This window comes from Phyllobates terribilis, unplaced genomic scaffold, assembly GCF_046119375.1.
Source record: "Phyllobates terribilis strain yellow unplaced genomic scaffold, ASM4611937v1 Scaffold_5__5_contigs__length_657084704, whole genome shotgun sequence".
Lineage (NCBI taxonomy): Eukaryota > Metazoa > Chordata > Amphibia > Anura > Dendrobatidae > Phyllobates > Phyllobates terribilis.
Genome location: NW_027362765.1, coordinates 2,234,392 through 2,306,480, shown reverse-complemented (window position 1 = coordinate 2,306,480; position 72,089 = coordinate 2,234,392). Strand labels below are relative to the sequence as shown.

At 45.0% G+C, this 72,089-nt stretch overlaps 1 protein-coding gene across 1 annotated transcript; it reads left to right on the top strand.

Annotated features, from left to right (window-relative positions):
* Positions 1-19,763: 19,763 nt before the first annotated feature.
* On the top strand, positions 19,764-36,047 carry LOC141270856 (uncharacterized). Its single transcript, XM_073680953.1, has 7 exons — positions 19,764-19,824; positions 30,477-30,626; positions 30,756-30,935; positions 31,017-31,140; positions 31,224-31,321; positions 31,513-31,603; positions 33,681-36,047. The coding sequence occupies exons 2-7, from the start codon at positions 30,549-30,551 to the stop codon at positions 35,369-35,371; spliced, it is 2,262 nt and encodes a 753-aa protein (XP_073537054.1). The 5' UTR covers positions 19,764-19,824; positions 30,477-30,548; the 3' UTR covers positions 35,372-36,047.
* Positions 36,048-72,089: the final 36,042 nt, after the last annotated feature.

Here is a 72,089-nt window from a genome sequence, read left to right as displayed (position 1 = left end):
CCTGAGCGGGCACTAGATCTCTCGGCTCTGGACGACCTGTGGGTAAGCCAGTCAGCACCTGGAATGTGAACTTCTTCATGTGTAATGCTCCAATCTGGAGCTTAATTTGTATAGACATATTTTGGCTGTTTCTGAGTAGGGCTCGTCCTTCTGCTGACAATGCCCAAATCGGCTTCTGGAGTTGTCGGACAGGAATCAGACACCGACTCTTCAAGGCTTTAAGCCCGAAACTTCCGGTTAATCCGAGGCCTTTACTTGCCACGGAGACAGTCATGGTCATCTGTGGAGAGGAAACACGAACGCCAAGGGCAGCCTCTCCTACAGGCCTAATGTCTTGGGATTCTCCAACCTTCGCTGGACAAAGACCGTCAGGGGGTCCCAAACCACCGCAGCGGGACCGCAATCCAATTTTGTGACTGAGTTCTGGCTTCTGCTTTACCTGAAGAACATAGTCATCCTTCATGGATTCTGTGTGGAAAGTTGCCTCTACAGGCTGGGGAACAGGAGGTCTTTGGGAGGACAGAACCTGGCGTGACGGTTTACCTCTACGCCTTGCACGTCTGGACTGCCTCTTGAGGTTGGGAAGAGAAGTATTCTGTGGAGCTTTGTCATCCTGTGTGGATTCTGGGTGGGCAGCAGTCTCTTCGGGCTGGAGGACTGGTAGGCTACCTACACACATTACCCATCAGGGCTGCTCCGGGATATTGGGAAGGGAAGCTTTAGCAGAGGCTTCAGGATTAGGGTAATCGAAGTCCATTAGAAAGGCCACCAGGAAGGCCTGCAGGTCAAAGACGATAGGATCCCATGCTTCCCATAGGGGGGCGATCCATTTCAAGGCGTCACCTGCTAGGTAGGACATCATAAATGCCACTTTAACCCGATCGGTAGGAAAATGGTGAGCATAGAACTTGAAATGCAGCATGCATTGCTCCACAAATGCACGGCTTTGTTTTGGATCCCCATAGTACCGTGGTGGATCCGCAGGAGCGAGTGCTGATAGATCCATTTGGGCTGGTGCATAAATCACCTGGGCCATAGCTTGAGAAAAAAAAATTTCTTGGTGCACGTATTCGCCAGACAAGGATTCAAAATGTCTCTGAGAGCGAAAGGCCGTGGGGCTCAACGGGAACCAAGGCCTTGAGCAAACTGTTACGCTCGCGCCCGGACTGACTGGAGTGAGCGTGATTAGTGATTCCACTGTACCATGAACCGAGGAGTGCCTGGAGGGGCGTAACTAAGTATCAACCCGATCCGACTAAGGTCGCACCGCGGCTCAGTCGACTCCGTGAACCAAGGAGGAACCGAGCAGAGGGACCAGGTGCTACTCCAGGTCAGACCCCGGTCACAGCTGTTGACCCACACCTGGAAATGCAGGAACAGACAGGTTAGACTGGCATACAAACAGGTGGGTATTGGCAGGCACGGCTGGTATGCAGACAGGTGGATAGTGGTAAGCACGGCTGGTATGCAGACAGGTGGGTACTGGCAAGCACGGCTGGTATGTACACAGGTGGGCACTGGCAAGCACGGCTGGAGTGCAGACAGGGAGATACTGGCAAGCACTGCTGGGGAGCAGACAGGGAGGTACTAGCAGGTTGGAGCGTAGGCTGGATAGGGTCTAGTACAGACTGGGAGACAGGAACAGAGCCACAGATGCGGTAGACAAGCAGAGCAAAGCGAAACCGCAGGAGCGGAGGACAAGGCAAAGCAGAGCAGAACCGCCGGAGCGGTGGACAAGACAGAGCAGAGAGGAACCGCCGGTGCAGTGAGCAAGCAGAGCAGAGCGAAACCGCAGGTGCGGTGGACAAGGCAGAGCAGAGCGAAACCGCTGGAGCAGTGAACAAGGCAGAGCCGAAAGGAACCGCTGGTGCGGTGAGCAAGACAGAGCAGAGGGAAACCGCTGACGCGGTGAGCAAGCAGAGCGGAGCGAAACCGCAGGTGCGGTGGACAAGGCAGAGCAGAGAGGAACCGCTGGAGCGGTGGGCAAGACAGAGCAGAGGGAAACCACTGACGCGGTGAGCAAGCAGAGCGGAGCGAAACCGCAGGTGCGGTGGACAAGACAGAGCAGAGCAGGGCTGAAGGTGCAGGCAGAGAGGACAGGGCTCTGTTCACATGGAACAGACTGGAAAATGCAGGAAGATGGCTAGAACACAGGAGGTAGATACGGAGGATGGGAAGAGGGACAAGCAGAACCAGATACACACAAGGTACTTACTATGAAGTAGCGAGTGGACACAAAACTCAAAAACAGAAGTACAGAGACAACGAGTTGGAGTTAGGGTCAGGTTCAGATACTGCAGGAAAAGGGAAGGTACGGACATAGAGACAAACAGGTAACAGGCTAGGATACAGTTCAGACAGGAACTGCTACTGCAACGAGATACAAGAACAAGCCTGGGTATACAGCCCCCAGAGTCACGGAAACAGACTAGAAGTCAAAGATAACAGTCCTGGGTATACAGCCCCCAGAGTGGCGGAAACAGACAAGATAACAGGCCTGGGTATGCAGCCCCCAGGGTGGCAGAAACAGACAAGATACAAGGCAAGACCTGGCAACTCAGAGGCAAGGAGGACACTGAAAGTTAGTGTTGCTCAGGCACCTCCTTCTGGGTGGAGGGGGTTTAAATATCCAGTGACTCACAGCAATAGGCTGGGGACGCATTAGGAGTGCGCCCACAGCAGCTATAAGAATCAGGAAGTAAGCGGGACGCCGCCCTAAGCAATCAGACAAGAGACATGCACACAGCATGAACTGGAGCAAGGTTTGCAGGCTGGACTGACAGGTAAGATTGCGGTCTTGCATAGTGGGAGGTGGTGCACTATGCAAGCACGCCACCAGGGATGTTACAGCAGTATTGTTTGTGGCTGGGAGTGCCTCTACCCATTTAGAAAAGACGTCGACTAACACAACGGCATATTTAAAACCTCCTTTTGCTGAAGGGAAGGGACCAATAAAATCAATCTGAATGGACTGCCATGGACCCTCCGCTACTTGTTTTCTCTGGAGATGGGGCTTGCCTTTTCCTTTGGGATTATTCTGTAAACAAATAAGGCATCCATCATGTATCGCATGACACAAAGCTATCAAGTGGGAATGTAAGGCACAAGCTTGTTATTAACCCTTTTGTACTACAGAGACTCCCCTTTTTCCATAGACAGAGACTCGAGGGAATTAACCGGTTCAGGACCGCCCACTGTACATAAACGTCGGCGCTGCCTGGGCTCTGTGCAGCGCCGATGTTTAAAAACGGTGGGTGGTCCCGCAGCACTCAGGACCCCCAGGGTCCTGCTAGCGCTGCGGTACCGGTTCAGAGCGATAGCTCTGACATGTGGCATCATGGGGACCTGATTGGATCAGGTCCCCATGATGTTAACCTGTTCCTATCTTCTAGATGCCGCGATCCATAGCGATCGCGGCATTTAAAAGATAGTGACAGCCGGTGGTCGGCGATCGGGACCCCCCACATACCTGCCAGCGGCTGGGATCCCGGTGCTGTGACCTCTGACATCATCGAGACCTGATTGGCTCAGGTCTCGATGATGTCAGCGTCACACCAGCCAATCAGAGAGATCACCAGGGAAGTTTGTTTTAGCAACAAACTTTCCCGGGCGATCTGCCTGATAAATACACTGTTTCTCCTCCGATCTCAGTGAGAGAGCAGAGGAGAAACACTGTGACAAGAGCTGTCAGCCTTGCCACAGTAAAAGTGAAAAAAATGAAATAAAAAAGAAAGTAAGAGTTAGGGTTAGTCAGTCCTGTCAGATCAGTCAGTCAGTCCTGTCAGATCTGTCAGTCAGTCAGTCCTGTCACATCTGTCAGTCCTGTCAGATCTGTCAGTCAGTCAGTTCTGTCAGTCAGTCAGTCCTGTCAGATCAGTCAGTCCTGTCAGTCAGTCCTGTCAGTCAGTCAGTCCTGTCAGATCAGTCCAGTCCAGTCACTCCAGTCAAAAAATATAAAAATAAAATGGCCCGTCAGACTTATACCGCAGAAGAGGTGTATGCCCTGCTATGTTCTGACACAGATGACAGTGCAATCTCAGATGGAGATATGGATTTTGAGGGCTTTAGTAGCGGCGACACTGAGAGCTCAGAAATGAGCAGTGATTCTGGTCCATCCTCAAGCCCAAGGACCAGTACAGCAATAGGGGCAAATAGCGCTACTGGAGAAATGTCTCCAAATCAGGGAACACTGCCCAGTACAAGCGCTGTCCCTGCTACTAGTGAATTGGCGCACGCCAGTGTACAAGGGGCTTTGCCACATGATCTAGCATTTCCCAGATGGGAGGCTTCGGATTCGGCTGCTCCATTCAGCCCTGATTTCAACGCCACTCCTGGTATAAATGTGGAGGTGGAAGATTTTGGACCAATTTATTTTTTTTATTTGTTTTTTACAGACAGCTTGCTAGAGCATATTGTCGTGCAAACAAATTTATACGCATCCCAATTCATAAGCCAGAATCCCCGATGTTACTATGCTAGGGCAAATTTATGGACACCAACTAATGTCCCAGAAATAAAAAAATTTTTAGGACTTACATTTGCCATGGGGCTTGTTAAAAAACCGAGCATTCGATCCTACTGGTCCAACCACCCTGTTCAAGCCACCCCTATGTTTTCAGTCGTTCTGCCTAGGACCCGTTATGAAATGCTCATGCGGTTTTGGCATTTTAACAACAATAGTCAATGCCTGCCCAGAAATGCCCCAGAACATGACAGGTTATATAAAATTAGACCCATCATTGAAAATTTGTCAGAAAAATTCTTAAGCCTCTACACCCCAACACAAAATATTTCTATAGATGAGTCCCTTGTAAAATTCAAAGGAAGACTGCACCTCAAGCAATTTATCCCATCTAAAAGGGCAAGGTTTGGAATAAAGATCTATAAAATGTGCGAAAGTTCAACCGGATACACATCCGCTTTTACCATATATGAGGGGAAAGATAGCCAACCCACCAGGATGCCCTACTTATCTGGGGACATCTGGAAAAATTGTTTGGGAGCTGATAAGTCCATTTTTTCAAAAAGGCTACAATCTGTACGTGGACAATTATTACACCAGTATACCCCTATTTAAAAGTCTGGTTGAACACAACATCGGGGCTTGTGGGACCATCCGTAAAAACCGTCAGGGGTTTCCACAACCATTGGTCAACCAAAAGTTTCAAAAGGGGCAGTCAGGGGCTGTACGCAACGGAGAGCTGCTTGCCCTGTAATATAGGGATAAGAGGGATATTTTTGTCCTCAGCCCGATCCACACAGATGCCACAAGGGCCACTGTAGATCTAGGATCCACCACTCCGAAGCAAAAACCTGTGTCAGTCATTGACTACAACAAACACATGGGGGGTGTGGACCTTGCAGACCAGGTTCTACAGCCATACCAGGTATCAAGAAAGTCCTATACCTGGTATAAAAAGTTGGTTATTTATTTGTTTCAGGTGGCCACATACCATTCTTTTGTGTTGTACAAAAAAGCAGGAAATTCAGATCCTTTTCTTGATTATCAAGAAAAGGTAATTGAAAATCTTGTCTTTCAAAGTGTTAGCCCCGCTCATCCATTAGAATCTGAGGATGTGAAAAGACTCACTGAGCGACATTTTATTGCACTTATTCCAGCAACGGAAACAAGAAGGAACCCCCAGAAAAGATGTCGTGTATGTACTAAGAGAGGAATGAGGCGTGATACCCACTACTATTGCCCACAATGCCCATCATTGCCAGCCTTATGCGTCACTGACTGCTTTAAAATCTTCCACACAGAACCACGTTTTTAAACTGTAAAAATGTATCCCAATTTGTCATTCAAACATTTGGTTCATTTAGTGAATGACACATTCGAGTAGAGCTCACTTAATTTCCAGGGGGGGTTCTCCAGAATCTAAACCTTCCATTGCGTGCTTGTTTCTGGAAATCATCCATTGAGATAAAATGGTCACTAAACCCATAGATGAATTCCCAGAGGGGTGTCATTTCCAAAATGGGGTCACTTCAGGGGGGATTCTTTAGCTCTGGTACTCTGAAAAGTACCAGAACAGCATAATCCCCCCTGAAGTGACCCCATTATGGAAATGACACCTCTGTGGGAATTCATCTATTGGTTTAGTGACCATTTACCTATCTACTTATTTTCCCACCACTAGATTAATTTATACAGAGGAGTAGATTGTACAGTCATGGCCAAAAGTTTTGAGAATGACACCAAAATTATATTTTCACATGATCTGCTGGCCTCTGGTTTTTATTAGTGTTTGTCTGATGTTTATATCACATACAGAAATATAATTGCAATCATATTATGAGCACCAATAGGTTATATTGACAGTTAGAATGAGTTAATGCAGCAAGTCAATATTTGCAGTGTTGCCCCTTCTTCTTCAAGACCTCTGTAATTCTCCCTGGCATGCTCTCAATCAACTTTTGGACCAAATCCTGACTGATAGCAGTCCATTCTTGCATAATCAATCCTTGCATTTTGCCAGAATTTGTTGGTTTTTGTTTGTCCACCCGTCTCTTGATGATTGACCACAAGTTCTCAATGGGATTAAGGTCTGGGGAGTTTCCAGGCCATGGACCCAAAATCTCTATGTTTTGTTCCATGAACCATTTAGTTATCACCTTTGCTTTATGGCAAGGTGCTCCATCATGCTGGAAAAGCCATTGTTGGGTGCCAAACTGCTCTTGGACGGTTGGGAGAAGTTGCTCTTGGAGGACATTCTGGTACCATTCTTTATTCATGGCTGTGTTTTTAGGCAAGACTGTGAGTGAGCCGATTCCCTGGGCTGAGAAGCAACCCCACACATGAATGGTTTCAGGATGCTTTACAGTTGGCATGAGACAAGACTGGTGGTAGCGCTCACCTCTTCTTCTCCGAATAAGCTGTTTTCCAGATGTCCCAAACAATCGAAAAGGGGATTCATCAGAGAAAATGACTTTGCCCCAGTCCTCAGCAGTCCACTCCCTGTACCTTTTGCAGAATATCAGTCGGTCCCTGATGTTTTTTCTGGAGAGAAGTGGCTTCTTTGCTGCCCTCCTTGAAACCAGCCCTTGCTCAAAGAGTCTCCGCCTCACAGTGCGTGCAGAAGCACTCACACCAGCCTGCTGCCATTCCTGAGCAAGCTCGGCACTGCTGGTAGTCCGATCCCGCAGCTGAAACAGTTTTAAGATACGGTCCTGGCGCTTGCTGGTCTTTCTTGGGCGCCCTGGAGCCTTTTTGACAACAATGGAAGCTCTCTCCTTGAAGTTCTTGATGATGCGATAGATTGTTGACTGAGGTGCAATCTTTGTAGCTGCGATACTCTTCCCTGTTAGGCCATTTTTGTGCAGTGCAATGATGGCTGCTTGTGTTTCTTTAGAGATAACCATGGTTAACTGAAGAGAAACAATGATACCAAGAACCAGCCTCCTTTTAAAGTGTCCAGTGATGTCATTCTTACTTAATCATGACTGATTGATCGCCAGCCCTGTCCTCATCAACACCCACACCTGTGTTAATGGATCAATCACTAAAACGATGTTAGCTGCTCCTTTTAAGGCAGGACTACAATGATGTTGAAATGTGTTTTGGGGGTTAAAGTTCATTTTCTGGGCAAATATGGACTTTGCAAGTACAGTAATTGCTGTTAAGCTGATCACTCTCTGACATTCAGGAGTATATGCAAATTGCCATTACAAAAAATGAAGCAGTAAACTTTGGAAAAATTACTATTTGTCTTATTCTCAATACTTTTGGCCATGACTGTAAAATTCGGTCACTTGTTGTGGGTTTCCTCTGTTTAGGCACCTCAGGGGCTCTCCAAATGCAACATGGCGTCCGCTATCCATTCCAGTCAAATTTCTATTCCAAAAGTCAAATGGCGCTCCTTACCTTCCGAGCCATGCCGTGCGCCCAAACAGTGGTTTTGCACCACATATGGGGTATCAGCGTGCTCAGGAGGAATTGCACAATACATTTTGGGGTCCATTTTTTCTGGCTGCCCTTGTGAAAATTAAAAATTTGAGGTTAAAGTAGCAGTTTTGTGAAAAAAAGTTAAATGTTCATTGTTTTCTTCCACATTCCAAAAATTCCTGTGAAGCACCTGAAGGGTTAATAAACTTCTTGAATGTGGTTTTGAGCACCTTGAGGGGTGCAGTTTTTAGAATGGTGTCACTTTTGGGTATTTTCTGTCATAAAGGCTCCTCAAAGTCACTTCAAATAAGATGTGGTCCCTAAAAAAATGTTTTTGTAAATTTTGTTGTAAAAATGAGAAATCGCTGGTCAACTTTTAACCCTTATAGCTTCCTAACAAAAAAAAATTTTGGTTCCAAAATTGTGCTGATGTGAAGTAGACATGTGGGAAATGTTATTTATTAACTATTTTTTGTGACATATCTCTCTGATTAAAGGGCATGAAAATTCAAAGTTTGAAAATTGCGAAATTTTCAAAATTTTCACCAAATTTCAGATTTTTTCACAAATAAACGCAAGTGATATCGAAGAAATTTTACCACTATCATGAAGTACAATATGTCACGAAAAAACAGTCTCAGAATCAGGGGGATCTTTTGAAGCGTTCCAGAGTAATTACCTCATAAAGTGACAGTGGTCAGAATTGAAAAAATTGGCCCGGTCACGAAGGCAAAAACAGGCTCTGGCGCGAAGTGGTTAAACAAGGATGAGTCTCCATCCTTCTCCTGTGCTTTTATAAGGTCCTGACAAGGAGAAAAAACAAGCGGGGGCTCTTGAGGCTTCTTAGTAACAGCAGAGATCACTTAATGAGGGTATTTTTCCTCCCCTGTAAGGGTGGCTTCCTTGGCTGCGTGATCTACATATGCATTGCCAAGGATGTGGGGGTCATGAGTTAGTTTTTGGTGACCTTTGATTTTACAAAAGGACCATAAATTTGGGAATTCTTTCCCTGCTACACAATTTGTCTGAGAATCTTCATGTTGTAAGGGCTTGCTCTGTGAATCAACCATCCTCTTCAGGGCTGTAACATTTAAATACAAGGTGAGGGAGAAAACAACATAGGCACTATCACTGAAAATGTTCATAGGTTCGGTGAACGCTATAATAACTTGTAGGGCTGCTTCTAATTCAGCTCTCTGGGCAGAAAAGTGACCTGGGAGTCTGCACTACAACAACAACTGTTTATCGGGAAACCATACAGCATAACTTGTGGCATAGCATCCACAGCATTATACCAGTATCGAGCTTCGTCAATATAGCCACAAGGGATGCCCTCCTGATAGTCTGCTCGGAAGGGGGAGGGAGTGACATTAGCCTGTTCAACTTGACAATCGTGACATTTTCCTGCGTACTGCATCATCTGGGCTAAATGATATTTTTCACCCACTTCAACTTGTAAGTCTCTGGTCTCAAAGTCAATGATCCATTGAGCCATTCTCTGTGAATTTACCCCCCAGGATTTTCCTTTCAACAGAGTTTTTAGAGTAACATGTGGGTTTGTAGAATTTACGGAGCAAATCCCACTATGTGTTTTACTTGATTCATCGTCCAGTGCACGCCCAGTAAGTGCTTCATGCACGGATTAAAACCTTTCTCCACAGGGGTCAGCAACCTTGAGTAACCCAGGGCATACAACTGACTGGACACTTCCGGACTATCTTTGGGCCATTTTTGTAAAAGCACTGAGGAAATAGATATATCACCGGTGTGGGCTTGAATGTAAAAGGGCTGGAAAGGCTCAGGGCTGACTAACGCAGTGGCTGCCATAAGGGCTTACTTCATACCTTCAAAAGCCTGTAAGGCTTCTCCCTCTACAATGACAGGGGCGTGATCGTTATCAACTTCTTTTAAGAAATCATACAATGGTTTAGCCAGATGAGGAAAGTCAAATTCTCTGGAAAAATTAATAAGACTCCCAAATTTTGTAAGTGTTACGGGTCTGGGGGGTGGAACCTCTGTGTTACGGTGCAAGGAGGGACCCAGAGGGACGTAACTAAGCATCAACCCGGACCGACCCTGGTCGTACGGGGGCTAACGACTCCGTGACAGGGAGGGACTGAGCCGAGGGACCAGGTGCTACTCTTGGGTTGACCTTGTAAGGGAGCAGGTGACTCCCACAGTACAGATGGCAGGGACTGACCGGAATAGCAGGTAGGCACAGCAGGCAGGCTGGCGAGCAGAAGCCTCCAGGTAGGCTATCAAGTAGACACGGCAAGTAACGACAGGAGTCTCTAGGTAGTCACGGCAAGTAACGGCAGGAGTCTCTAGGTGGGCTGGCAGGTGGTCACGGCAAGTGACGGCAGGAGTCTCTAGGTGGTCAAGGCAAGTGATGGCAGGAGCCTCGGGGAAGGCACGGCAGGTAACAAGCAGGTAACAGGCAGGTCACAGGCAAGTGCTCCCAGGTGAGCGAGCTGGCAGGCACGGCAGGTAACAGGCAGGCAACAGGCAAGTGCTCCCAGGTGAGCGGACTTGCAGGCACGGCAGGTAACAGGCAGGCAACAGGCAAGTGCTCCCAGGTGAGCGGGCTGGCTGGAAAGACTGGTAGTCAGGCTAGCAGCGGGACCTGAGGGCTGAAGCAGAGGTCAGAAACACTGTGCAACAACTTTTGCTCAGGCACCTCCATTTTGGAGGAGGTGCCTTATATATGGGAGGACCCTAGGCTATTGGCCGGGGACTCCTTAGGACGGCGCGCGCGGACCCTTTAAGAGGGAGGGAGCGCGTGCGCGCCCTAAGCACAGTGCCCGGGGAGCTGCGTGCGCTGGCAGCAGGAAGAGTAGCGCTGGTGAACGCAGAGCGGGGAGCGAGGAGGTGAGTGGGACGACGTCTCTGCCTGGCAGGGCTACAGTAAGCTCAATAATATTAGTTGGTATGGGAACAGGTTCAATAGCATTAACCCTGTCAGGCATTGTTTTGTTTTATCTTCTGCTGAAATTGACACACCAAAAAATTTAACCTCTGACTTCATCAATTGTACGTTGTCAGGCTCATTTTGAGTCCCGCGTCAAGTTTCAAGGGTCTCTTTGTGTTCATATTCATCAACAGTTTGAATTAACAAATTATGAACATATTATAAGACTTTGTCTCCGTAACCAAGGGGTTGTAAGACCTGAGCCAATGCCTGATGGAAATACACAGGGGAACTGTGGAATCCTATGGGCAACCGCATGAACAAGTACTGCATATTCTTAAAGCTGAATGCAAAGCGGAGGGCAGATTCAGGTGTTAGGGGTACTGAGAAAAAGCCATTTGCAATGTCTAAACAAGAAAACACTTTACTATCACTCCTCAGCTGTGACATAACTTCAGGGACAGATGCAACTAGTTGAGCAGCTAAGGGAATGTACTTATTTACAAATCTCAAGTCTACAACCATTAGAAAGCTACCATCTTCCTTTTTTACATAGTAAAATTGGACTGTTACATGGAGAATTACCTTTTACAACAAAACCTTGTTTTTCTAATTAACTGACCGCAACCCTTATGTAAGGCATTGCATCCTCAGGAATTTGGTGCTGATGCTGGACAGGTGGTAGCTCTTCATTATCAATTTTAACTTGAGTTTGCATTAACACATAACCAGTTTTCTTTGAGATCCATAATTCTGGGAACCTTTGTTTCAATTCATTTTTAAGAACATCATTATCAACATTTTCATCATTTTCATCAGTAAGTTCATAAACCTAGACTGGCAATGGGTAATTTGTGACTCTCCAACTCCTCCTCCACAGGTACAATTATAGAACAAATATTTGCTTATTTGTTCCGCCACAGAACTTTGTTACATAAATCAACAACAATTCCCATAACTCCCAAAACCTTGGTACCCAGAATAGTGGACCATAATTGTGGATTTACCCAAAAAGTGCATCGAAGACCCCTTTTCTTCGAACCCCCTGCATCCTGAAATTTCAGGTACCCTGAATGACTTTTTATTGCTTGAATACAGGATCTCTCAAATCCTACCAAAGTGGTAGTCTCAAGCAGTCCAGGGGGTGACTGCAATTTGTGTCCTGTTGCTGAAACTGAGGCTCCTGTATCGATGAGGATGTCTTCCCATGGCAGTCCCTCTATTCTCCCTTTGACATAAGGTCTTCCATCTTTGCCCAGGGAAAAGGGGACAAGAAAGGCAATACCCATCTTTCCCTACTATCTCTGATTCCTTTAGAGTTTCATCCAGCTTTTCTACTCTCTCTCAGAACACTGCCCCTCCCTGGGTGATCACATTAACATGCTGTCTTGCAGGAAATCTATCAATGGACTGAAGAAAGCAATAACTCTCTTACACAAAGCCACTGTTTGGCTACTATCTTTCCCTAACGCCCTTTTCTCATCTAGTTCCCTGCTTTTTTTTGTTAACCACTGCATACAATTTAGCCAAGTGGATTTAACATTAACCCCCTTCAGCTAGGGTGTGCCAGTATGCTTATCAGCCTGCTTTCTGTAACCACTCCATACTGGAGGACTATAAGGATGCGTTTTCTCTGTTCTGGTATTAACAAGTGCAATTTAAGCAAAAGTTAGATACTCACACCTCTCTGTCTGGAAGACCCTTTGCCGGTCTGAGTCGACCAAAAGAGGTGTGGCCAGCCTCTCTCGCTACGCTTGCCAGGCGTCTCCCTCCGCCTTTTAAAGCCTCTTTGCTACCGGGCTCACAACGTCTTCTTCACGGCTTTGTAGATACCTCACGTAGAGGTTTCTTCTTGGTTGCACATATATTTTTATAGTCCTTCGCTTTTTGTAGTTTTCTTATAAATTCTGGCAGGCTTGAAGCGCTCCACGAGAGGTCTTCTATCCGGCTGGCTGACTTTGAGCGATTTACACGCGGCGCCACGCCTTTTCTACCCTTCCAGTCTCTAGCTCCTCATCTACAATCCTCTCCTTTGGTTCTTCTGGAGGCAGCTCTCCTGAGCCGCTCCTCCTGGCTGGCTCGCCAATTGTAAGAAAGTTCTTACTAAGAGCTGAAAGAGCCTGGAAAACAGAGTAGATAATTCTTCAAAGCAGAGAATGAAGTTTATTCAGAAGTACGCGGCAGAACAGTTCAGAACACAGGCAGGGAAAATACACTTGACACGCACAGGTGTCTAGATAAGCAAAACAGCATTGGGATATCTGGCAATGGTCTGGCTTCGGTCTGGCATTGGTGTGGCCTTGGCGATGTACTGCCTATAGACTGGCGATAGAATGGCCCCAAACAACAGTATCAGAGCCATTTTATGCATAGCTTAAAAGGAACTACATATTGCGGCAAAAGGCGTATACATGATAACATCATACTGCAGGGAAAAACATGCATTTTAGAATAGAATCATAGAATGGTAGAGTTGGAATGGACCTCCTGGGTCATCTGGTCCAACCCCCTGCTCAAAGCAGGATTCACTAAATCATCCCAGACAGATATCTGTCCAGCCTCTGTTTGAAGATGTCCCTTGAAGGGGAACTCACCACCTCAGTCTATGATCTATTAGTATACCTAAGTCTTTTTCACATGTACTGTTGCTTAGCTCTATTCCTCCCATTCTGTATATGCTTTTTTCATTTTTATTGACCAGCTGTAGTACTTTGCATTTTTCCCTGTTAAAAAACATTCTGTTAGTTGCTGCCCACTGCTCCAGTTTATTTAGGTCTTTTTGAATCCGCTCTCTCTTTTCTCTAGTATTAGCTATCCCTCCTAGCTTTGTGTCATCAGAAAATTGAATCAGTTTACCCTCAATTCCTTCATCTAAATCATTGATAAAGATGTTGAGCAATACAGGACCCAGGACAGAGCCCTGTGGTACCCCACTTGAGACATTCATCCAACTGGATGTGAAGCCATTTACGACCACTCTTTGAGTCCGATCACTAAGCCAGTTATGAATCCACCTAACAGTTGCCTTGTCCATTCCATACTTGGTCATTTTTTCAATAAGGATGGTGTGAGATACTTTGTCAAATGCTTTGGTGAAGTCAAGATATACAATATCTACAGCATTTCCCTGATCCACCCAGTCAGTGATTCTGTCATAGAAGGAAATTAAGTTAGTCTGACATGACTTGTTAGTTACAAACCCATGCTGACTTTGGTTAATCACTTCATTCTTATCCAGGTACTTACATACATGTTGTTTAATAATTTGTTCAAAGATCTTTCCTGGTATAGAAGTCAGACTCACTGGCCTATAGTTCACTGGGTCCACCTTCTTCCCCTTTTTGAAGATAGGAACATTTGTTCTTCTCCTGTCTTCTGGGACTTCTCCTGTTCTCCAAGAATTTTCAAAGATTATGGAGAGTGGTTCTAAAATTTCTACTATGATCTCCTTCAGTACTCTGAGGTGTAATTCATCTGGACCTGGAGACTTGAACTCATTTATGTTAGCTAAATATTCCCTCACAATCTTTCTGTTTACAGATAACCTGGATTATTCTATTACTTTAATAGGACAGTGAAGATCAGTTGATGTTACATTTTCTTTCTGAGAGAAAACAGATGCAAAATAGGAATTAAAAAGTTCAGCCTTCTCAACATCCTTTCTTACCATTTCACCATTTTCATCCTGTAAAAATCCTATAGCATCTTTGACTTTTCTTTTACTTTTGACATACCCCCAAAATCCTTTTTTATTGCTTTTGACATCTCTTGCAAGCCTTAATTCATTGTCAGCTTTAGCTAACCTGATACATGCCCTGCAGGTTCTGCAGACTGCATTATAATCTTCTATGCCTCCCTCTTTCCATTTGATAAACATTTCTTTCTTTCTTTTTAGCATGTGTTTAAGTTCTGTGTTCATCCATCCTGGTTTCCTTAAATGCTTCCCATTCTTCCTACTTTTCGGGATTGTTAACGATTGTGCTTTGAGAATCTCATTTTTTTAAATTTCCCATCCTTCCTGGACATTTTTGTCCTTAAGGACATACAGCCATTGGATCCCTCCTATTCTCTTTCTGAGTTGCTTAAAATCTGCCTTTCTGAAATCTAACCTTGAAGTTTGAGTCTTCACATGTCTTCCTCCTCTAGTTATCCAAAATTCTATAATAGCATGATCGCTGCCTCCTAGCGTCCCAGACACTTTTACCTCCTCACCATTTCCTCCCTGTTTATAAGGATTAGATCCAAAGTAGCAGATCCCCTTGTTTTCTCCCCTACCTTTTGGAAGATAAAGTTGTCAGCAGTAGAGGATAAGAATTTGCTTGACCTGTTAGTTTTACTTGAGAGAGATTCCCAACAAATGTCTGGATAGTTGAAATCTCCCATGACCACAACGTCATATTTTTTGGAGAACAATGTGATAATGCAACATGACAATGCTCATAAGTATTTTTTTACCAAACTCCATTAAATCCATAAATCTCCATGTCCTTACTTAAGAAATGACATATTGACAACTATAATGTCCTAATTTCTATACAATTACAATAACAATATTTACTACCATTTAACACCACTTATTTACTCTCACATTGACCTGCAGCTGCTGCTATTAACCTTTGTGTATACTAACCATACTTGCTAATGGCACGACATCATTTTATGGCTCCATTGTGACTAGGACATGTGTAGGACATGCATCTTATTAGCTGCAAAACTCAGTTCTCAAACTTCTGAACAAGATGGCTGCTAGTTCAGAATATTAGGACTTCACATTCTCTTACAATGTCACTGCGAAGAGGAACAGAACGGTGCTGGACACCGGAGAGAGTGGCGGTAGGTCATTATAGTAATACACTCACACTACATTACAAGCACATACACACATTTACTGAATATAACACTTAATGGCCGTGCTTCTCTAATACAGGAGAAATGTGGCCCCTCAAATCCACTTATAAAATGACTTGGTCTCCAAAGAAGAAAGATCGATGTTGGATATTTGTTACTGAACCAATAAACCTTCTAATGTCCTAAAAAATAAAAGGACATTGAAAAATATAAAGCCGCCATATAGTCCGGTAACTAGTAATAATCACCTCATGTGTCATCTATTTGTCTCCAAGCAGAGAAAATCCCAAGTTACATTCCACACATAAAACTGTAGAAAAGGGGTAATTGTGCCAGTAGTGAGGAGCAAATAATGCTGGAAATGTCACTGACTAAGGAGAAGTTTCTCCACTGGCTCTGCAGGAGGAGTTATGTGGAGATTCCCCATTATTCGGCGCAGGCCACATTAACCCCTTCAGCACTGAGACTGTTTTGGTAATTTTGTGTTACCACCTTCTAAGAATTCTAATTTTATTTGTATTGTTTCCTCTGATAGATATATACGACCCAACTATGAAAGGCAACATCATGGAAACACGTATTTCTGTCATAGTACGGTGCTCCATTCTTGGTCCCTCACAGTGTGATACCCCCACTGTGCCTCCCATGTAATATGTATGATGCCCCCACTGTGCCTCCCATGTAATATGTATGATGTTCATACTGTGCCTCCATTGTAATATGCATGCCCCCACTGTGCCTCCCATGCAATATGTATGATGCCTCCACTGTGCCTCCCGTGTAATACGCATGAAGCCCCCACTGTGCCTCCCATGTAATACGTATGATGTCCCCACTGTGCTTCCCATGTAATACGTATGATGCCCCCACTGTGCCTCCCGTGCAATACGTTTGATGTCCCCACTGTGCCTCCCGTGTAATACGTATGATGCCCCCACTGTGCCTCCCATGCAATACTTTTGATGCCCCCACTGTGCCTCCCATGCAATACGTTTGATGCCCCCACTGTGCCTCCCATGCAATATGTATGATGCTCCCACTGTGCCTCCCGTGTAATATGTATGATGTCCCCACTGTGCCTTCCATGCAATATGTATGATGCCCCCACTGTGCCTCACATATAATATGTATGATGCCCCCACTGTGCCTCCCATGCAATATGTATGATGCCCCCACTGTGCCTCCCATGCAATATGTATGATGCCCCCACTGTGCCTCCCATATAATATGTATGATGCCCCCACACACTGTAAAATGTTCCTACATTATGGAGTGCAGATAAAATGGAGGCAGCTCTATTCTCTCTCTGAGAACCTCGAATAAAATGGAGGAGGAGGGAGAAGAGTGCTAGCTCCTGAACCAAACCTTAGTGATGCCAGATTTGGGTAATTATCATGAGTGTGAGATATACATTGGAGGGTTGTAATCTTTTTATACAGAATAGGTGGTCTTGTAGTGGATACTCCCCAGTCTCACCAATTAAAGCGAGTGAGGTTCTGACACAACTTATCATAGCAGGGATGCACAACTCCAGTCCTTAAGGGCCACCATCAGGGCATGTTCTCAGGATTTCCTTAGCATTGCACAAGGTGTTGGAATCATCATTTGTGCAGTGGATTAAATCATCACCTGTGTAATACTAAGGAAATCCTGAATCATGCACTGTTGGTGGTGGTTGGTAGTAGTGGGAACTACTGTGGGCCATCCACACGGTGCGAGGGAACCACTGAGGGCCATCCACATGGTGTGAGGGAACTACTGGGGGCCAATCACACGGTGCGAGGGAACTACTGGGGGCCATCCACACGGTGCGAGGGAACTACTGGGGGCCATCCACACGGTGAGAGGGAACGACTGAGGGCCATCCACACGGTGCGAGGGAACTACTGGAGGCCATCCACACGGTGCGAGGAAACAACTGGGGGCCATCCACATGGTGCCCAGGAACTACTGGGGGCCATCCACACGGTGCCCGGGAACTACTGGGGGCCATCCACACGGTGCCCGGGAACTACTGGGGGCCATCCACACGGTGCGATGGAACTACTGGGGGCCATCCACACGGTGCGATGGAACTACTGAGGGCCATCCACACGGTGCAATGGAACTACTGGGGGCCATCCACACGGTGTGCGGAGGAAGACTAGGGATGATCCATACAGTGTAGGGGGCTACTGGACTACTGAGGGCCTTCCATAAAGTGTGGGAACTACTTGGAGCCATCAACAAAGTGTAGGGGGAACATTGGGGGCCATCCACACAGTGTGAGGGGAATACTGAAGGCCATCCATACAGTGTGGGGGGACTATTGAGGACCATTATACAGTGGGGAGCCTACTGGAGGGAATCATACAGTGCAGGGGCTACTGTGGGGCCCATCATGCTGTGTATAGGAAGCTATGGGCCCAACATGCTGTGTATGTGGGAGCTGTGGGGGTTATCATGCTGTGTAGAGGGGATCTATATATGGGGGGACTCGGGACCTTATTAAATTTTACGTCGGCACCTAAGATGCATAATTGTTATAGGGGCACTCAGGGTATTGTGACTGTCAAAAGGGTCCACTGGAGGCATTATTACTTTCTAGGGGCAAAATATGTGCACTGTTTTCTACGGCATTTGCACAGGGCATTAGTGTTTTCTAGGGCACAATTTTACCATTTAAGGGCACAAAGGAGGCATTTTACTTTGTAAGAGGCACAGTGGTGGCATTATTATGTGAGGCATTAAGAGGATCAGTAATAGGGACACAGCAGGGGCTCCGCATTGGAGTGAAAGCAGGATGAGGAGTTAGTGCCGGTTTGGAATAGATGGGGACGGGGCTGGAAACGTGAGAAGTCAGATGTGTTTGTGCTGGAGAAGTCGTGATATCGACCTGGACCAGATGTCCACTCCGCTCCGTACACCTCGTACACACACGGCTCCGCTCCGTACACATGCGGTTACGCTCCGTACACCTCGTACACGCGCGGCTCCGCTCCGTACGCTCCGTACACGCGCGGCTCCGCTCCGTACGCCTCGTACACACGCGGCTCCGCTCCGTACACCTCGTACACACGCGGCTCCGCTCCGTACACCTCGTACACACGCGGCTCCGCTCCGTACACCTGGTACACACGCGGCTCCGCTCCGTACACCTCGTAGACACCCTGCTCCGCTCCGTACACCTCGTACACACGCGGCTCCGCTCCGTACACCTCGTACACACGCGGCTCCGCACACCTCTTACACACACGGCTCCGCTCCGTACACCTCGTACACACGCGGCTCCGCTCCGTACACCTCGTACACACGCGGCTCCGTTCCGTACACCTCGTACACACGCGGCTCTGCTCCGTACACCTCGTACACACGCGGCTCCGCTCCGTACACCTCGTACACACGCGGCTCCGCTCCGTACGCCTCGTACACGCGCGGCTCCGCTCCTTACGCCTCGTACACGCGCGGCTCTGCTCCGTACATCTCGTACACACGCGGCTCTGCTCCGTACACCTCGTACACACTCGGCTCTGCTTCGTACACCTCGTACACACGCGGCTCTGCTCCGTACACCTCGTACACACGCGGCTCTGCTCCGTACACCTCGTACACGCGCGGCTCCGCTCCGTACACCTCGTACACACGCGGCTCTGCTCCGTACACGTCGTACACACGCGGCTCTGCTCCGTACACCTCGTACACATGCGGCTCCGCTCTGTACACACGGCTCCGCTCCGTACACCTCGTACACACGCGGCTCCGCTCCGTACACCTCGTACACACGCGGCTCTGCTCCGTACGCCTCGTACACACGCGGCTCTGTCCGTACACCTCGTACACACGCGGCTCTGCTCCGTACACCTCGTACACACGTGGCTCTGCTCCGTACACCTCGTACACACGCGGCTCTGCTCCGTACACCTCGTACACACGCGGCTCTGCTCCGTACACCTCGTACACACGCGGCTCTGCTCCGTACACCTCGTACACACGCGGCTCTGCTACATCCACACTGTAAACCCCTCCTGACCCCACACATAAACTTCAGCTCATCCAGCACCATGACAACCAGCACAGCAGAGTCCTGCATCCACTGAGGCCCCTGATCATGTGACCCCTGACTCCTCCCCTCCTGTGACCTCATCACAGCTCCTGTGCGCACAGAGCAGCCATATATGTGGTGGCGGCTCTGCAGGTGGAGGTATGTGGAGACCCCATTACTGGGCGCAGGGGGCATTAACCCCTTCAGCACGGAGACTCTTTTGAGGTCTTGTGTTGCCCCTTTATAAGAATCATAAGGTTTTTGTTCTGTTTCCTGTAATAGATACATACGACCCAACTATGGAGACAGGAACGGAGGAAACGTATTGTTCTCATAGTACAGGACCCCTTTACTGCCCTACAGTGTAATGCCCCCATTATGCCCCTTATGCAGGATGTATGATGCCCCCACACAGTGTAATGCCCCCATTATGCCCCTTATGCAGGATGTATGATGCCCCCCCACAGTGTAATGCCCCCATTATGCCCCTTATGCAGTATGTATGAAGCCCCCACACAGTGTAATGCCCCCATTATGTCCCTTATGCCGTATGTATGAAGCCCCCACACAGTGTAATGCCCCCATTATGCCCCTTATGCAGGATGTATGATGCCCCCCCACAGTGTAATGCCCCCATTATGCCCCTTATGCGGTATGTATGATGCCCCCCACACAGTGTAATGCCCCCATTATGCCCCTTATGCAGTATGTATGATGCCCCCATTATGCCCCTTATGCAGTATGTATGATGCCCACACACAGTGTAATGCCTCCATTATGCCCCTTATGCAGGATGTATGATGCCCCCTCACAGTGTAATGCTCCCATTATGCCCCTTATGCAGTATGTATGATGCCCCCACACAGTGTAATGCCTCCATTATGCCCCTTATGCAGTATGTATGATGCCCACACACAGTGTAATGCCCCTTATGCAGGATGTATGATGCCCCCACACAGTGTAATGCTCCCAGTAGGCCCCTTATGCAGTATGTATGATGCCCCCACACAGTGTAATGCCCCCATTATGCCCCTTATGCAGTATGTATGATCCCCACACACAGTGTAATGCCCTCATTATGCCCCTTATGCAGGATGTATGATGCCCCCATTATGCCCCTTATGTAGTATGTATGATGCCCCCACACAGTGTAATGCCCCCATTATGCCCCTTATGCAGTATGTATGATGCCCACACACAGTGTAATGCCCCCATTATGCCCCTTATGCAGGATGTATGATGCCCACACACAGTGTAATGCCCCCATTATGCCCCTTATGCAGGATGTATGATGCCCCCACACAGTGTAATGCTCCCATTATGCCCCTTATGCAGTATGTATGATGCCCCCACACAGTGTAATGCCTCCATTATGCCCCTTATGCAGTATGTATGATGCCCACACACAGTGTAATGCCCCCATTATGCCCCTTATGCAGGATTTATGATGCCCCCACACAGTGTAATGCTCCCATTATGCCCCTTATGCAGGATGTATGATGCCCCCACACAGTGTAATGCCCCCATTATGCCCCTTATACAGTATGTATGATGCCCCACACACAGTGTAATGCTCCCATTTTGCCCCTTATGCAGTATGTATGATGCCCCTCACACAGTGTAATGCTCCCATTTTGCCCCTTATGCAGTATGTATGATGCCCCCCACACAGTGTAATGCCCCCATTATGCCCCTTATGCAGTATGTATGATGCCCACACACAGTGTAATGCCCCCATTATGCCCCTTATGCAGGATGTATGATGCCCCCACACAGTGTAATGCCCCCATTATGCCCCTTATGCAGGATGTATGATGCCCCACACAGTGTAATGCCCCCATTATGCACCTTATGCAGTATGTATGATGCCCCCACAGTGTAATGCCCCCATTATGCACCTTATGCAGTATGTATGATGCCCCCATACAGTGTAATGCCCCCATTATGCCCCTTATGCAGGATGTATGATGCCCCCACAGTGTAATGCCCCCATTATGCACCTTATGCAGTATGTATGATGCCCCCACAGTGTAATGCCCCCATTATGCCCCTTATGCACTATGTATGATGCTCCCACACAGTGTAATGCCTCCATTATGCTCATTATGCAGTATGTATGATGCCCCCACGCGGTGTAATGCCCCCATTATGCCCCTTATGCCGGATGTATGATGCCCCCCACACAGTGTAATGCCCCCATTATGCCCCTGTAATCAGTTGACCGGATGTATCGCACAGACAAGCACAAACCCTCTAACCGTATGTTATTTTATCCACTGACAAGGGTGATGGTCCGGACACATATAGGCCATTATGCTCTCCGGCGTGGAACATGTAACTACTGGCATGCGCAGTCACGGGTACGATTGGCGCAGTGGTAATCAGTTTATCTTGCGTTTCAGTGTAAAGCGCGTCACTTCCGGACATGCACACTAGGGGATGGACATTATCTGACCTCTAGCTCATGAGAAGTAGCTCAAGCGCAGTACATTATTGTAGACAGACTCCATTCTATATATTCTGTGACCATTCACCTCCAGGAATGGGAATGGGCCTCCTAGTGTGGGGAGGGGTTTTGGATGAAGTGGGATATTTATACATGGACACCTGGCTATTAGGCACACTATACTGAACATCATGAATTATCATCCCTGTATCAAGCCTCCTGATGAAGCTGGTGGGGAAACACATTGAGGCGGCTTATTGAAACATTCTCTGATGAGTCCATACCCTTTCTTTTATACCTTGAGATATATCTGGTTCTATTTAATGTATCAGTGTATTTTTTGATATATATCACAGTTAACTATGGCTTCTGAGGTATAGCCAGCAGTGAGCGGGTGCGCATTATCATCCCTTAAGGTGCCAACCTCTGTATGTATGTATATAATAATCTTGTTAGTCCAGTTTTCAAAGCATATATGTAAAAAAGGTTTAAGATTTCATTTTAGAGGGGTTTTCCCACAGTATTGCCCCCTACACACACAACATGGTACCATCCACCCCACCGACTACCCCACGGCTAATGAATAAATACTCACCGAGCCCCATTCTTGGTGCAGATACTAATGAACCCATTACCTATGAGATATTTACCATACAATAGTTAGCAGGGTCGTATCATCCATAGTGGCATGCTATGGTGCCCATGAATTGAGACGTCTCAGCACCGAGCAAGCTCTCCTTGCCCATCATCACAATTTCAGTGATATCCACATTCCAATGATGGGGATACTATTGAATAGAATAGTAAATCAGGGAGTTGAAATCTCCCCGATCCACCATTCATCCTTCGCCTGTGAGTCTGAGACTCCGTGCACTGCCGGCACAATGGCGTCACTACATCACACATGTAGTAGGGAGCCTCAGTACTCACACTTCACAGACCAGAGCTGCACAACTCAGGAAAGGGGTTGGTTGAGTAATGTGTGTTGTTGCTTCTGTTTTTTTTTTATATATATATATCAGTAATTGTGGGGGCATCATACTGTGTGGGAGCCCTCATTCTGAGCTGTATGAGCACACAGGAGAACAATATCCTGGTGATGAGTCAGATAGGGATAAGTAAGTGAGAAATACAGACATTCAGTCCATCTGGTTGCAGACTTGAATTGATATGGTGTTGTGTGCCAGGAGGGAGACCTCAAATAGTATGTTCTAAAGGAAAGCAAAGATATAATGGCAGTGTGTATCTGGATTTCAGGCAGGGAGCATAGTGGAGACAAAGAGCCGGATAAGGTCCTTAACTCAGGTCAGGAGGCCAACTTAGATGGTATAGAACTTTGCCCTGAGTGGACAGTAGGCCTAATTAAAGGAGATTAAGTTAAGGAAGGATTCCTTATCATAAGCAAACAATTGTCTATACTAGAGCGGAAGCCACAGTGTTGCCAAACTGGGACACAAGTTCTCCTATGGACAACTGAAGATTCAGTGACTTAGAAAGGAGTATGTGGCCCTCATCGAATGGACTTTCACATTACTAGTGAGGAGTTTTACCGATACACCTCAGCCAGTGGGGTCCTCACAAATCAACTGGGAGCTGAGAGTAGGTCTGAGGGACCTTAGCGACTCATCTCAACCCGTATGATCCCCACAAGTGATGATGGGCCTTCCCATAATACGCTGCTCAAAAAAATAAAGGGAACACTTTAACAGCACAATGTAACTTCAAGTCAATAACACTTCTGTGAAATCTACCTGTCCAGTTATGAAGCAACACTGATTGTGAATCAATTTCTCCTGCTGTTGTGCAAATGGAACAGACAACTGGTAGAAATGATAGGCAATTAGCAACATACCCCCTATAAAGGAGCGGTTCTGCAGGTGGTGACCACAGACCATTTCTCTGTTCTCATCCTTTTTGGCTGTTGTTTTGGTCACTTTTTCATTTTGCCATTGCTCTCACCCCTAGAGATACAGTAGCATGAGGCGGTGTCTACAGTACAACCCACAGAAGTTGCTCAGGTAGTGTAGTTCATCCAGGATGGCACATCAGTGCGAGCTGTGGCAAGAAGGGTAGCTGTGTCTGTCAGCACAGTGTCCAGAGCATGGAGCAGATACCAGGAGATGTGGAGGGAGCCATAGGAGGGCAACAACCCAGCAGCAGGACTGTTACCTCCTTTGTGCAAGGAGGAACAGGAGGAGCACTGCCAGAGCCCTGCAAAATGACCTCCAGCTGGCCACAAATGTGCATGTGTCTGCACAAACGGTTAGAAACCAACTCCATGAGGGTGGTATGAGGGCCCGACGTCCACAGATGGATGTTGTGCTCACAGCCAGCCCAACACCGTGCAGGATGCTTTGCATGTGCCACAGAACACCAGGATTGGCAAAGTCGCCACTGGTGCCCTGTGCTCCTCACAAATGAAAGCAGGTTCCCACTGAGCACATGTGACAGACGTGACAGAGTCTGGAGACGTCGTGGAGAGTGATCTGCTACCTGCAACATCCTTCAGCATAACCGGTTTGGCAGTGGATCAGTAATGGTGTGGGGTGGCATTTCGTTGGAAGGCTTCACAGCCCTCCATGTGCTCGCCAGAGGTAGCCTAACTGCCATTATGTACCGAGATGAGATCCTCAGACCCCTTGTGAGACCATATGCTGGTGCGGTTGGCCCTGGGTTCCTCCTGATGCAGGACAATGCCAAACCTCATGTGGCTGGAGTGTGTCAGCAGTTCCTGCAAAATGAAGGCATTAACGCTATGGACTGGCCCGCCCGTTCCTCAGACCTGAATCCGATTGAGCACATCTGAGACATCATGTCTCGCTCCATCCACAACTGTCCAGGAGTTGGCGGGTGCTTTAGTCCAGGTCTGGGAGGAGATCCCACAGGAGACCATCCGCAACCTCATCAGGAGTTTGTTGAGTCCATCTCATGCTACCACGAGTGTGAAAGCACAACCAACATTCAAAAGTGACCAAAACATCAGCCAGAAAGCATTGGTACTGAGATGTGGTCTGTGGTCCCCACCTGCAGAACCACTCCTTTATTGAGTGGGTCTTGATAATTGCCAATAATTTCCATCTATTGTCTATTCCATTTCCACAACAGCATGTGAAATTGATTGTCAATCAGTGTTGCTTCCTAAGGGGACAGTTTGATTTTGCAGAAGTTTGATTTACTTGGCGTTATATTCTGTTGTTTAAGTGTTCCATTTTATTATCATTATTATTATTATAATAAAAATTTTCCCCTTTTGAGGTTGGGAGCTGAAGAACCTGGGAGCTATTGCTGTGGAACCTGTGATTTCTATGTACGTCGATGTGTATAGGATAATATAATAGTATAATAAAGTTGTTGTTATGGATGTGACTTAACTAACATTGTGCAGTCAGTCTGTTTTCCCTATAATGATGGATATTTCTTGTTGCTAAAACTGATATTTTTTTCACGTTTAAACTTTTTTTTTATCCCCTTAACGACCGTCGTTATTCATTAAAACGGCTGTCGTTAAGGGGCCGTTTTAAAACTGCAATAGGGAATAAGTGAATATTGCCGCCTGGAGGTGGCAATTCCCGCTGATATCAGCTGTATGTGCTTCTGACACCCTGTAGTATCAGCCTAAGACAGTTTTAATCCTTAAATATTCAGTCGTGACAGCAGTATTTAAGTTGTTACAAGGGGGTCACAAGACCCCTTTTGTAACCATCGGACCCCCGTGATGAGAATTGCGGGTCCCGATGGTTACCATGGTACATTGAGATCATGTGATGACCCCAGGGCCTGTGAGATCTAGCTATAAGATGACTACTTAACAGAATTGGGGGACGTTACCCCAATACCAGTATCAGCAGCAGACCCCCCCTCCCCCATAACAGTGCATCATGACCACATTTTTTGCTTAATTTTTTATTTTTATTTCCCTCCTCTAAAACCTAGGTGCGTCTTATGGTCCGGTGCGTCTTATAGTCTGAAAAATATGGTATTCTAGCAAAATTTGTGCTCCAAAAGCCAAATAGCGCTCCTTCCTTCTCAGCCTTGACGTGTGGCCTAAAAGTAATTTCTGATGACATATGGGGCATCACCGCGTTCAGAAGTAATTGTGCAATAAATTATGGGGTCCAGTTTCACCTATTAATCCTTGAGTACCTGAAAATTTGTAGCAAATACAATAATTACATTTTTACCACTAAAATTTCATATTTCCATGTTTCAGTGTTATAAAATTCTGTGAGGCACCTATGAGTTCAAAATACTCACTACACCCCTAGATGAATTCCTTAGGCAGTGAAGTTTCAAATATGGGGTCACGTCAGGGGGTTTCTGCTATTTTTGCATGTCAGGGGTTCTCCAAATGCTACATGGCATTCACAATTTATTCCAGACAAATAGCACTCTTTCCTTTCCTAGCCCTGACATGTGCACAAACTGAAGTTTTTGACCACATATGCAGTATCATCGCATTCGGAATAAATTACATAACAAATTATGGGATCCATTTTCACCTATTATCCATCGTGAAAATTACAGATTTGGGGCTAAAACAATATTTTCGTGAGAAAAATTAAAATTTTCTATATGACGACCTAATGTTATCAATTTCTGTGTAATACCTGTGGGTTCAAAATGCTCACTATACCCCTGGATAAAATCTTTGAGGGTTGTAGTTTCCAAAATGGGGTTACTTGTTGGGCGTTTCCACTGTTTAGGCACATCAGGGGATCTCCAAACGCGAAATGACACCCGCAGACTATTCCATTAAAGTCTGCGTTCCAAAACGTCACTCCTTCCTTTCAGAGCCCTGCCATGCTCCCAAACAATAGTTTTCCTCTATATATAGGGGGTATCAGCGTACTCAGGGGAGATTGAACAACAAATTTTGGGCTTCAATTTCTCCTGTTATCTTTGTGAAAACAAAAAATTTGGGGCTACAATTACATTTTTGTAGAAAAAATATATTTTTTTATTTTACCTGCTCTACTTTCTAAACTTCTATGAAGCACCTGGGGGTTCAGTGTGTTCACCACATACAGTACAGACCAACAGTTTGGACACACCTTCTCATTTAAAGATTTTTCTGTATTTTCATGACTTTGAAAATTGTACATTCACACTGAAGGCATCAAAACTATGAATTAACACATGTGGAATTATATACTTAACAAAAAAGTGTGAAACAACTGAAAATATGTCTTATATTCTAGGTTCTTCAAAGTAGCCACCTTTTGCTTTGATGACTGCTTTGCACACTCTTGGCATTCTCTTGATGAGCTTCAAGAGGTAGTCACCGGAAATGGTTTTCACTTCACAGGTGTGCCCTGTCTGGTTTAATAAGTGGGATTTCTTGCCTTATAAATGGGGTTGGGATCATCAGTTGTGTTGTGCAGAAGTCAGGTGGACACACCGCTGATAGTCCTACTGAATAGACTGTTAGCTGCTTTTTTCTTGCCATAATACAAATTCTAAGTAAAGAAAAACGAGTGGCCATCATTACTTTAAGAAATGAAGGTCAGTCAGTCCGAAAAATTGGGCAAGCTTTGAAAGTGTCCCCAAGTGCAGTTGCAAAAACCATCAAGCGCTACAAAGAAACTGGCTCACATGAGGACCGCCCCAGGAAAGGAAGACCGAGAGTCACCTCTGCTTCTGAGGATAAGTTTATCCGAGTCACCAGCCTCAGAAATCGCAGGTTAACAGCAGCTCAGATTACAGACAAGGTCAATGCCACACAGAGTTCTAGCAGCAGACACATCTCTACAACAACTGTTAAGAGGAGACTTTGTGAAGCAGGCCTTCATGGTAAAATAGCTGCTAGGAAACAGTGTAATGGCTATTTGACCAAGAAGGAGAGTCATGGGGTGCTACGCCAGATGACCTGGCCTCCACAGTCACCAGACCTGAACCCAATCGAGGTGGGCTGGACCGCAGAGTGAAGGCAAAAGGGCCAACAAGTGCTAAGCATCTCTGGGAACTCCTTCAAGATTGTTGGAAGACCATTTCCGGTGACTACCTCTTGAAGCTCATCAAGAGAATGCCAAGAGTGTGCAAAGCAGTCATCAAAGCAAAAGGTGGCTACTTTGAAGAACCTAGAATGTAAGACATATTTTCAGTTGTTTCACACTTTTTTGTTAAGTATATAATTCCACATGTGTTAATTCATAGTTTTGATGCCTTCAGTGTGAATTTACAATTTTCATAGTCATGAAAATACAGAAAAATCTTTAAATGAGAAGGTGTGTCCAAACTTTTGGTCTGTACTGTTATCTAGATACATTCCTAGAGGGGTGTAGTTTCCAAAATGGGGGCACTTATGGGGCTGGAGGTTTCCACTATTTAGGCACATCAAAGGCTCTCCAAACGCAACATGGTGTCCGCTCTTATTTCCAGCCATTTTTGCTTTCAAAAATTCAAACAATGCTCCTTCCCTTCCAAGCCCTGCAGTGCACCTAAACAGTGGTTTTCCCCCACATATGGGATGTCGGCATGCTGAGGAGAAATTGCACAACACATTTTGTGGTCCATTTTCTATTGTTACCCTTGTAAAAATAAAAAAAAAATTGGGTCTGAAGTAAAATTTTTGTGAAAAAAGTTAAATGGTTATTTTTTCCTTCCACGTTGCTTCAGTTCCTGTGAAGCACATGATATAACTCTCTCTGATTTAAGGGCATAAGAATTCAAAGTTTGAAAATTGCAAAATTTTCAAAATTTTCGCCAAATTTCCATTTTTTTTCCACAAATAAATGTAAGTCATATCAAATAAATTTGACCACTATCGTGAAGTACAATATGTCGCTAAAAACAATCTTCGAAACAGTAAGATCCGTTGAAGCGTTCCAGAGATATTGCCTCATAAAGTGACACTGGTCAGAATTGTAAAATTTGGCTTGGTCATTAAGGTCAAAATTTGCTCCATTACTAAGGGGTTAAACAACTCTCTTTAGTGCGATCATAAAACATACACGCCTCTGATTGCTCAGATGATGCACTGTACTACTGTAGTGCCGTGTATTATCACTGCTTGTCATGTAATACTAACGGCCCCATACACATGAGATAAGTGTTGGCTGAACAGTCATTTGGCAGATGGCTGTCTCTCCCAACTCCCCCATACACAAATATTCCAGCTTTCCTGTGATGTGTATGAGCGAGTCACCACCAGACTCCTCTAGCGGAGGATTATCTACAGGAAAAATAAATGGATTAGCCTCTGAAATTCAGGATGCCAGACCCTTCTCTGCCCTGACATCATCTGTCGGGAGGCCCCCAAATACATTATATAGTCGGCCAAACCCCCTGAAATCAGTGCTTTCATGCAACTTTAGTCTAATGTGTATGGGGAGCATTAAAAACTAACTTATTGGATGTTGCCTCTGGCCCAGCCTAATAGACTTTTGTACATTGCAGGCCCAAACACCATTATTGGCCATTTAAGTATCGTAGTAACGAGGCAGCCCCATACTATCGAGTACTTGGGGGGAGGAGGGGCATTGAGCCGAACTCTTGTCAAACCTTCTTAGATGCCATGTTTGCTTTTGACAGCAGCAAGTGGTTAGACTGCCAGGGTTGGTGTAGCAGTCGTACCTGTGCCATCCCTGTGGTGTACATTTATGTTCTGGTGCCCAAAAGAGTTACTTTTTAACATGGTAAACATTTGTTTTAAAAGAAATTAACAAAATGTGTCTTGTGCTTTTTGCATGTTTTTTTTCTTATTACAAGAATTGTTGGTGCCAATTTTCTTTTGAAACATTTTAATATCTGCTTTTTTATGGAGTTTTTCTTGTAATATAGGAAAGCCTAAGGCCAGAAATAAGCCCCACAAAACACTGTTCATGGAGACTTTGGTATCAAATAGCTCCTGTCTTTGTGTTCTTACAAACAAGCTTTTATAAAAGCCTCAAAGTCTATGTGTGAATCAGACCTGAGATCTAACGTGATAGAAGATGACAGTCCGGTGAAGACGGTAAACCTAGACGGCCGGTGGTGATGTAGTCAGTGACGGACTCTGGCCAAATACGTTTATAGAGCCGTAGTAGAAGATGAAGATTTCGTCCTCATCATGAAGTAGCTATTCCTCATGTCACGTGTAATGAATATCTCCTGCAGTATTGATAATACCGATTCCAGTGTCGGTAAATGAGATGAGAATTAGCAATAAGGAAGATGAGTCTATGAGAAAGGTATTCACCTGCAGATTCCGAGGAAGAAACTGCTTGTTGTCTGTGGCCTTAAATATATAGGTTTTATTAGTAGATGTAAAGAAGAAAATTAGATACTGTAAACATAAATTTCCTCAAATGTTTCCCATATTATCTCCAGTAATTTTATTATTACACAGGATTTTTATGACGTTACATCCGCTCATTTTCTCATTCAGGTCTCTACAATTTCGGATCCTCTCAGTGAAGATCTTCTATATAAGAGAATTTTCCTGATTTACCCATCAAGGATGGATATGGACAGAGACAAGATGGTGGAGAGGATATTACACCTCACCCTAGAGATCCTCTTCCGGCTTACTGGAGAGGTGAGAGATTCTGGTGACGTCACATTACATCATTCTTATCTATGGGAATAACAGATGGACAGAACTGGAGAGGTGAGGACGCTGGAAATGTCTGGAGTGAGATTTATGAATGTGTCTCTCCATAACCAGGATTACACAGTAGTGAAGAAGACCTCTAGTGAGCGCTGTCAGGACCCTGTGTCCGAGGGATGGGGAAGACCCCTGAGCCCAATCACGGGGCCTCCACCTCACCCCCTGATACATGAGGACATCAATGACCAGAAGATCCTAGATCTCACCTACAAGATGATTGAGTTGCTGACTGGAGAGGTGACACTGTTAGGAACTGGGACATTTTATAGTAAAGCTATGAAGGGATCTGGGGGATAACTCTATCATTGTATGTGTCAGTTTCCTCTAAGGTGTCAGGATGTTTGCGTCTATTTCTCCATGGAGGAGTGGGAATATTTAGAAGGACACAGAGATCTGTACAAGGACATCATGATGGAGGTTCCCCAGCCCCTCACATCACCAGGTAATAGACAGGACTGAATACACACGGCCTATAATTATCTTTATGTGAAGAATGAATTCAGTCCCTGTATGTGTTTTTTCCAGATCTATCCAGTAAGAGGACAACACCAGAGAGATGTCCCCGTCCTCTTCTTCCACAGGACTGTAAACAAGAAGATCCCAATGTTCCTCAGGATCATCAGGTAGATGGAAAGAAGGTGTCATGAGATCTCCCCTATGATGTGTAGACGGCTGTGAAGTTCTTGTGCTCAGTCTTGCTTCATCCACCAGTATTATATGGTTCATACTTGTGTAATGAGAATGGTCGAGATGGCAGGATTAGAGCTGATCATATATGTGACTTCTCCATCTGTCTGTACAATATTTGTTTCAGGGTGAAGATCTGACCCATATTAATACTACAGAGACATATGTGAAGGGTGATGAGCGATGTAAAGAGGAGATTCCTACATATGACTACCCAGGTGAGTAGTAACCACTAAATGCAGAGAAGTCACAGATTCTTCTCAGTCACCGGCTGTGGCTGGTTTACCGGTCATGTAGTCCAGCTGTATCACAATCGTGTGATCACCATTTTACATCTATACCAAAACATTCTCCTTCACCAAAAACTGTTCAAATCACTTAGGACATTGAAACCCCTTTTCTATAGAACTTAAAACCTGGAAGATCCACCTACCAACTGAAATTAGAAGATCCTGACTCTTACCTGCCCAGATCTGTAAACTACCAATCCAAATAACAGCGTTTGTAGAAAGTGCTGACAAGTTATAAAATCACTTGTAGACAAATATCATGATGAGCCTATGAGAGAAAGCGGAGGGTAATGATGCTGTTGGCTTCCTATAACCCTGATATCTTATTAGATGAATCTACCGTCTCTCCCTTCTGTGCCGCTGAATGTCCTCATATGCTCCCTACAAGACCAGGTCTAGTCTTTGACTAAACCTCACTTTTATGATTGACAACATTAAATGTGCAGTGAGGGCCAAGTGTGAATTTCTGTACAGTAACAGCAGTTTCCCTTTATCCTGACTTTTCAATTTCTTTTTAAACCAAATAACTTCAAATGGAATTGCGATAAAGTATACAAAAAACATTACACCTGTGCCTTGATATATCTCTAAGCTGTGCGTGGCTGATGGCTGTAATATACATTTCTTCATGTCTGCCGGCGATATGTTGGCATGATGTGAGCCTTGATTTCATGGATTCACTCCATGTCATAAACTATATCTATCCTAAAGAATTCAGATACAATCTATCCTGAAATGGGGAGCACTAATACTTTATCTACTCTTCTGGTCAGGACTCATAGTAGCTCCAATGGTCCACCATAAATAAGTGCAACTCGGATTTAGTGTTGGAGTTCTCCTACCAAACATATCTTCTTGTTGGGGATGTAACGTGTTTTTTTTATTCTGTCTTGTTTTTTACAGGTTCATTCTATGATAGTTTGATTGTGGTGGGTTCGGCCTGCCTCATTTATGTGAGTTTGTAACTCCCCTGTAGTCTTTAAAAAAAAAAAGGTCTCCATTGTCTCTTCCAAATGCCCGAGATCTAAATTTAAGACACCTCAGCTCTGCACTATTATAAAAAGTTCTCATTAAATCTATAATTTTTTTTGAAACTCATCTGACAGAAAATATTGACCCTTATTATAGTTTAAATTGCCAGAAGCTACCAAGAAACATACTCTAATTACCCCAGAGAGATTTCACCACTAGTTACTCTCTTTTTTTTTTTTTGATCTTTTCATTAGGTGTGTTATTATCTATAGTCAAAGTTTTGCCCATCACCCTTTAACCCCTCTACATGGATCTGTTCTTGCACAAATAGACCCCTAGGTTTGGGCTACAGTGTTGCCTGCTGTTCTGTGGTGTGAGAAGACAAGAAGAATAGTCAGGTGGCCGGATCAGAACCAGGAGGGCAGAGAAAATACAAAATCAGAAGACACAATAGTAGTCAGTAAACCGACCGGGATCACGAGAAGAAACTAAGAAGAAAAAACTCAATGCGGGAGCTGAACACAGAGGACTTAACCAGCAGAGAACAAGGCTGTATCTGGCAGCTTCTGGCATTATGCATGAGCTTTAGTAGGGTGTGGTGCTTTCCATTTGAGTTAAGCAGGAAGCATATTTGACTTTGGAAGAGCGGATTTTGCTGGATTAGTTTATGGAAGCCATGTTTCTTTTCAAGAGCCTTTGAGCCACTAATGATGTGGAAACCTCTGTTCTTCCATTGACAGATGGTGGAGCTGAGTGGGAGCTTGATTTTTTGTGAGATGAGTAGAAATTTTTATTGGTATCATTTTTGCATATTTCATATTTGGGAGGCAGAATGAACAAACAGTTGAACACCACGCTCTACTAGTTCATGCTATGAGGTTTTCTATTAGACTGTGAACTGTCATTGTCTTGGTGAATAATTCAATATTTTTACATAACTTGCCATTTGTACCAACAGTTTAAATAGAAATGTTCAAAAATATAAATTTCAAGAATATTTTATTCAAATATAATATTTTTTTTTACTTAGCAGATGACTGTACCAGGAGATCAGAAGGACAGCCGACATCTTCAATTTTAAAATCAGATGAACTTGAGATCCCACAGGATACAATTGAAGGAAATTCCATTACCCCAGATATACCATCATCCCTTCACAGCAAAGATGTGTCATCTGATCCTTTGAAACAGATCCTGTCTTCTGATTCATTACCGACTACTAAGGAAAATCAAAGTCACAAAATAAGCATTAAAAAACTAACTGCTCCTAAAGCTAAAAAGTCATTTTCACAGTCAGAAGATGGAAATAGTTTTCCCGTCAAAAAGTTTTTTCTCAAACATCAAGAAATTGACACAGCAAAGAATAGATTTTCTTGTTCCAAATGTATGAACTGTTTTAACAAGAAATCAAGTCTTCTTAGTCACCAGAGAACTCACAAAGGGGATAAGCCTTTTTCATGTTCAGAATGTGGGAAATGTTTTAACCAGAAATCAGCTGCTGTTATACATCAAAGAACTCACACAGGGGAGAAGGCTTTTTCCTGTTCAGAATGCGGGAAATGTTTTAACCGGAAATGGAATCTTGTTATACACCAAAGAACTCACACAGGGAAGATGCCTTTTTCATGTTCAGAATGTGGGAAATTTTTTAACCAGAAATCAAATCTTCTTAGTCACCAGAGAACTCACACAGGGGAGAAGCTTTTTTCATGTTCAGAATGTGGGAAATGTTTTAACCAGAAATCATCTCTTGTTACACATCAAAGGACTCACACAGTGGAGAAGGCTTTTTCCTGTTCAGAATGTGGGAAATGTTTTAACCAGAAATCATCTCTTGTTACACATCAAAGGACTCACACAGGGGAGAAGGCTTTTTCCTGTTCAGAATGTGGGAAATGTTTTAACCAGAAATCATCTCTTGTTACACATCAAAGGACTCACACAGGGGAGAAGGCTTTTTCCTGTTCAGAATGTGGGAAATGTTTTAACCGGAAATGGAATCTTGTTATACACCAAAGAACCCACACAGGGAAGATGCCTTTTTCATGTTCAGAATGTGGGAAATGTTTTAACCAGAAATCAAATCTTCTTAGTCACCAGAGAACTCACACAGGGGAGAAGCTTTTTTCATGTTCAGAATGTGGGAAATGTTTTAACCAGAAATCATCTCTTGTTACACATCAAAGGACTCACACAGGGGAGAAGGCTTTTTCCTGTTCAGAATGTGGGAAATGTTTTAACCAGAAATCATCTCTTGTCACACATCAAAGGACTCACACAGGGGAGAAGGCTTTTTCCTGTTCAGAATGTGGGAAATGTTTTAACAAGAAATCATCTCTTGTTACACATCAAAGGACTCATACAGGGGAGAAGGCTTTTTCCTGTTCAGAATGTGGGAAATGTTTTAATACGAAATCAAATCTTCTTAGTCACCAGAGAACTCACACAGGAGAGCTTTTTTCATGTTCAAAATGTGGGAAATGTTTTAACCAGAAATCATCTCTTGTTACACATCAAAGGACTCACACAGGGGAGAAGCCTTTTTCCTGTTCAGAATGTGGGAAATGTTTTAACAAGAAATCAAATCTTCTTAGTCACCAGAGAACTCACACAGGGGAGAAGCCTTTTTCCTGTTCAGAATGTGGGAAATGTTTTAACCGGAAATGGAATCTTGTTATACACCAGAGAAGTCACACAGGGGAGAAGCATTTTTTATATCCTTAATGTGGAAAATGTTTTACTTGAAAATACACACTTTTAGCAAGAAAAAATCTTGCTACTAAGGGAGTGTGTCCAATAGACTGGAAGTAGCTTCCTATGACTGAGAACAAGGAGACAGTGTCCTTCCTGATCAGTGAGAGAACTGCTCTCTCCTCCAGCCCCACACTTATCTAACGGATTGGTGCAGAGCAGGAGAGGAAGGTACCGGGACCTGTACAGAGGCTGCACGTCCTGACTGAGCTGCTGAAGAACCTTTCACCCGACTAGCTCAAGGACCTTTCAGATCACGTAACACTGTTTTACATAACATTTAAATCTATCAGGTTTCATTATGAACTGAGCCATTTCTTAATGAGTTTGACCTCCTGAATTCCAAGTGTACAATAAATTTTCCTTTTACTGCTACATATAATTAACGATAAAAAGTTTCAGTACTTTCAAACATTATTTTTGTAAATATACAGATGCGGAATATTTTGTTATGCCAACTTTCTGATAGAGTTGTGCTCAAAAGTTTACATACCCAGGCCAAATTTTTACTTTCTCCACTCATGGTTATTGGTGGGTGAAGCCATTTATTGTCAAACTACTGTGTTTTCTCTTTTTAAATCATAATGACAACCAAAAACATCCAAATGACCCTGATCAAAAGTTCACATACCCTGGTGATTTTGGCCTGATAACATGCACAGAATTTGACACAAATGGGTTTGAATGGCTACTAAAGGTAACATCCTCACCTGTGACCTGTTTGCTTGTAATCAGTGTGTGTGCATAAAAGTTGAATGAGTTTCTGGGATCCATACTGACTCTTGCATCTTTTATCCAGCTACTGCTGTTTCTGGATTGTGAGTCATGGGGAAAGCAAAAGAATTGTCAATGGATCTACGGGAAAAGGTAGTTGAATTGAATAACACAAGAAAGGGATACAAAAAGATACCCAAGGAATTGATAATGCCAGTCAGCAGCGTTGAAACTGTGATTAACAAATGAAAAATCAGGGGCTCTGTAAAAACCAAACCACGGTCAGGTAGACCAACAACATTTTGGCCACAACCATAAACCTTACATTTGGAGAGAGGTCAACCAGGCCTATGATACAAGAAACACCATTCCTACTGTAAAACACGTAGGTGGATTGCTGATGTTTGAGCTACAAAGGCACTGAAAACTTAGTAAAAGTTGAAAGAAAGATGAATGCAGCACGTTATCAGTAGTGATGAGTAAGCACTAAAATGCTCGAGTACTCGTTGTTCGAGTCGGGCAAATTGGAATGCTTGAGTGCTCGGTCCGAGTAACGAGCCCAATATAAGTCTATGGGAAACTCAAGCATTTTTCTGGCGGCACCACCCTCCACACCCCCCCCCCCCTCCCGGCGATCTGCAGAGGTCCTAAAAAATTCCAAAATCGATGGGAGCAGTGCTCAATTGTCATGGGAACATAATGGGGAAGACCCCTGGAAGTGTTGTCCGAGTATTACGCTACTTTTATGGACTCACAATGAAACATACAAAAAGGAAACCAAAATGGAATTTCCTGGGAAATTGTATATAAGGCAAAATAAATAACCAAAAGCAAAAATGCTCCTCCACACCTTGAGCTATGTTCATACGTAGCGTTTTTGCTGCGTTTTTGCACTTTTGTATTGCTATCAACAGTGACAAATACATTCACCGTGAAATGTCATTTTAAAATTTTACAACCTTATCTGGCCAAGTGGTGTGTGACACATCATCAGACATCCTGTTTCATTTATGAAGGAGGTACTCTGAAAGTCACAAAACCTATTTTTATAGAGCCATCAGGCGCCCCTTACTATTATTAAAGGGCCAGTAGCCGTTCCTCGCTATTGTTGGAGAGACATCAGCTGGCTATGCTTTATTAACTAGAGGGTCTCCTATACTGTTATTGCGTATGCAGTGACTGCAAGGGCTGCCAAAAATTTGGACGCAACCATACCCCCTTGAAGAGACATAAAGGAGGGTCTCAGTAACAAAAAATGTTCCCATTATAAAGGAGCGGGTCTCCTATAGTGAAAATGTCCATGCTGTGACTGCAAAGGCTGTGAAAAATTGAGAAAAACCCCACTAACAATTTAAAAACACACAGAGCAGGGCCACAGTAACGGCATGTTCCCATTAGAAAGGAGTGGGTCTGCTATCCAGTTACAGGGTATACAGTGAGTCCAACGGCTGCCAAAATTTGGCAAAAATCCCACTAACAATTTAAAGACATATAGAGCTGGGCCACAGTAACAGCATGTTCCCAGTACAAAGAAGAGGGTCTGCTATACAGTTATAGGGTATGCAGTGAGTACAACAGCTGCGAAAAATTTGGAAGAACTCCAATGCCCCTTGCAGGAGACGTAGAGGTCGGAGGGCCTCATTAAAGCAATATCCCCATTATTAGGAAGTGGGTCTCCCATACTGGTTGCCTATGCAGTGAATGCAACGGCTGCCAAAAATTTGGTGGAACTCCAATGCCCCTTACAAGAGATGTAGATATGGCGGTGGAGGATGAGGAGAAGGAGGAACACAAGAGCAAATAGACAAAATCAGGAAGCGTATACCCAATGTCTGGGTGTGAAGACAATGAAGGAGGGACTCAAAGTCACAAAGCCTATTTTTATAGGGCCATCCGGCAGCCCTTACTATTCTTAAAGGGCCAGCAGCCGTTCCTCGCTATTGTTAGAGAGCCATCAGCTGGCTATGCTTTATTAACAAGTTGCTCTCCTATACTGTTATTGCATATGCAGTGACAGCAAAGGGCTACCAAAAATTTTGACGCAACCCTATACCCCTTTGAAGAGACATAGAGGAGGGTCTCAGGGAAGGTCAACAATTTAAAAACACATAGAGCTGGGCCACAGTAATGCCATGTTCCCAGTAGAAAGAAGAGGGTCTGCTATACAGTTATAGGGTATGCCGTGAGTCCAACGGCTGCCAAAATTTGGCAAAAACCCCACTAACAATTTAAAGACACCTAGAGATACCCAATGTCTGGGTGTGAAGACAGAGGTGCATGGGAATAGAATTAAACCTCCCAAAAAAAAGACACTGTTTTTGAGTTTGTTACGCTGCTATCATTCGGAGGTGTTGAGAAGTCTGGCCCAATCCAGCCCTTGTTCATTTTTATAAGAGTCAGCCTGTCAGCATTTTCAGTTGACAGGCGGATGCGCCTATCAGTTATAATTCCACCGGCGGCACTAAAAACCCGCTCTGATAAAACGCTAGCAGCAGGGCACACCAGGACCTCCAAGGCGTAGAGCCAGTTCATTCGACGTGTCCAGCTTGGATACCCAATAATTATAAGGCACAGAGGAATCACGGAGGACGTTGTACGGTCGGCAAGGTACTCCCTCACCATCTTCCGAAACTTTTCCCTCCTTGTAAAGGTACCCCGCGCCTCAGGGCCTGTGCGATGGGAGGGTCTGAGAAAACTGTCCCAGAACTTATACAGTGTTCCCCTGCCTCTACTGCATTGCATTTATGTCTCTCTTGCCTGTACTCCTTGGTTGTCCAACGTACCGTGACCTCTGCCGCCAGTGTTTTGAGATGGGAATTTTTTTAATAATTCCGCAACAAGGGCATTCTGGTACTGCCCCATTTTATGAGCCCTGTCCAGCGTGGGAATAAGAGACAGAAAGTTTTCCTTGTAGCATGGGTCTAGAAGTGTCACCAACCAGTAATGACTGTCACCCAAAATTTAGACAACACGAGGGTCACGGGAAAGGCAGAGTAACATAAACTCAGCCATGTGTACCAGACTGCAAAGAGGCAAGACTTCCTTGTCATCACCAATAGGACGACTGACCATGCTCTCCTCCTCATCCCTGTCCTCAGGCCATCCCCGCTTTACAGACGATATGACAGTTTCCTGCGCTATAGACGGTACTACTATCTCCTGTTACTCCTCATTGTCACCCATTCCACGTTGGGATGAGATGAGACTGGGCTCTGTGGAATCACCCTGTATGGTTCCTTGCTCCATCTCATCGTGCTCCGCCTGCAATGCATCCTCTTTAATTGTGAGCAGAGAGCGTTTCAGAAGACAGAAGCGGGATGGTGATGCTAATTATGGCGTCATCGCGGCTCACCATGTTGGTGGAGTCCTCAAAGTTTTGGAGGATGGTACAGATGTCTGACATCCATGCCCACTTCTCAGGTGTTATATGTGGAGTCTGACCTGAATACCGACAGCCTTGTTGATGCTGATAGTCAACAACTTCCCTCTTCTGCTCACAAATCCTTCCCAACATCTCCAATGTAGAGTTTCAACGCATGGGGACATCGCAGATCAGTCGGTCAGCCGGAAGCTGCAAACGCTGCTGAAGCACGGCAAGGGCGGCGGAAGCTGTAGCTGACTTTCTAAAATGGGCACACATGCGGTGCACTTTGACAAGCAGATCCGGGTAGGTTTTGAGAAACCGCTGAACCATGAGGTTAAGCACATGGGCCAGGCATGGTACATGTGTGAGCTAGCCTCAGAGCCGCCACCAGGTTCTGGCCATTGTCACACACGACCATTCCTGGCTGTAAGGTCAGTGGTGTCAGCCACAGATCTGCTTGCTCTTTCAGAGCTGTCCACAACTCTTCAGCATTGTGTGGTTTGTCACCTAAGTATATTAGCTTCAGTACAACCTGTTGCCGCTTGGCTGAGGCAGTGCTGCAGTGCTTACAGCTTGCGACTGATGTGGTCATTTCGGAGATGGAGGCTGAGGAGGTGCAGGACTTGTAGAATGTGGGGGCAACCCTGATTGACCCAGGGCCCGCAGTCCTTGGCGTCAGGAGGACGTGTTCCGTCCCAAGGTCCGACTGGGTCCCGGCTTCCACTATATTAGCCCAATGTGCCGTCAGCGAGATGTACCGTCCTGCCCACAAGCACGTGTCCGTGGTTAGGTGGACTTTCCCAGTAACTGCGTTGTTGAGGGCACGGCTAATGTTGTGGTAATGCTCGTGTAATGTAGGGACAGCACACCGGGAGAAATAGTGGCGGCTGGGGACCGCGTACCGAGGGACGGCCGCCGCCATCAGGTCGCAGAAAGCTTCCGTCTCCACGAGCCTAAAAGGCAACATTTCGAGCGCAAGCATTCGCGAAATGTGAGAATTTAGTAGTGTGGCCTGTGGGGCGTTGGCTGCGTATTTGCGCTTGCGTTCTAAGGACTGGGGTAGGGACAACTGAATGCTGCGCTGGGACAAGGACGTGGACATGCTTGCTAGTTGAGAGTGTGCAATGACAGGTGCAGGGCGGGAGGCATCTTGGCATTCGCCATGGACAGGGGATTGGTGTGCGCGCACAACAGCGGAAGGAGCAGTGGTGTCACCCGCAGACACATGCTAGACCCTGTGGTTCGGCCCACTTAGTCGGATGCTTTGCTGCCATGTGTCTGATCATGCTGGTGGTGGTCCGGCTGCTACTTTTGCTACCCCTGCTGATGGTGTCCTGGCAGGTAGTGCAAATGGTCTTTTTGGGGTTATCTGCAGAGTCTTTAAAAAATAACCAGACTCTGGAAGACCTAACAGTTGTACTAGCAACTTCCGTTGTGTTGGCGTTACGAGGAACACTTTCCCGCCTTGGGTTTGCGGCCACCACACTGCTTCTTCCTGCCTGTTGTGGTGCTACGCCTCACTCCCCCTGTATGCTGCTGTCCTCGCTCTCTATGTCCCCCTACCAGGTTGGGTCAGTTACTATATCATCCACCACCTTCTCTTCCACTTCCACACCCTGGTCCTCCTCCTGACATTCTGGCAATTGCGTCTCATCATCATCCACCTCCTGCGATAGTAATTGCACTTTTCCAACCATCGTGTGACCGTGGCTGCTACAATATTTTTGCACCGCTACACGCTTCCTCCTCTTGACTCACTTAAAGCTGGCCGGGCAAGAGGCCCGAATCTACAAATGGAAAAGTGAATAGCTTTTCTGAGTGTCCAAGTGTGGGATCAGTTGTCTCTGGGCACTCGGCATGGTGGGAGGAAGGAGGTTCAGGGTGAGGAATATGCGATCCAGATTCACGGCTACAGACACTTGACCGTGTGGAAGACAGGGTGGTGGTGCTATCCTGCCAACAACCTTTTGACACTGCTCTGGGTTCAATAGTGTTGTGCTGCGGTCCCCTAGTAATTGGAACAGGAAGGTCAGGCTTGTCCACGGACACGTCCTCGGCATCTGCATGCACCATCCCCATCATGTCCACTTCCTCGTCCCTTGCCACTCACCTTGCCCATTTTAAATGGAGGACAATATTTTCCACGTTCACTAGAAATGGCTGATTTTGGAACACAGTTATATGTGATACATGTGACAGAGAACCACAGTTGTAAATAACAGGCCAGTAATTTACTGATACTATTCTTCACAGACACCTAGTGTGAATAGCTTGATCGACACACTGCAACAAAATGAAAATGGAAGAAATGGCTGATTTTAGAACACTCTCTTATAGGTGATATATCTGACAGAGAACCATGGTTTTAAATAGCAGGCCTGTAATTCACTGATACTATTCTTTACAAACACCTAGTGTGAATAGCTTGACTGGCACACTGCAACAGAATGTAAAAGGAGGCCAATATTTTCCACGTTCTGTTCAAATTTCTGGATTTTTATTGCTCAAATATGGAACAGATCTGGCTGTATTCTCTAGTGCTAACAACAAATGGAGCACAAAAATGGTGTACTCTGGATTACTTTTAAAGCAAATAACCAGGATTAAGATAAAAAAAATTTTTCCTGGCCCCTGATATCTGGGTCTATGTCTACAGATATTTGAAATTATTACAGCAGCAACAGACAAGACATTCAATGAACCCTTTTGTGCTATATGAACTTCAGTCTGCCACGTACACTGCCTGCCCAACTCCTGCCTAGCACTGATTATTAGAGATGAGCGTTGTTCTACTCGAACTGTTCGCCAATCTCAAATTCGAGCTGTTTTGGGCGGTGTTCGAGCCGTTCGGCGAACACGAACGATTTGAGAAAAATTCGGCTGTTCGAGGTTATGTTCGATAACTGTTCGTGCACCAAAATCATAACTGGATTGTTTCTCAGTAATGATGAAAATTAATGTTAATACGCAGTTTGAGTGTACAGCGGGGTGGGGGGAGGGGCAGGGGATGGATCTCTGCAGGAATAATGAAGATCTCCATTTTTTTTTCTCTTTCCCGCATTTACAGTGGGGAGGTGCAATCTGTCAGCCTATCAGCAGCGCACACACGGAGCGAAGTGCTTTTTTCACACAAGCAAGGGCATGTGTCATTGGCAGTGTATGTCACATGTCCTTGCCCTATAAGACCAAGCCATTTTCCCCGTCGCCACCATTTTCTCACTGCTGCAGCTGCGTTTTAGACGGCACCGCTGTTGCTGTGTGCGCTATACCTTGTTAATTTCAAGCCAATTTTCGCACAAATCTACAGATAGCTTGGGAGTAGGGAATAGTTGTGATTGCAGTCCTTTTAAGGACTAGGTTACAGCATTTCCTACGACTTTTATCAGGCAGGCCTGTGCTCTTAAATAGATAGATTGTGGGAGTAAAGACTAATTGTAATTGCAGTCCTTTTCAGGACTAGGTTACATCAGTTCCTATCAGTTTTTGCCAGGCAGGTCTGTGCCAGTGCTGTGCAAGTTTTTTTCACAGCATTTGGCTGAATCTAGCAAAGCTAATCCTTTTTGGCCTATTGCAGAGTGTGTTAGTCAGTGGAGTAGCCTATCTGTGTTGCAAGATATACCACCTGTGTATAGAATACCAATTTTTTTACTGCACCTAGTGAAGTAAAATCTTTTGGGCATAGCATCATTCTATTAGTCCATCTATACTGACCTCCATCAGGTTGCAAATTGAATATAATTTTTTTCTGCATCTAGCTCTGAAAAAATATTTGGGCTTCTAGCAGTGTGTGGGACTTGTTCTATTAGTCCATCTATACTGACCTCCATCAGGTTGCAAATTAAAAATAATTTTTTGTCTGCATCTAGCTCTGAAAAAATATTTGGCCTTCTAGCAGTGTGTGGGACTTTCTCTATTAGTCCAATCATACTGACCTCCATCAGGTTGCAAACTGAATATATTTTTTTTCTGCATCTACCTCTGAAAAAATATTGGGCTTCTAGCAGTGTGTGGGACTTGTTCTATTAATCCATCTATACAGACCTCCATCAGGTTGCAAACTGAATATAATTTTTTTCTGCATCTACCTCTGAAAAAATATTTGGGCTTCTAGCTGTGTGTGGGACTTGTTCTATTAGTCCATCTATACTGACCTCCATCAGGTTGCAAACTGAAAATTAATTTTTTGTCTGCATCTAGCTCTGAAAAAATATTTGGCTTTCTAGCAGTGTGTGGGACTTTCTCTATTAGTCCATCTATACTGACCTCCATCAGGTTGCAAACTGAATATATTTTTTTTCTGCATCTACCTCTGAAAAAATATTTGGGCTTCTAGCTGTGTGTGGGACTTGTTCTATTAGTCCATCTATACTGACCTCCATCAGGTTGCAAACTGAATATAATTTTTTTCTGCATCTACCTCTGGAAAAATATTTGGCCTTCTAGCAGTGTGTGGGACTTTCTCTATTAGTCCATCTATACTGACCTCCATCAGGTTGCAAATTAAAAATAATTTTTATCTGCATCCAGCTCTGAAAAAATATTTGGCCTTCTAGCAGTGTGTGGGACTTTCTCTATTAGTCCATCTATACTGACCTCCATCAGGTTGCAAATTAAAAATAATTTTTTGTCTGCATCTAGCTCTGAAAAAATATTTGGCCTTCTAGCAGTGTGTGGGACTTTCTCTATTAGTCCATCTATACTGACCTCCATTAGGTTGCAAACTGAATATATTTTTTTTCTGCATCTACCTCTGAAAAAATATTTGGGCTTCTAGCTGTGTGTGGGACTTGTTCTATTAGTCCATCTATACTGACCTCCATCAGGTTGCAAACTGAAAATAATTTTTTGTCTGCATCTAGCTCTGAAAAAATATTTGGCCTTCTAGCAGTGTGTGGGACTTTCTCTATTAGTCCATCTATACTGACCTCCATCAGGTTGCAAATTAAAAATAATTTTTATCTACATCTACCTCTGAAAAAATATTTGGGCTTCTAGCTGTGTGTGGGACTTGTTCTATTAGTCCATCTATACTGACCTCCATCAGGTTGCAAACTGAATATAATTTTTTTCTGCATCTACATCTGAAAAAATATTTGGCCTTCTAGCAGTGTGTGGGACTTTCTCTATTAGTCCATCTATACTGACCTCCATTAGGTTGCAAACTGAATATAATTTTTTTCTGCATCTAACCCAGCCAATAGTTTTGGCCTAATACCACAGTTTGGCCACTCAGCTCTGCTCGGTTCCCATCCATTGTTTTTTTGTGCAAACAACTCCAGAGTTGTGAATTAGTTAACCACCAAAATGAGTGGAAAAAGGCCTGCTGCTGGTGGAAAGGGGAATAGGCGTGTTGGGAAGGGGAAAAAAGGTTGTGTCCGTGGGGTAGATGTTAAAGCAACAGTAACATCTGCAGAAGAAAGACCATCTTCCAGCCAAACTAAAATGTCTACTTCTTTTAGCGGACAATGTGATAAGATCCCTTTCTTACGGCCACGCCAATCGCTACAAATTCCAGATGAGGCACAAAAACAGCATGTGCTTCAACGGATATCAAGTGCTCCTTTAAGTGGGCTCTCCTCCACATCAACTTCAACATCACAAATACTCCAGTCCTCAAAGGTGTCACCCCAATCGCACTTGCTTCCTCACAGCTCCCAGATCTCCAGCTGCCCGTCTGAGTATGAGGTAGAACAGATGGTTGAGTCTGCAGAGCTGTTTACTCATACTATAGCCTGGGAATCAGAGGTCGACTCCAGCGCTTCTGTGAATCCAGACGAGGAAATGATCTGCACTGATGCCCAGAATCTTTATGAGTCGGATCCAGGACCAGACGCAGAAGGTTCTGACCATAATGTAGACCCTCATTCCCAAACTGTAACTCCTGTTGGTGGAGACAATGAGGAAGACGATGATGAGACTCAAATACCTGATTGGAGCGACAACTTTAGTTTTTTGTCAGGGCAGGAACAGGTTGGCTCTGAGGACGACGGGTGTGATAACGCACAGGGTGATGATGATGAGGTTGGAGATCCCACTTACTGTCAACCCACAGTCAGCCAAGAGATGAGGTCAGCAGAGGAGGTGGAGGAAGATGCTAGTGACGACGAGGTCAGGTTGCGCCTTCCTGGACAAAGACGTAGTACTGGAAGCACGTCAACAACTGCATCCTCAAACACAACTCTGCCTCTCACCACAAGTCGTGGTGGCTCTTCAGGTCGCATGGGTGCTAAGCCTTGCATAGCCTGGGCATTTTTTCAGATCGATAAAGATGACCCAACTCGTGTTATCTGTAACATTTGTCAGCAAAAGCTAAGTAGAGGCCAAAAAATACATAGTTTGAGTACTTCATGCATGAACCGGCACATGGACATGAAGCATAAGTTGCAGTGGGAAGCTCAGTGTGCTACAATGCGGCCTAGCCGGCCGGGCCAACCACCGTCTGCCATATCTTGTGCATCCGCGGCCTCTTCATCCTCTGTGACTGGGGGGACAGCAGTCACACCTGTTTTGGGGCGCAGACCTGCCACCTCTTTACCCGCAACAGCCAGCGTGATTGGCAGGTCATCATTTTCTTTGGAGGTGGTAACACCAGCTGGTGTTGAGCGCTGTCCGACATCGATAGCACCACCTTTGGATCAAGGCAACCTAACATGTCCGCCTACATCTTCCTCACAGACCGGCAGTTTGCCGGGGACACCCTTATCAACCCCGTCTAAGCACAATAGCCAGCCCTCGGTCCCTCAGATGTGGACAAGTAAAAGACCATTTCCTCCTAGCCATGAGAAAGCTAAGAGGTTGAATTTCACCATCTGCAAGCTCTTGGCTACAGAAATGCTGCCTTTCCGCCTGGTGGACACAGAGGATTTTCGAGACATTATGTCCGTCGCAGTGCCCCAGTACCAGATGCCCAGTCGGCACTACTTCTCAAAGAAAGGTGTGCCTGCTCTCCACCAGCATGTCGCACACAACATCACCGCTTCTTTGAGAAACTCTGTGTGTGACAGGGTGCATTTCACCACAGACACTTGGACGAGTAGGCATGGACAGGGGCGTTACATGTCGCTGACTGGGCACTGGGTAACTATGGTGACAGCAGGACAAGGGGCTGCTGTCCAAGTCTTGCCGTCCCCACGAGTTGTGCGTCAATCCTCTTTATGTCAAAGTTCCTCCACTGCTTCTGCCTCCTCAACCTCCTCTCGGTCTTCCACCTGCACCCAAAGCCTGTCTGGTCATGCCACAAGCTTTCTAACTGCGCAGAAGGGATCCTGCACACCTCCTTACTATGCTGGCAGTAGGGCTCAAAGTCATCAGGCGGTTTTTACTTTGAAATGTCTGGGAAATGTGAGTCACACAGCTGAGGAGTTGTGGTCAGCTCTGGAGAACCAATTTCATGAATGGTTGTCTCCACTGGACCTGAAACCAGGGAAGGCCGTGTGCGACAATGCTGCAAACCTGGGTGCGGCCCTTCGCCGGGGCAATGTCACACACGTGCCTTGTATGGCTCACGTGTTGAACCTGGTTGTCCAGCAATTTTTAGCCCACTATCCCAGACTAGATGGCCTTCTGCAGAGGGCACGGTCGCTGTGTGCTCACTTCCGCCGTTCGCATCCCGCAGCTCAGCGACTTACATCTCTACAGAAGTCGTTGGGCCTGCCACTTCACCGGCTAAAATGCGATGTGCCTACCCGGTGGAATTCAACTCTGCACATGTTGCAGCGACTGTGGCAGCACCGACAAGCCCTGGTGCAATACGTTCTGATGTATAGCCTGGGCCAACGAGATCCGGAGGTGGGGCAAATCACGCTGGAGGAGTGGTCTCAGATCAGGGACCTATGCACCCTTCTGCACAGTTTTGAAATGGCGACGAAGATGTTTAGTGCTGACGATGCCATTATCAGCATGACTATTCCGGTGATTTACATGCTGGAGCACATGTTAAACAGAATTCGGAGTCGGGTGGTGGCACAAGAGGAGGTGGAGGAAGTAGAGGAGGAGGAGTTGTATGCGGAAGGGCTAACATCTGCAAGGTCCAGACGGTCGGCAGCACCAAGGCGGCAGGCATGTGAGGGTGGGGGAGATGGTTTTACCAGGGCGCATGGTAGCAGCCAAACTAGTGAGGAAGGTGCAGGAGCCCAGGAAGAAGTGGAGGACGAACTGATGGAAGACTCATCAGATGAGGGAGACCTTGATCACATTTCTGTTGTGCGAGGTTGGGGGGAGAGGACAGAGGAAGGAAGCATGATTGTTACCTCGCCACCAACACAACAGGGACTTGGTGCTCCTGGATGCGCAACACACATGAGTGCCTTCTTGCTGCACTACCTGCAACATGACCCTCGAATTGTGAGAATTAGAAATAATCCTGACTACTGGGTTGCCACACTGTTAGATCCCCGGTACAAAAGTAAATTTGCAGAAATTATTCCTGCCATAGAAAGGGATGCACGCATGCAGGAGTATCAGCAGAGACTGTTGCAGAATCTTACATGTGCTTTTCCACAAAATTCCAGTGGTGCACGTAGTGAATCTCACAATTCCAACTTGCCAACCGTGGGACCGTCAAGTGTTCAGCACTCAAACCGTAACAGAACCACAGTATCTGCTGGTAACATCAATTTTGCGGAATCATTTCACCACTTTTTTAGCCCATCCTTTGCAAGGCCACAGGAGACAAGAAGTCTGACACATAGTCAACGCCTAGAGACGATGGTACAGGAGTATCTCCAAGTAAACATTGAAGCCATGACTGTGTCACTGGACCCTTGCTCTTTTTGGGCTTCCAATCTGGATAAATGGCCGGAGCTAGCCACTTACGCCTTGGAGATCTTGTCATGCCCCGCAGCCAGCGTTCTGTCTGAACGTGTGTTCAGCGCTGCTGGTGGTGTGCTGACAGATAAGCGCACGCGGCTCTCCACTGATAATGTAGACAGACTCGCGTTCATAAAGATGAACAAATCATGGATCCGAAACGACTTTTCTACCCCTGTGTCATCCTGGGGAGAGTAAAAGCTTGATGATTGGTTAAAATCACCCTACCAACCGGTTTAAGCTTTCAAATTACTAATCATGTTTATCTGTATCTTGACTGGAAAATAATTTGGGCTTTGTAGCAGTGTGCAGCACTGATCCTATTAGCCCATCTATACTAAGCTCCACCAGATTTAAAATTAATAATAATTTGTAGCTGCATCTAGCCCGGAAAATAATTTTGGGGCTCCGAGATGCGCAAGACACATAAGTGCCTTCTTGCTGCACTACCTGCAACATGACCCTCATATTGTCAGAATTCGAAGTAATCATGACTACTGGGTTGCCACACTCTTAGATCCCCCAAACTTTTCGATCAACCTTTTCCTTTTAATAAAGACCAAAAAAATGGTCATTTTTGAAATTATAAGCATTAGCAGGTTATTAGAAACTGCAATCAAACAGTTTTCAACTCAAAACTTTATTCTAGGTGATGTTACATTTTCACATAGGACCCCTTGTTCGAAAGGAGCTTCTGAACTCTCTCGTCCATTGAATTTGTCAGGTTTTGGATGGTTTCTGCTTCAATTGTTTTGCATGAGGACAGAATACCCTCCCAGAGCTGTTGCTTAGATGTGAACTGCCTCCCGCCATCATAGACACTCCTTTTGATGATGCTCCAGAGGTTCTGAATGGGGTAGAGGTCAGGGGAGCATGGGGGTCACACCATAAGTTTGTCCCCTTTTATGCCCATATCAGCCAGAGATGCAGATGTTTTATGTGCAGCATGAGATGGTGCATTATCATGCAAAAAAATGATCTTGCTGTGAAATACACGGTTCTTCTTCTTGAACCATGGCAGGAAGTGCTGTTTGAGAAAATCCACATACATTATGGAGTTCATCTTTATCCCTTCAGGGATCCTAAAGGGGCCGACAATCTCTCTCCCCATGATTCCAGCCCAAAACATTACTCCACCTCCTCCTTGTTGGCGCTGTAGCCGTGTTTGCGTGGGGTGTCCATCAACCAGCCATCCTCCACTCCATCCATCTGGACCATTGAGCGCTGCACGGCACTCATCCGTGAACAAAACAGTTTTGAAATCAGTCTTCATGTAATGTTTGGCCCACTGGAGCCGTTTCTGCTTGTGTGAAGTGGATAGAGGAGGTTGACAGGATGGCATATGCACAGCTGCAAACCTCTGAAGGACCCTGCATCTTGTTGTTCGGGGGACGTTGGAGGCACCAGCAGCTTCAAAAACTTGTCTGCTGCTATGACAAGGCTTTTTTGCCGCTGCTCTTTTAACCTGACGTAATTGCCTGTAGGAAAGAGTCCTCAATTTGCCCTTATCAGCACGCACACGTGTGTAGTGTGAATCAGCTACATACTTCTTGATTGCCAAGACACTTCATCCTGATCATCGCACAATGTTGATTGTAGTCATGCCTTGACCTAAACACTCCACAATTTGTTGCTTCTCAGCAGCCGACACATCCTTTTTCTTTCCCATTTTGGCAGAAAATGTAGGCTGCTTAATAATGTGAGACAGCCTTCTTAAGTAGTCTTGCCTTTCATTGGACACACCTGCCAAACTAATTAGCACAGGTGTCTGCAATTGCTTACAGTGATATAAAGAGCCCTGACACACATCACCATCAATGAGTTTAACTGACAAACAAACAAATTCTTCCCTTATCACTCCTAAACACTTTTTGCATAATAATTTGGAACACAGTGTACATGTGCTTTTCCACAAAACACCAGTGGTTCACGTAGTGAATCTTACAGTTCTAACTTGCCAACCGTGGTCTGTATGGAGTTGTTCAATAAAGGGCCCAAAATTAAGATAACATAGATGGGAGAGGTCTCTATGAATAGGAATTCCTAAGTATTTGATACCCTGTGAGGGCCAGGCAAAGGGAAAGTTGGACTGGATGGAATCCTATATGGATTTGGGGAGGGAGACATCGAGGGCCTCAGACTTCGCTGCATTGATTTTAAAATTTGACCATGTAACAAAGTGATCTATTTCAGCCATAACAGCATGGATGGATATATGTGATTGAGTGATATATACTAGTACATCATCAGCAAATAGAGAGCACTTGTACTCGGTGCCTTCCACCTCAATCCACCTAATATTTGGGTTATGGCGAATTGATGAGAGCAGGTGCTCCGTCACTAGGATGTATAAGAGAGGGGACAGAGGACATCCCTGCCTTGTCCCAATGGTGATTGTGAAAGATGATGAAAATGTTCTGATGCACCCCCTGGGCCTTGGGACACCCGGAGCCGGACCCTTTTTGGTGGATGTGGTGGTTGTAGTCTTCGTGGCGGCGACCCGGTTCCGTGGCTCAGGGTGGTCAAACCAGTGGCGGAACTATTTATGTGGTTTTGATGTTTAAATGTCCGACTACGCCACCCATGGATTGCGGTCAGAGTGAACCGCCGCTGCAGGGCAGACCGCTGAGGCTGGTGTTGTGGGTGCAGCAGAGCGTAGCATAACTCCCCACGGGAGGAGTATAGCCTCAGGGCAGTGTATGCGGAGGATGGGGGTGATGGTGCAGGGCAGCAGCAGTAACGACACGGAGTCAGTGATGCAGTCCAGGGCCTTTACTCACAGTTCTTATTATCCAGACCACGTCTGCAGGTAACGGCTGCCCACGTCGTACTGTGCTCACCAGGTGAGGGGCTCAGACAACTCCCAGATAACTTTGGAGCGCTTCACAGGACCCCCTTTGTGTGTCCTTTGTCTGGCCTTTCTTACCAACCCTTCTGTCCGGCTGCCTCGGGCCTCCTCTTGGTAAACTTGGCGCCAGTTTCCCTGACCCTATGTGCTGCCCTCCTAGCGGGTGTAGCGAGGGGCTGCGCCACATAAAATGTCACAGCCTCCGGTTTCTAGCTGAGGGTCGTTTCCTGCCTCCACTAGTTTCGGGGACCGGTCTCCCCCTTTGGCCTGACCCCTCCATGCAGGTGGATTCGGGCGTGCGGTGGCGATTCGCCCGTCCGCACCCCTGGGATCCCTTCGTTCCTCGTTCCTGGAGCCTTCTCCGCTCCTCTTCCTTCCTTCTCCCTCTTCCAGGCCTGGGCCTCTGTTACTAGGCCCGCCTCCGGAGCAGAGCTCATGCAGAGCCCCTGCTCCCTGCCACTTCTGCTCAGACTTCTCTGCACTGAACTAAGATGGTGCCCACCTTTTATACTCCCTTCTCAATGCACCCAGGAACTGCTTCCTCCCTGCTCCTGCACTACAGGGTTCCCCTTCCTCAGTGTTCCCTCCCCCCCACTCCAGCCAGGGACAGGGACTGTCGTGCCCATCTCAGGGGCATATTGGTCGCCCTGCCCCACGGCAATGTGGTGTAATGCATGCAGGTGTCGGGTCCTGATCCACACTCCATCCGTACCTGAGAGTGAGATATCACACCTCTGGGTGAGGTGCAATACCTCTGTAGCAACCGAGCCCTCAGGGTGCTACAGTTCCATTTATCTTCAGCCTAGGTGACGTATTGCGATACAGGGCCGTGATTTTGGCTATAAAAGGGTCCCCTAGACCCCTACCCCAAGCTTTTTAAGAGAATCATATATGGGGTGCCAGGAGACTCTATGGAATGCTTTCTCAGCATCCAACGAGAGTATCTAATTACAAATTTTTAACTGCATCTAGCCCAGGAAATACTTTGTGCCTAGTAGCAGTGTCTGCTAGTCAGCGGATTATCCCGGCTGTTAAGCAAGCTACACCACCTGTAGTTTGGACACTTCATTTTTTCAAAGGAAATGCTTCGGGACCACGGGATACTCAGTGAAGAGCATCAGGAGGCACCCCAAGGCATAGGGGCTGGGACTGGCAGTAGGATGCCTTGCGGTGGACAGCCGAGCTCGATCCTTATAAAAGCTTTTTAACTGCAGCAGCTTTAGTGGACGCTACTGGAGCTGGAATTACGCGGCTGCTGGCATGAGACTTGCCCTCCAATAGATCCTTGTACAGTTATATGAAAAAGTTTGGGCACCCCTATTAATCTTAAGCTTAATGTTTTATAAAAATTGGTGTTTTTGCAACAGCTATTTCAGTTTGATACATGTAATAACTGTTGGACACAGTAATGTTTCTGCCTTGAAATGAGGTTTATTGTACTAACAGAAAATGTGCAATCTGGATTCAAACAAAATTTGTCAGGTGCATAAGTATGGGCACCCTTATCATTTTCTTGTTTTAAATACTCCTACCTACTTTTTACTAGTGTTGAGCCACCCCCGTAGTGTTCGGGTTCGGTTCGGTTCGTCGAACACCGGGATGTTCGAGGAACTGTTCGTCGAACTGTTCGTCGAACACCGTCGAACACCGTTAAAACCAATGGCAGGCAAACAAAAACACATAGAAACGCATAGAAAACACCTGCAAAGGTGTCCAAAAGCTGACAAACTGCTCAGAAGACACTCTCTTTAAAAAAGCCGGCCGGCAAATTCAGCAGCGGCATACACCGGTACCCGACAATTTAGACAAGAAGGAATAGAGCATCACACATAGATTAGATAGATAGAAACATGTCAGTCACACATATAAGAAGCACAGTGACAGTGTTGGTTACTGCACTTGTCATTTAGTGTAAAGGATTTATTAAAAAAAATATTAGTGTTTTCATGCACCGTCTCTTTAAAAAAGCCGGCCGGCAATTCAGCATCTGTACCCGACAATTTAGAACAGAAAGAATAGAGCTTCACACATAGATTAGATAGATAGAAACATGTCAGTCACATATATAATAAGTACAGTGATAGTGTTGCTTACTGTACTTGTCATTTAGTGTAAAGGATTTATTTAAAAAAATAATAGTGTTTTCATGCACTGTCTCTTTAAAAAAGCCGGCCGGCAATTCAGCAGCGGTACCCGACAATTTAGAACAGAAAGATAGAGCATCACACATAGATTAGATAGATAGAAACATGTCAGTCACATATATATGAAGTACAGTGATAGTGTTGGTTACTGTACTTGTCATTTAGTATTAAAATAAAGGATTTATTATTAAAAAAATTGGCGTGGGGTTCCCCTTAATTTTAGGCTCTAGCGGAGGTTAAGCAGACGGCTGGGGCAGATGTTTGAAGCCTGGGAAGGGGGTAATACCCACGGAGCTTCCCAGGCTACTTATATCAGCCCCCAGCTGAATACATAGCCTTTACTAGCTATTAAAATGGGGGACCCCCCAAAAAAAATGACGTGGGGTCCCCCCTAATTTAATAGCTAGCAAAGGCTAGGCAGACAGCTGGGGGCTGATATTAATAGCCCAGGAAGGGAGCCATGAATATTGGCCCCCTCCCAGGCTAGAAACACCAGCCGTCAGCCGCCCCAGAAATGGCGCATTCATAGGATGCGCCAATTCTGGCACTTAGCCTCGCTCTTCCACGCTGCCCTGGTGCGGTGGCAGGGGGTAATAGGGTTGGGGTTGATGTCAGCTTATAATGCCAGCTGACATCAAGCCCAGGTTAGTAATGGAGAGGCGTCTATAAGACACCCCCATTACTAACCCCATAGTCAAAGTTAAAAAAAACACAAACACCCAGAATAAAGTCCTTTAATTGAAATAAAGACACAATCCTTTATTGTTCTAAATTAAACCATACTTACCATCACGCCCATTCCAGCTGAAGCCAACGATCTCCTGCAATAAAAGAAAAATAATAAAGCAACCTCATCCTTACCTTTCCATGGTTCCCACGACAGCTTCAGCTCTGCTACATCGAGATGACAGGCTGGACCGCAGCAGAACGCTGCCATCCAGCCTGTCATCCCGCAGACACTGAGAAGCGCAGGCTTGCTTGCGCTGCTCAGCGTCTCTCTGTGACGACATCCAGATGAGCCGAGTTCATGTCCAATGAACTCGGCTCACCTCATGCACGTCACTGACAGCGTGGGAAAATTCTCACGCTGAAGCGCTGATTGCAGGAGAATTTTCCCACGCTGTCAGTGACGTGCAGGAGGTGAGCTGAGTTCATTGGACATGAGCTCACCTCCTGCACATCACTGACAGCGTGGGAGAATTCTCCTGCACTCAGCACTTCAGCGTGAGAATTTTCCCACGCTGTCAGTGACGTGCATGAGGTGAGCCGAGTTCATTGGACATGACCTCGGCTCATCTGGATGCCGTCACAGCGAGACAGTGAGGAGCGCAAGCATGCCTGCGCTTCTCAGTGTCTGCGGGATGACAGACTGGATGGCAGCGTTCTGCTGCGGTCCAGCCAGTCATCTCGATGTAGCAGAGCTGAAGCTGTCGTGGGAACCATGGAAAGGTAAGGATGAGGTTGGTTTATTATTTTTCTTTTATTGCAGGAGATCGTTGGCTTCAGCTGGAATGGGTGTGATGGTAAGTATGGTTTAATTTAGAACAATAAAGAATTGTGTCTTTATTTCAATTAAAGGACTTTATTCTGGGTGTTGTGTTTTTTTTAAATACTTTACTAGAAATTCATGGTGGTCATGTCTAATACTGGCGTGACCCCATGAATTTTGGGCTTGGGGCCAGCTGATAATACCAAGCTGGCCCTAACCCCTTTATTACCCAGTGAGCCACCGCACCAGGGCCCTGGATGAGTTGGGTACAGCGCCAGAAGATGGCGCTTCTATGAACGCGCCATTTTCCGGGGTGGCTGCGGACTGCAATTTGTAGCGGGGGGGGGCCCAGAAAGCTTGGGTCTCCCTGCGCTGCAGATTCCAGCCCCCAGCTGCCTAGTTGTACCTGGCTGGACACAAAAATAGGGCGAAGCCCCACGTACTTTTTTTTTATTTATTTCATGAAATTCATGAAATAATTAAGAAAAAAAGGCCTTCCCTATATTGTTGTGTCCGGCCAGGTACAAATAGGCAGCTGGTGGTTGGGGGCAGCCCGTTCCTGCCTGCTGTACCTGGCTGGACACAAATATAGTGCGAAGCCCCACTTCAATTTTTTTAAATTATTTCATGAAATTCATGAAATAATTAAAAAAAAATTGACGTGGGGCTTCGCACTATATTTGTGTCCAGCCAGGTACAGCAGGCAGGAACGGGCTGCCCCCAACCACCAGCTGCCTATTTGTACCTGGCCAGACACAACAATATAGGGAAGCCCTTTTTTTCTTAATTATTTCATGAAATAATTTAAAGAAAATTGACGTGGGGCTTCGCCCTGTTTTTGTGTCCAGCCAGGTACAACTAGGCAGCTGGGGGCTGGAATCCGCAGCGCAGGGAGGCCCAAGCTTTCTGGGCCACCCCCGCTGCAAATTGCAGTCCGCAGCCACCCCGGAAAATGGCGCGTTCATAGAATCGCCATCTTCTGGCGCTGTACCCAACTCATCCAGGGCCCTGATGCGGTGGCTCACTGGGTAATAAAGGGGTTAGGGCCAGCTTGGCATTATCAGCTGGCCCTAAGCCCGAAATTCATGGGGTCACGCCAATATTAGACATGACCACCATGAATTTCTAGTAAAGTATTTAAAAAAAACACAACACCCAGAAAAAAGTCCTTTAATTGAAATAAACACACAATTCTTTATTGTTCTAAATTAAACCATACTTACCATCACGCCCATTCCAGCTGAAGCCAACGATCTCCTGAAATAAAAGAAAAATAATAAAGCAACATCATCCTTACCTTTCCATGGTTCCCATGACAGCTTCAGCTCTGCTACATCGAGATGACAGGCTGGACCGCAGCAGAACGCTGCCATCCAGCCTGTCATCCCGCAGACACTGAGAAGCGCAGGCTTGCTTGCGCTCCACAGTGTCTCTCTGTGAGGGCATCCAGATGAGCCGAGTTAATGTCCAATGAACTCGGCTCACCTCATGCACGTCACTGACAGCGTGGGAAAATTCTCCTGCACTCAGCGCTTCAGCGTGGGAGAATTCTCACACTGAAGCGCTGAGTGCAGGAGAATTCTCCCACGCTGTCAGTGACGTGCAGGAGGTGAGCTGAGTTCATTGGACATGAGCTCACCTTATGCACGTCACTGACAGCGTGGGAGAATTCTCCTGCACTCACCGCTTCAGCTTGAGAATTTTCCCACGCTGTCAGTGACGTGCATGAGGTGAGCCGAGTTCATTGGACATGAACTCGGCTCATCTGGATGTCGTCACAGAGAGACGCTGAGCAGCGCAAGCAAGCCTGCGCTTCTCAGTGTCTGCGGGATGAGAGGCTGGATGGCAGCGTTCTGCTGCGGTCCAGCCTGTCATCTCGATGTAGCAGAGCTGAAGCTGTCGTGGGAACCATGGAAAGGTAAGGATGAGGTTGCTTTATTATTTTTCTTTTATTGCAGGAGATCGTTGGCTTCAGCTGGAATGGGTGTGACGGTAAGTATGGTTTAATTTAGAACAATAAAGGATTGTGTCTTTATTTCAATTAAAGGACTTTATTCTGGGTGTTTGTGTTTTTTTTAACTTTGACTATGGGGTTAGTAATGGGGGTGTCTTATAGACGCCTCTCCATTACTAACCTGGGCTTGATGTCAGCTGGCATTATAAGCTGACATCAACCCCAACCCTATTACCCCCTGCCACCGCACCAGGGCAGCGTGGAAGAGCGAGGCTAAGTGCCAGAATTGGCGCATCCTATGAATGCGCCATTTCTGGGGCGGCTGACGGCTGGTGTTTCTAGCCTGGGAGGGGGCCAATATTCATGGCTCCCTTCCTGGGCTATTAATATCAGCCCCCAGCTGTCTGCCTAGCCTTTGCTAGCTATTAAATTAGGGGGGACCCCACGTCATTTTTTTTGGGGGGTCCCCCATTTTAATAGCTAGTAAAGGCTATGTATTCAGCTGGGGGCTGATATTAGTAGCCTGGGAAGCTCCGTGGGTATTACCCCCTTCCCAGGCTTCAAACATCTGCCCCAGCCGTCTGCTTAACCTCCGCTAGAGCCAAAAATTAAGGGGAACCCCACGCCAATTTTTTTTAATAATAAATCCTTTATTTTAATACTAAATGACAAGTACAGTAACCAACACTATCACTGTACTTCATATATATGTGACTGACATGTTTCTATCTATCTAATCTATGTGTGAAGCTCTATTCTGTCTGTTATAAATTGTCGGGTACCGCTGCTGAATTGCCGGCCGGCTTTTTTAAAGAGACGGTGCATGAAAACACTATTATTTTTTTTGATAAATCCTTTACGCTAAATGACAAGTACAGTAAGCAACACTGTCACTGTACTTCGTATATATGTGGCTGACATGTTTCTATCTATCTAATCTATGTATGATGCTCTATTCTGTCTGTTATAAATTGTCGGGTACCGCTGCTGAATTGCCGGCCGGCTTTTTTAAAGAGACAGTGCATGAAAACACTATTATTTTTTTAAATAAATCCTTTACACTAAATGACAAGTACAGTAATCAACACTGTCACTGCACTTCTTATATATGTGACTGACATGTTTCTATCTATCTAATCTATGTGTGATTCTCTATTCCTTCTATTCTAAATTGTCGGGTACAGATGCTGAATTGCCGGCCGGCTTTTTTAAAGAGACGGTGCATGAAAACACTATTATTTTTTTTGATAAATCCTTTACGCTAAATGACAAGTACAGTAAGCAGCACTTTCACTGTACTTCGTATATATGTGGCTGACATGTTTATATCTATCTAATCTATGTGTGATGCTCTATTCTTTCGGTTCTAAATTGTCGGGTACAGGTGTATGCCGCTGCTGAATTGCCGGCTTTTCATGTTTCACTGTGAGCACTGTTCCCATCGATTTGGGCAATCACTGTAATGCCACAACCACCATGGCTGTGGCATTACAGTGAGTGGCAGACAATCCCTGCATGATTGGTGCTCTAAATAGCGCCAGACATGCAGGACACGCTTTTGGTGCACGAACAGTTATCGAACATAACCTCGAACAGCCGAATTTTTTGCAAATCGTTCGGGTTCGTCGAACAACTCGAACACCGCCCAAAACAGCTCGAATTTGAGATTGGCGAACAGTTCAAGTCGAACACCGCTCATCTCTACTTTTTACTGACTTACTAAAGCACTTTTTTTGGTTTTGTAACCTTATTGAGCTTTGAACTTCATAGCCAGGTGTATGCAATCATGAGAAAAGCTACTTAAAGTGGCCACTTGCAAGTTGTTCTCCTGTTTGAATCTCCTCTGAAGAGTGGCATCATGGGCTCCTCAAAACAACTGTCAAATGATCTGAAAACAATGATTATTCAACATAGTTGTTCAGGGGATGGATACAAAAAGCTGTCTCAGAGATTAAACCTGTCAGTTTCCACTGTGAGGAACATAGTAAGGAAATGGAAGAACACAGGGACAGTTCTTGTTAAGGCCAGAAGTGGCAGGCCAAGAAAAACATCAGAAAGGCAGAGAAGAAGAATGGTGAGATCAGTCAAGGACAATCCTCAGACCACCTCCAGAAAGCTGCAGCATCAACTTGCTGCAGATGGTGTCACTGTGCATCGGTCAACTATACAACGCACTTTGCACAAGGAGAAGCTGTATGGGAGAGTGATGCGAAAGAAGCCGTTTCTGCAAGCACGCCACAAACAGAGTCGGCCGAGGTATGCAAAAGCACATTTGGAGAAGCCAATTTCTTTGTGGAAGAAGGTCCTGCAGACTGATGAAACCAAGATTGAGTTGTTTGGTCATGCAAAAAGGTGTTATGCATGGCGGCAAAAAACCACAGCATTCCAAGAAAAACACTTGCTACCCACAGAAAAATTTGGTGGAGGTTCCATCATGCTTTGGGGCTGTGTGGCCAATGCCGGCACCGGGAATCTTGTTTAAGTTGAAGGACGCATGGATTCCACACAGTATCAGCAGATTCTTGACAATAATGTTCAAGATCAGTGATAAAGTTGAAGTTACGCAGGGGATGGATCTTTCAGCAAGACAATGATCCAAAACACCGCTCCAAATCTACTCAGGCATTCATGCAGAGGAACAATTACAATGTTCTGGAATGGCCATCCCAGTCCCCAGACCTGAATATCATTGAACATCTGTGGGATCATTTGAAGAGGGCTGTCCATGCTCGGCGACCATCAAACTTAACTGAACTGGAATTGTTTTGTAAAGAGGAATGGTCAAAAATACCTTCATCCAGGATCCAGGAACTCATTAAAAGCTACAGGAAGCGACTAGAGGCTGTTATTTTTGCAAAAGGAGGATCTACTAAATATTAATGTCACTTTTCTGGTGAGGTGCCCATACTTATGCACCTGTCAAATTTTGTTTGAAGGCAGATTGCACATTTTCTGTTAGTACAATAAACCTCATTTCAAGGCAGAAACATTCCTGTGTCCAACAGTTATTACATAGATCAAACTGAAATAGCTGTTGCAAAAACACCAATTTTTATAAAACATTAAGCTTAAGATTAATAGGGGTGCCCAAACTTTTTCATATAACTGTAAATGGATTTAAAGTGTATTCATTCAAATTAGAGAGACAATTTAAATTAAAAAGCTTAGAGCTGCCTCCACCACAGGGGGGCTCGCTCGACCCACCAGCGGACAGGCACCAGTATTGGGAGAGGGGGGCTGGCCGTCAGGGTTCACCGCGGCTCTGGCACAAACCCGGTGACACGGAGGTGGCACGGGCAGGAGCGGACTGAACGTGTCGGCTTCTCACTTTTTGGATTTTAGAAGGGCATGACATGCCTATATCTGTGTCTCCCCCTCCTTTTACTCCTCCACCTCTTTTCTTTTCTCATGACTATATGTACTTGTCACTTTTCCATGTGTTAGTTGTGTCTTCTGAGCAGTTTGTCAGCTTTTGGACACCTTTGAAGGTGTTTTCTATGTGTTTCTATGTGTTTTTGTTTGCCTGCCATTGGTTTTAACGGTGTTCGAAAGTGTTCGGCGAACACACGGGTGTTCGACGAACCGAACCGAACTCGAACACTACGGGGGTGGCTCAACACTACTGATTATATGCAGCTGGATTAGTCCTCAGAAGGACTGTTCGTTCAGATAGAAACAGTTGTGCTCAAAAGTTTACATACCCCAGCAGAATTTTTCCTTTCTTGGCCTTGTTTCAGAGAATATAAATGATAACAAAAAACCTTTTTCTCCACTCATGGTTATTGGTTTGGTGAAGCCATTTATTGTCAAACTACTGTGTTTTCTCTTTTTAAATCTTAATGACAACCGAAAACATCCAAATGACCCTGATCAAACTTTTTTTTTGAAAGATGTTTTTGAAGAAAAAGTTTTTTTGTTATCCTTCATATTCTCTGAAACAAGGCCAAGAAAGGAAAAATTCGGCCGGGGTATATAAACTTTTGAGCACAACTGTGTATATATATATATATATATATCTTGTGGAAAACTTTTACTAACTATAAACAAGCAAATCTCTCCCTCACACAAAAGCAACTCTTCCTACTCTGCCTCATTCCGGGGTAGACAGTGATGAGCATAGCAATGCCAGGTCTTATATAATAATAATAATCTTTATTTTTATATAGCGCTAACATATTCCGCAGCGCTTTACATACATTATCATAGACCTGATGACGCTGTGCGGCCAGCCAAACACTGTAATGCCCACGACCAACATGCCTACGGCATTACAGTGCGTGACAGGCAATCCCTGCATGTTTATTGGGTCTTTAAAGAGCGCCAAACATGGAGGGAGGGGACCAGAGTTCCCGCCTGAGCAACCCGGAAATACTCGTCGAGCACAGTGATGCTCAGGCGCGTACCGAGCGAGTTTTCAGCAAATACTTGGGGCAAATTTGCACTCATCAGCCCAGAAGCTGCGCATGGGACGTACTTGGACATTCCAACATGACAACGATCCAAAACACAGGCCAAGTCAATCTGTCATTGGCTACAGCAGAACAAAGTGAAGGTTCTGGAGTGGCCATCTCAGTCTCCTGACCTCAATATCATTGAGCCACTCTAGGGAGATCTCAAGTGTGTTGTTCATGCTAGACAGCTCAGGAATTTACAGGAACTGGAGGCTTTTTGCCAAGAAGAATGGGCAGCTTTACCATCTGAGAAAATAAAGAGCCTCATCCACAACTACCACTAAAGACTTCAAGCTGTCATTGATGTTAGAGGGGGCAAAATACGGTATTAAAAACTGGGGTATGTGAACTTTTGATCCTAGGGAAAAGGTAGCGCAAATAGGGTCTTATCCAACAAATATTTAAGAGTATTTGTATCAGATTGTGCTGTATTCTTTTCTTTGGCGTTTTAAGTTTGATGTTCCGCTGCTGTGGATCCATGGATTTGTCAAAACCGATGAATATCAGGATCTGGAGAAATTTGTGGATAATTCCCGCGCTGCTGGTTTATTGAAGACGTCAATTCAGAAAGGTTTATTAAATAAAATAATTGAATATGGAATGTGCAAATCTTTCAGATATTTTTTTGACATCAATGAATTTGGCTCTTTGTTTCTGCACTTCTAAAGAATAATCTGGAAAGATCGATATTTTGGACCCATTGATTGTTACATCTGGGTGCCCATCGCAGGATAATATCTCTGTCCCGGTAGTGTAAAACTTTAGCCAGGACAGGTCTTTGTGGAAGCCCCGGAGGTAGAGGATGGGTCGGCACCCTATGAGCTCGTTCTACAGCTTATAGGGGGGGGTTAAGGTTTCAAGCCTTATAATTAATTTCAGCCAATTTTCAAAGAATTCAGTAGGAAAGGAGCCTTCTATCTATTCTAGGCACACCAATAAGTGGTATATCATTGAGCCTTGACCTATTTTCAAGATCATCTATGTCTGCCAGCAGTGCTGATATTTGCTGTGCTGCAAGCCTGTTCTCATTGCTTTTATTGGCTATCTGGTCCTCAATGGCGCTGACTCTGCCTTCCACTGCCCCTGTTCTATTTTCTGCAGTTTGTGTGGTATACCTGCTATCTCATCTTTAAGACCACCAAAATGTACATTCAGAGCAAAGTGAGAATTTACAATGTACCACTGCAATGAAAACATATTTTAAAGTAGGTTTCTCAGGTACCTGTATGTCCCATTGGTGCAGATTAGGGCGTGGGGCAGTGAGTATTGAGCCACATGCAATTTTGTGGTCTTTTCATCCCCTTCAACGCGGCTGCCTCTCCCATCTCCTGCTCACCCAACTCCTCCACTCTGGAGCCCGTGCACAGGTGCGAGGTAGCTGCTATAAGAAGGCCACTGTTACCTGCTGAGACCTGCGTTTCTGTGCAGGCAAATTGCTCCAACCTGGCCACCACTTACCTTCTCCTCGTCTACCCTGCTCAATCTGTCTCCAGTGTGACAACTGTGGTGTCATCTTGGAGCTGAGAGCCTGCTTCTCTCGCAGTCTTTCTATGGCTTTTCCTGGTCATTTTTTCCCCCTGGCGCAAAGTACCACACTCAGAAAGTTATTTGGTAGATGTATGATGATTTTCAGGATGGTCGTCAGGTCCTATATCGGATAAATAGCTAGATGCTCAGCCGGAGCTCCTACATCTGCTTGTTCACACATGTCGTTATGGTTGTTGCCACCTTATTTGGTTGCCAGGGTGGAAACACAAAAGTACTGCTGCTTTCTATGTGGGAAAGTTGTGCAAGAGAATATTGCTACAATAATAATAATAATCTTTATTTTTATATAGCGCTAACATATTCCACAGCGCTATACATACATTATCATCGTTGTCCCCATTGGCGCTCACAATCTAAATTCCCTATCAGTATGTATTTTCGAGTGTGGGAGGAAACCAACGCTAACACGGGGAGAACATATAAACTCCTTGCAGATGTTGTCCTTGGTGGGATTTGAAAACAGGACCCCAGTGCTGCTAGGCGGCAGTGCAAACTAGGGTCACCGTGCTGCCCAATAAAAGGGACTGGCCTTTCCCACATTCACTTCAGCAAGGGAGTAAACTGTCCTGCATCCAGAAGTTGAGAACCCACCTAGGCAATGGTGGTAACAAAATCTTATGAAGTTGGGCCTAATTAAGAACTTTGTAAAGGCAATGGATAAAAATGTGAAAGCGTGCATGCATCTCATTGATAACTTTCCAAGGTTAAGTAAAGGAAATATAAAAGGAGGAGTCTTTATTGGACCTCAGATTCATAAGCTTCTTCAAGACGAGGAGTTTCTTCGTTTGTTGCAGGGTAAGGAAAAGGCTGTATGGTTTACATTTGCATTTGCGATAACTAACTTTCTGGGAAACTCAAGAGCAGATACAGTAACTATGAAGAGTTGGTGTTATTTCTCCTCAAAACATATAAGGATCTTGGCTGTAACATGTCCTTAATGATTAATTTCTTACATTCTTGACTTTTCTTCCACCAAACTGCGGAGTCGTGAGAAACGTGACCAAGCTATTGCAGATATGGAGAAAAGTATCAACCTAAATGGAATCCATCAATGCTTGCAGACTGCTGCATAATTTTAAGAGATGATCCGATGAAGAAGTACAAGAAACAAGCAAAAAACAGTTATCACTGAATGAGGACCAACTTTTATAGTGCAGTTTCTGTAACTATTTATAAATTTGCAATAGTTTTTAGACGGGTTTTAGTTATTTTAATTGTTGCTAAGTTGTCGCTAAATAAATACAGTTGTGCTCAAAAGTTTACATACCCCGGCAGAATTTTTGCTTTCTTGGCTCTGTTTCAGAGAATATGAATGATAACAAGAAAAACTTTTTCTCCACTCATGGTTATTGGTGGGTGAAGCCATTTATTGTCAAACTACTGTGTTTTCTCTTATTAAATCTTAATTACAACCAAAAACATCCAAAATGACCCTGATCAAAAGTTTACATACCCTGGTGATTTTGGCCTGATAGCATGCACAGAATTTGACACAAATGGGTTTGAATGGCTACTAAAGGTAACATCCTCACCTGTGACCTGTTTGCTTGTAATCAGTGTGTGTGCATTAAAGCTGAGTGAGTTTCTGGGATCCAGACAGACTCTTGCATGTTTCATCCAGGCACTGACGTTTCTGGATTGTGAGTCATGGGGAAAGCAAAAGCATTGTCAACGGACCTACGGGAAAAGGTAGTTGAACTATATAACATAGGAAAGAGATACAAAAAGATATCCAAGGAATTGATAATGCCAGTCAGCAGCGTTCAAACTGTGATTAACAAATGGAAAATCAGGGGCTCTGTAAAAACCAAACCACGGTCAGGTAGACCAACAAAAATTTCGTCCACAACTTCCAGGAAAATTGTTCGGGATTCAAAGAAAAACCCACAAATAACATCAGCTGAAATTCAGGACTCTCAGAAAACTAGTGATGTGGTTGTTTCAAAATGCACAATAAGGAGGCAGTTGAAGAAAAATGGGCTGCATGGTCGAGTTGCCAGAAGAAAGCCATTACTGCGCAAATGCCACAAAGTATCTCGCCTACAATACGCCAAACAGCACAAAGACAAGCCTCAAAATGTCTGGAACAAGGTAATTTGGAGTGATGAGACCAAAACTGAACTTTTTGGCCACAACCATAAATGTTACATTTGGAGAGAGATCAACAAGGCCTATGATGAAAGGAACACCATTTCTACTGTAAAGCACGGAGGTGGATTGCTGATGTTTTGGGGATGTGTGAGCTACAAAGGCACAGGAAATTTGGTAAAAGTTGAAGGAAAGATTAATGCAGAACGTTATCAGCAAATACTGGAGGCAAATTTGCACTCAGCAGCCCGGAAGCTGCGCATGGGACGCAAAAACGCTACGTGTGAACATAGCCCAAGGTGTGGAGGAGTATTTTTGTTTTTGGTTATTTTTTTTGCCTTATATACAAGTCATTACCCTGGAAAGGATGTTCCTTAACATATTTCCCAGGAAAATCCATTTTGGTTTTGTTTTTGTATCTTTTATTGTGAGCCCGTAAAAGTGGCGTAATACTCTGACAACATTGTTCACAGCAGTGACCTGGGAGTCAGAAATGCTTCCAGGGGTCTTCCCCATGCTGTTCCCATGTCTTTTCAGCACTGTATGGATGTGTCTGATCAAGTCTCACATACCACATGGCCAGATAACGTATTAAAATGTGAAAATGACATTTACTGGTGAATGTATTTTTCACCTTTGAAAGCAATGCTAAAGTGCAAAAACGCTATTTGTGAACATAGCCCAAGGTGTTGAGGAGTATTGTTGTTTTTGGTTATTTATTTTGTCTTATATACAAGTCATTACCCTGGAAAGGATGTTCCTTAACATATTTCCCAGGAAATTCCATTTTGGTTTCGTTTTTGTATCTTTTATTGTGAGCCCGTAAAAGTGGCGTAATACTCTGACAACATTGTTCACAGCAGTTACCTGGGAGTCCGAGATGCTTCCAGTGGTCTTCCCCATGCTGTTCCCATGTAATTTGAGCACTGTTCCCATCTATTTCGGCAATTTTTAGGCCCATAAATGCCTGAAAAATGCTTGAGTTTCCCATAGACTTACATTGGGCTCGTTACTCACACCGAGCACTCGAGCATTCCAATTTACTCTACTTGAGCAACAAGTACCCGAGCATTTTAGTGCTCGCTCATCACTAATGAGGAAGTATTACTACCAGTGTTATTGGAGGTATATAATACATGTTTTGGAGGGGGATCATTGCCCACATCCATGCAGGAAGCCATATTTACGGTGTTACCTAAACAAGGCAAGGACCCCAGCTTGCCGGCATCCTATAGACCCATCTATCTTTTAACAGTAAATGTCAACTTCTTCCCAAATGTGGTGGATGCCAGAAAGTGCCAGAAAATCCGCGCTCCTCCGGGTCCAAAAAAGGATGCAATATCCAGTGCTTAGTTATGAGTCCATTTATTGAAGCTAAAATCAGACGCGTTTCGTGGATATCCTGTTCACTTTATCAAGTGCATAGTTTATACCAGGTATAACAAGGTGTGGACATACATATATACAAGTCAAAAAGTAAAAAATGTGGAAAAAAACTGGCGCCAAACAAGAGTGGCCATTGGGGAAAAAAAGTTTGTTCAATATGAGAAAAGCATAAATTTGAGTCTCCATCAATGTATATACACTGTGTGCAGAATTATTAGGCAAGTTGTATTTTAGAGGATTATTTTTATTATTGATCAACAACTATTTTCTCAATCAACCTATGGCTATGTTAGGAGGATATCTGTTTGTGCAGGTAACTATTACTGTGCAGAATTATTAGGCAACTTAATAAAAACCAAATATAATCCCATCTCACTTGTTAATTTTCACCAGGTAAACCAATATCAGTGCACAAATATTAGAAATAAACATTTCTGACATGCAAAAACAAAAAAATTAGTCATCAATATGGCCACCTTTCTTTATGATGACACTCAACAGCCTTCCATCCATAGATTCTGTCAGTTGCTTGATCTGTTTTCAATTAACATTGCGTGCAGCAGCCACCACAGCCTCCCAGACACTGTTCCGAGAGGTGTACTGTTTTCCCTCCCTGTAGATCTCACATTTTATGATGGACCACAGGTTCTCTGTGGGATTCAGATCCGGTGAATAAGGGGGCCATGTCATTATTTTTTCTTATTTTAGACCTTTACTGGCCAGCCACGCTGTGGAGTAGTTCGATGCATGTAATGGACCATTGTCCTGCATGAAAATCATGTTTTTCTTGAACGATACCGACTTCTTCCTGTACCAGTGCTTGAAGGAGTTGTCTTCCAGAAACTGGCAGTAGGTCTGGGAGTTGAGCTTCACTCCATCCTCAACCAGAAAAGGTCCCACAAGTTCATCTTTGATGATACCAGCCCATACCAGTACCCCACCTCCACCTTGCTGGCGTCGGAGTGGAGCACTCTGCCCTTTACAGATCCAGCCTCTGGCCCATCCATCTGGCCCATCAAGAGTCACTCATTTCATCAGTCCATAAAACCTTTGAAAAATCAGTCTTAAGATATTTCTTGGCCCATTCTTGACGTTTTATCTTATGTTTCTTGTTCAAAGGTGGTCGTTTTTCAGCCTTCCTTACCTTGGCCATGTCCCTGAATATCGCACACCTTGTGCTTTTTGATACTCCAGTAACGTTGCAGCTCTGAAATATGGCAAAAACTGGTGGCGAATGGCATCTTGGCAGCTTCAAGCTTGATTTTCCTCAATTCATGGGCAGTTATTTTGCGCCTTTTTTGGCCAACACGCTTCTTGCGACCCTGTTGTCTATTTGCCATGAAACGCTTGATTGTTCGGTGATCACGTTTCAAAAGTTTGGAAATTTCAAAACTGGTGCATCCCTCTGCAAGACATCTCACAGTTTTGGACTTTTCAGAGCCCGTCAAATCTCTCTTCTGACCCATTTTGCCAAAGGAAAGGAAGTTGCCTAATAATTAAGCACACCTTATATAGGGTGTTGATATCATTAGTCAACACCCCTCCTCATTACAGAGATGCACATCACCAGATTTACTTAATTGGTAGTTGGCTCATCAAGAGAATGCCAAGAGTGTGCAAAGCAGTCATCAAAGCAAAAGGTGGCTACTTTGAAGAACCTAGAATATAAGACATATTTTCAGTTGTTTCACACTTTTTTGTTAAGTACATAATTCCACATGTGGTAATTCATAGTTTTGATGCCTTCAGTGTGAATGTACAATTTTCATAGTCATGAAAATACAGAAAAATCTTTAAATGAGAAGGTGTGTCCAAACTTTTGGTCTGTACTGTACATTGCTAAACATCTTTTAGCAAATATTTTGCACTCACTGATTTCTGCCTTACTGATCATGATACACTCATTTATGAGTTACTTATCTGTATTCTCGATCATGATACATCCACTGATGTGGTTCCTTATCTGCGTCCTTCTCCCCTTTCTTGATTACACTTTTCTTTTCGCCGTATCCTACTTTATTATCTTAGCATCCACTTCCCTTTAATGTAATTATTAAAATATACACACGGGTATTTCATTGTGGGACTACATGCGTAGTATATTGATAAATCCATATCATGTCCGTATAATTTGCATTTATTCCATCTTATTTATTCATTTTATTTCTCACATCTATAGTATTCACGTTTTTCCTCCTCTCTTTTTTATGTACATCTGTCGCTTAGACTTCATTCCCCACTTCCTAATTTTCTGCTTATACATTTACCAACCATGCCGTCATTCGTCAACATACACCTCTATTTATGCCATACATGGTCACACCCCTTTTGCCTGCATGCCCTACACTGCCCATGGGTTATGACCAGTCACGTATGCATGCGTTGCCTGTGCTCTGGTTGATTGCTGGCCCCTGTATGTGTCTGGTGAGCCGGGTCACATGATCTGTCCCCGGTCACATGACGCGGGCACCCTCGACTTCCGGTCCCCCTGGCGGCGCATGCGTCACCACGTGTGGTCTCTCCACATCGGCCATCAATATTTCTTTAGTGTCATCAGTCACATGACGCTGTGCACCCGCCACTTCCGGTCCATGGCTGGAGCTTCCAGTTTCGCTTTGGCAGCACGGGCGGTGTCATCCTCCCTGGTCCCTCCTGATTGGCCACACCATCCTTTTTAACCTTCTGGTTCTTAATGGACGCTAACTCCTGATGAAGGACTCTTGTCCAAATCGCGCGTCGGTGCTGTGCTGCACTATTTGTAGGACCGCTCTGCTCACGTAATTTGTTTATACTTCTTGCCTCCCCTTTGTTCATATGCCCTCTGATATATCATACCATGTAACTACTCCTTTATCCCATGCAGATCTCATTTCTCCTATATTCAATGGTGAATTTCTGCATATTTCAAATGGTTTACAGCTTTTCCTGCTCCCCCTTCCCTTTCACTGTGAGGGTACTAGATACTGTCATCAGCACATTAGGGTGGCACCTGGATACTATCATAGGTAATATACTTATAATTGACTCAATCCGGTGACAGTACATCTCTGGTCTCTTGGGATTGCATACAACATTGTATAAGACTTTGATTCATACTAATATACACTATATGTATTACTTATCTTTGAGATATACTGTTTGTACGTGGTGATATGCATCTAACACTGTATGATATATTCCAAGTACCGTACATGTTGTTGCTGACACTTTGTTCGATAATTTACAATATTTTAGCGCGGACACTCTTGTGCATGTAATGCCACTATCACCATTTGTCCTGTAAAGGTTTTTTATGCTTCCCATTAATTGTCTTTTTGATTGTTGGACCCAACATTTGATGATTCTCTCTGTCAGTTGTGTTCTCATCCGAATGGTCTGCCATTTACATGTCCATATAGCTAACATACATTATTCCATAGGTTTGTATCGACCATTGGATCTCTCTAAAATCATCTATATATGTTGCTATACTTAGTGTGTGCTGTTTCTAATATATAGCGGCATTATATTTTTGAATATTCTTTTATTTTTTAGGACATTAGAAGGTTTCTTGGTTTAGTAGCAAATATCCATCATCGATCTTTCTTCTTTGGAGAACAAGTCATTTTATAAGTGGATTTGAGGGTCCACATTTCGCCTGTATTAGAGTAGCACGGCCATTAAGTTTTATATTCATTAAATGTGTGTATGTGCATGTAATGTAGTGTGAGTGTATTTGTCACTGGTGTGTCAGAGGTGACAGACAGTCGCCCTGCAGTTGGTTGCAGGAGATCTCTATGTTTGGCATTACAGACATCTTCTCAGATAAAAGGCTGTCTCTAGGACCTAGCGGCTACCTCCTTCTGGCTAATTAGCTTTCTGGCCTGGGTGTATAAATACCTGGTGTGTCTGAGAGGGAGTCGCCGGCTATATTCATTACTGCTTGTGGCTTTAGCAAGAGCAGTGCGTTGTCCTCTCCGGAACTTGAGGCCGTGTGCACATTTGGAGTCGTCTAACGCTAAGCAATTCTCCCCTGTTTGTCTACCCTTGTTGTCTATAGAGTTTAGTGGAGATCGACTAGTGCTCATCTCCTTCCATCCCTAACCTTAGCCGTACACCAGGAAAAGTCAGGACGTGGCATTCGTCGGCGATTGGCGAGGAGCCTATATAGGGATGGTAGTTGAGACAGGGTGACACTAGACCAGACTAGGAGGTCTCCACTTCCCCATTTCCCTAGAGTCTGGGCTCCCTTTCCCTCTTCCCGCTTTGTTGCACTAAGTCTTCCCACACCTGGCATGACACTATAGCCGGCCGAGCACGTTTTGAAAAGGAAAAAAAACAACTGACAATTTGTTTGTTTATTTCTCTGTGCGTTTTTGGGCTTGAACTTTTTTTCCCCTGTCTCCCTTGGTATGGGTTCAATTGCAGAGCTCGCAGAGCAGTTCCGCTGTGTGTCCATGGAAGTGAATGAGCTCCGCTGTGAGGTTCAGCAGCGTCATCAGCTGTTACAGGTCGCCAAAATGTGGGACGGGGTCTCTGCAGGTAGGCCTGTCCAGCCTGAACCCAAGGTTGCCCTCCCAGACAGGTTTTCAGGAGGTAGGGACAAGTTTTTTGTATTTAAGGAGGCATGCAAATTGTATTTCAAACTTCATCCTTACATCTCCGGTAATGAGGAGCTATTGTGATCTCTCTATTGCAGGGAGATCCTCAGTCATGGGCGTTTTCGTTACCGCATGATTTGGTTTGTCTCCAGTCAGTGGATGGGTTTTTCAGAGCTCTGGCCCTCATCTATGATGACCCTGACCGAGTCGCCTTGGCTGAGTCTAGGCTATGTCGCCTTCAGCAGGGGAATCGGTCAGTGGAAACGGTCAGTGGAAACGTACAGTTCGGAATTCCATAAATGGGCGACGGATTCCAAATGGAATGACTCAGCCCTTAGAAGTAAATTTTGTGAGGGGCTTACTGAAAGGTTGAAAGATGCCTTGGCAGTATATGAAACCCCTCAGTCCTTGGAGGCTGCCATGTCTTTGGCCATACGTCTTGATAAACGACTTCGGGATAGACGGGTGAGACCACCTTCTCCGGGGCCTTCTTGTCGGGGCTGTGTACCTCTGCCAGGGGAGCGGTCTGGGGGTGAACCAGTACTGGGGGAGGTGAAGGAACCCATGCAGTTAAGGGGTTTCTCTACATCATACATCTCCCTGGAGATTCGCAAAAAAAAAAAAAGGCGTATGTTTTTTTTTGTGGGAAAAAGGGACATTTTGTCGGGACCTGTCCTTCAATTCCTAAACAAAATGAGACTCGATTAACTCTTGGTAGTCTGGAGTTGGTTAAACATCGGGTGCATATGTGGCCAAACTGCAGTTCCCGCTTTGTCCTGACAGCAGAGGTGGTGCCAGAGAGCAAAACCGAAAAAAATTCTGTGTTTGTTGACAGTGGAGCCAGAGTCAGCATGGTGGATGCTGAGTTTGTGAAAACTCATGTTCTTGCTTGCTGTACTTTAGATAAACCCATTTCCATTTTCGCCATCGACTCTGCGCCACTTGCACAGAAAGCATTTAGTCAGATTGTACATAATGTAAAACTGAGGGTGGGGTCAGTTCATGGTGAAATAATCCCGTGCTATGTCCTGGACAATCTTCCCACACCGATTATCTTGGGTATACCTTGGCTTGTTAAACATAATTCGCTGGTGGATTGGCAAGCCAGGGAGATTATTAAATGGGGAGATTATTGCCATGAGAACTGTTTAGATATTTCCCTTGCTGTTGTCTCTACGGAAATATTACCTGCTTTTCTGTCTGGTTTTGAGGACGTTTTTTTCTGAGAGGGGGTGTCAAGATTTGCCTCCTCGTTGTGCTTATGACTGTCCTATTAACCTGACCCCCGTAGCTAAACTACTGAAATACAAACTGTAT

Bases quoted from the DNA above. Each gene is read 5' to 3' on its own strand.
- LOC141270856 (XM_073680953.1), top strand. From the start codon at position 30,549: ATGGATATGGACAGAGACAAGATGGTGGAGAGGATATTACACCTCACC. The intron at 31,322-31,512 runs GTAGATGGAAAG...TATTTGTTTCAG, and splicing joins ATGTTCCTCAGGATCATCAG to GGTGAAGATCTGACCCATAT. The intron at 31,604-33,680 runs GTGAGTAGTAAC...TTTACTTAGCAG, and splicing joins TCCTACATATGACTACCCAG to ATGACTGTACCAGGAGATCA.